The sequence below is a fragment of the Hibiscus syriacus genome, unplaced genomic scaffold (genome assembly GCF_006381635.1).
Source record: "Hibiscus syriacus cultivar Baekdansim isolate YM2019G1 unplaced genomic scaffold, ASM638163v2 tig00110989_pilon, whole genome shotgun sequence".
NCBI lineage: Eukaryota > Viridiplantae > Streptophyta > Magnoliopsida > Malvales > Malvaceae > Hibiscus > Hibiscus syriacus.
Window position 1 is genome coordinate 750,378 of NW_024062943.1, and position 72,089 is coordinate 822,466.

Here is a 72,089-nt window from a genome sequence, read left to right on the forward strand (position 1 = left end):
CCTAGGGCTCACAAATTAATTTTTTTTAGTATAATGTTTTTATTTTTCTTATAATAAATAAAAAATTATAAAATAAAATAGATTAATCTATGAATTTAGTACCTAAACTATTAGTTTTGATCCGTTTTAATATCTAAACTTTTAATTTTTTTTTAAATCATATCTAACGTTTAGTTTTCATTTCATTTTAGTACCTCACCGCTAAAAGCTTAACGCATTTAGTACATAAACTATTTGTTTTAGTTTGTTTTAGTACCTAAAATTTAAAAAAAATAAAAATCAACCTTAAATTTTGAATGGGTACTAAAATGAAATAAAAACTACAATTTTTAATGGAGGGTACTAAAATGAAACAGAAACTAAACTTTAGGTATGATTTTGAAAAAATTGAAAGTTTATGTACTAAAGTAAATCAAAACTGGTAGTTTAGGACCTTTAGGTGCTAAACATGTAATTTATCCAATAAAATAATGAGGCCATGAATTTATTAAGGTGTCAATTGTCATTATTGAATTTTATATTAACGTCAATAAATTGTTCTTCCATAAAATTCTAATTCAATATTTATTTCCTAAAATTCAAAAAAATCAATTGAACCTCTTTAATTTTGGTTTTTCCAAATTCCTACCATCAATTCACCAAATCTCTTTCCCGATTTTTCATATCAATGAAAAAAAATTATTAACGTTATTTTTTTCTTCAAAACTTAATGAGAGGAATAAATTTAAGTATAATTAGTATGCTTCTTTTCTCTTTCATGTTTCATGATTCCTCTTAAAATCATTATTCTCATTTTTTTAATTTATCATATTTCTCTCACACGTAAAGTCACAATTGTTTATCATCAATTGTGGTGCTCGAATCATATTGAATATTGTTCATAAAATTCTAGGTAGATCACATTTTCAATTTTTTTCTTTTAATTTTTATATATTTTCAAATTCTAGATGAGATCTTTTTTTCATTTTAAAATATTATGTTATGTATTGAGAAAAATATGATGAAAAACATTGATGTTGACAATATCATCAATGATTTTGCATAAAAAAATTATCAAATGTAATATTTTTATACGTATTTGTATTCTTAATTATATTTTTTGACATCTTTTATGTTGTAATGAATTACTATTTTTTTATTTAATAAAAAATCGAATAAAATAAGTCCAATCAACTTGAGTCCCGTAAAAAATTATCTATCTTTTCATTCTTTTCTTTTAATATTTTATTTTTTTAGGTTTCTCCTTTATGATTTAGTTTTTTTAAGTGTCTTTGAATATATTTTTTTAATTTAGGGTTTGAGATCTTCATTTTAAAATTTAGAATATAGTAAATCTTTTAAGTTTTGACCCAGATTTATATGAGAAGTTGTGATAAAATATATAGGGGCTATAGCCTTATAGGATAGAGATAAGGTGATGAAAGTGGTAAATTAAAGATGAGTTTGAAGTTATCAACAATCAGTTGGTTTAGAAGGATGAGATATTAAATTTTTTAAATAAGATCAAATGCTTAAATTCTGGCGTTTGTGAATGGAGCAAACTGGGTTGGGAAGATCAACCTCACCTCTGCAGTACCCGATTTAGATTAATCAATCAATAGATCACATACCGATAATTAATTTGAGTTTGAAGTTGAATAGGACTACGATAAAAAAAGAATAATGATAATGGGTGACTATATTTAGGTGGAAGATGAATTGCTGGCCAGACAAGTTTGAGTTACTTGAATTTTAAAGTCAAAAAAGAAAAATGATAATAGGTGACTATATTTAGGTGGAAGATGAATTGTCGACCAGACATTTTAAGTTTGAGTTATTCGAATTTTAAGGTTATAATGTTGAATGTCGTAAGATTTGATGCTAACAAAAGGTACCGAAGCAAGCAAGTGGAAATGTGGAATTAAGGGGGGAAATTCCATGAATTCACACATTTGAGATGATGTCACCTAATCATCCTTATTCATGAAATTACAACCCAATTTTCAATTTGGTAGGCAAAAGGTTGCACCGTCCCCACCCACCCATTCCCTTTATCTTCCTCTTTTTACTTTAGAAAATAGAATCTTCTTGTTTCCATTTTTATTTGTACACCATTATTCCTTCTCATAATCTTTTCAAGGTTCATCTATACTTAATCATAGTCATGGACAAATATTACATTATTTGCATTTACTCATATGTTGGAATTTAGATTTCAAATCAATTGGATGTTAAATTTGTTCTATATTGTTTATTTTTAGCAGTCTAACAGAAGCATCGAGTGTGAATGCATAGCTGGCTATAACCGATTGTAACTGTGTCATACACGTGGCATTAGCTGTATGGATCAGTTGTTAGTTAGTTAGTAAGTTGTTAGCAAACTGTTAGTAAAGCTGTTAGATCTGGCTACACTAGCTACAGTTACAATATATATAAGTTGGATATGGTTCAGTAGTACGTATATAAGTTTTCCCATTATATTCTTCTTAGTAACCTTCATTCCAACATGGTATCTCTCGCCATAGAACTTGGGGTCTTCTTCTTCGCTGCTTGAAGTTCCATCTTGATGGAGTTTCCTGCTAATGCCAAATCGTTCACTCACAAGAAAGTAAATATTTTTCTTGATAAGATGAACTTTCTTCTTTGGAAGCAGCAAATTCTGCTCACAATTCGGAGCCATCGTTTGGAACGATTCCTCACAGGTGTTGTGGAAACTCCACCTGAAACGATTGTTGATGATGATGGCATAACTCGAGTCAATGAAGCTTAAAGACTTTGTAGCACAAGATAGTGCTCTTGCCTCATGGTTATTATCCACAATCAGCAATCATCTCCTTCCCCAGTTTGTTGGAGCTGAAACTGCGACTGTTGTGTAGAACATTTTTCTTCAGTTCTTTGCCAATCACTTAACAACGGTTGTAATGATTCTCCACTATAAACTTCAGTCGTTAAAGAAAGGAAGTGACTCTATGCGTACATACCTTACTCGCGTGAAGGAAGTTTGTGATGCCTTAGCTTCTTGTGGCAGTGTTGTGCATCAAGTTGAGCACATTACAAGTATTTTCAAGGGTCTTCTACGAGAATATCAACCCTTTATGGAAGTTATAACCTCCATGAGAGAGTCTTTGTCCTTGGATAATATCTATAATATTCTTCTTGATGGAGAAACACAACTTGCCAGTTTTGAAAATCAGTTGGAGGCTTTACCAATGAATGATAATGTTACTCAAGGGGAAATTCGAAACTCAGCAATATCGAATCCAGGTTATGATTAATGGTCTGGAGCTCGAACTGGTGGTAGAGGTCGTGGTAGGTCAAGAGTGCAATGCCAACTCTGTAGAAAGATGGGTCATCTTGTTGATCGATGTTGGCACAGATTTGATGAAGATTTTTCCTATATTACTGTTATAAGCCGTGGATCAAATCAATCAGATCGTATAGCAGTATCTTCAACATATAACTCGACAATCTCATACTCTGATACTAGATGTGAATGTTGTGTCAAATGCAAGTCTGGCTCATCTCTGTCTGGTTAACCACAAGTTAATACCTCTTCCATGTCCTCTGATCACTGGGTAGTAGACACGGGTGTCACACACCATGTGACCTCAGACGCCAATAATGTCTTGAGTCCATTAGAATTCTTGGTCCAGGTAAACTTCTAGTTGGCAATGACATGCCACTCGATGTAACCCTGGTTGGTCATTCTCATATTAATGCCTCCTCAAACATGATTTTGCTAAAAGATTTGCTGCATGTTCCACAAATTACTAAGAACTTGCTCTCCGTTTCTAAGCTTGCTAGGGACAACAACGAGTTTTTAGAATTTCATGCAAAGAATTGTTGTGTTCGTGATGAGGCAACCGGTGATGTTCTACTTCAAGGCAAGCAACATGAATGCTTATACTCATTTACTATGGATAACAGCTCTCTATGAGTCAATCTTGCAGAAGTTAATACGACTTCTTCCTCGATAGAAGATCTCTGGCACAAGCGTCTTGGTCACCCAGTAGCTGAAACATTAATCAAATTAGCTAATGAAATAGGCATCAAAGTGCATTCTAATGTAACTAAAAAATTGTGTAGTTTGTCATATGGGAAAAAGTCACAAACTACCCTTTGTTGATTCAAATACATCAGTTACTACTTCTTTTAATCTTGTATGTTCGGATTTATGGGGCCCCCTCATGTGACATCCAATGGGTTTTAATTTTATGTCTCGTTCGTAGATACATTTACAAGGCACACTTGGATTTATTTGTTATAGAGTAAGGATAAAGCAGTGTTGGCCTTTCGAATGTTTCAAAAGTTTGTAGCAAATCAGTTTGGCAGTTCTGTTAAAGCCTTACAAACTGACTGGGGAGGTGAATTTCAAAGTCTCTCACGAGTATTGGCCAGTGAGGGAATCTCACATCGCTTGACATGCCCACACACCTCTGAACAAAATGGGGTCGTTGAAAGAAAACATCAACATGTTATTGAACTGGCACTTGTTTTGTTAGCTCAGGCATCACTGTCAGTCAAATACTAGTCATATGTTGTTGTTTCAGCAATATACTTAATCAACAGACTTCCTACTAAAATCATACAAGGATTATCTCCTTTTGAGAAGTTGTATGAAAAGAAACTAGACTATTCCATGTTGAGGGTCTTTGGTTGTCAATGTTTTCCCCATCTTAGTCTATTTCAAAAGTATAAACTTTCATTTCGGTCTCAAGCCTACACTTACCTGGGCATCATTCCTCGACACAAAGGATTCCAGTGTTTGGCCTCTGATGGAAGAGTTTATGTTTCCAGACATGTTGTATTTAATGAGTCTGTATTTCCTTTTGCAGGCCAAGGAACTTGTAACTCCTTTGTACTTGTAAGCTCAGCCTCTCATTCATCTCAGCCACTTCGAATTGTTGCAGATTTAAGGAATACAAGTCTTCAACACGTGCGCAATAGTCTAGACAATATAGTGCAAACTACTATGAACAGTGGGTCTACAGGTGGTCCAAATAATATTGCATCAGCAAGTAGTGACTCCACTGAGTCCAGTGATACAAATGATGGTACTGGTCATGATGAAATTAATAGTGTTCATGAACATACAGATGATGTGTCTGGAAGTGCTGAGCCTACAGTGAATCCTGGTAGCAATTCTGGTGAGTCTGTTATTATTAATATCAACTCTATTGTTTCTATATAATCTAATATTGTTGGATCTTCATCTCGTGTTCACCCCATGATGATATGTAGTAAGTGTGACATTTTTAAACCTAAAGTATTTTTGACTGCTGAGGATGATGATATCCCTACTACAATAACTGCAGCATTTTAGTCTCCTCACTGGACTGCTGCAGTGCATGAAGAATATAATGCATTGCAAAGGAATGTTACCTGGTCACTAATATAACTACCAGAAGGAAAAACTGCAGTCAGATGCAAATGGATTTTTTGAATTAAACGATATCCAGATGGGACTGTTCTTCGATATAAGGCTCGTCTAGTTGCTAAGGGGTTCTCTCAGACCCCTGGGTATAATTTTTTAGATACATTCAGCCTGGTGGTTCGATTCTCAACGTTCAATTCGGTCCTAACAATTATTGTTTCTAAAGGATGGGAGCTTCGACATATTGATGTAAATAACGCATTTCTTAATGGAGATCTAAGTGAGGATGTTTATATGCACCAACCTCCTGGTTTTGAACAATTTGATGAGAATGACAAGCCTCTTGTATACAAACTTCAAAAGGATTTATATGGTCTTTGACAAGCTCCTCGCAATTGGCATGTGAAACTCAAGGATAACTTGCTGCAAATGGGATTCACGGTATCTCGAGCTGACCCGTCGTTGTTTATCAAGAACTCTCATAAAAAAATGTTTATATATTAGTATATGTGGATGACATAGTTGTCACAAGATAGTCATCTAACCTAATTCAAGAAGCAGTGCTCATGTTGCAAGAACATTTTTCACTCAAGGACCTTGGAGAGTTAAGTTTCTTCCTGGGCATTAAAGTCAAACAAGTTGATGGTTAACTTTTCTTGAGCCAGAAGAAGTATATGCTTGAACTACTGGAGAAGACAGTGATGTTGACAGCAGCTGGATGTGCCACACCTATGGTGGTATCATCTAAACTTTCTCATGAAGCAGGTGACCTCTTAAACAATGCTAGTCATTATAGAAGTATTATGGGGTCATTATTATATGTCTTCCATACAAGACCAGACATATCATTCAGCGTGGCTCAAGTTGCCCAATTTATGCATGCTCCACGAGAAGCACACTTTGTTGCTATAAAGAGAATACTTTGGTACCTATGTGCAACGCTAAACTTTGGCCTGTTGTTTTCATCAGTTGACAGTGGATTAAATGTTGTTGCCTTTGCTGATGCGGATTGGGGAGCTAGTATCGATGATCGAAGGTCTTTAACTGGGTATGGTGCGTTCCTAGGTAAATGCCTGGTTACCTGGTGCTCAAAGAAACAAAGAACAGTCTCTCGATCCACAATGGAGGTTGAATACAAAAGTGTGGCAGATGCAGATGTTGATAGAGCGTTGATAAATGTACTTCTAGCTAATCTTGGCATCCAGTAGTGTCGTGAACCGGTTGTATGGTGTGATAACACCAGCGCAGTGGCCATGAGCACTAATCTTGTCTATCATGCATAGTCCAAGCACGTGGATCTTGAAGTTCATTTTGTTCGTGAAAAAGTAGCAGCTGGCCAATTGTGTGTAAGCTATGTTCCTGCAATGCACCAAACTGTTGATGGATTCACCAAGCCTCTTGCTCGGGCTACATTTGAAGAGTTTCGATCCAGAGTGTTGGTTCAATCTCTTAACAAAGAAAACGAGAAGAAGTAAGGAGAATGTTAGCAGTCTAACAGAAACATCAAGTGTGAATGCATAGCTGGTTATAACCGATTGTAACTGTGCCATACACGTGGCATTAGTTGTATGGATCAGTTGTTAGTTAGTTAGTAAGCTGACGTATGTAAGTTTTCCCATAATATTCTTCTTAGTAACCTTCATTCCAACATTTATAGATATGGGATTTTATGTTATGAGTAAACTTATAAAATTTTAATAGATATGAACTTATAGAAAATTCTGAAGGCGAAAATATATTATCAATAAAAAATATAAAAAGTATTTAAAATATATGAGAATTTGAATTTTTTAAGCGATAATTATCGAAATATTATTTATAATTAATTATTTTATTTTTATAATTTATATAAATATTTTAATAATATTTTAATTCTTTTAATAGTCTAGAGTGATTAAAAATTACTATTTATTTAAGATTATTATTAACCATTAAGAATACACACACGTCTTATAGACACAATTCTTCAAATTTTCCTTAAATTGTATGCTATAAGATTCCATCTCTATGAAAATATTCCAATAAAGTAAATTGAATAAAAAAATCACTTATTTTATTTACATAATTAACTATTCAAGATGAATCGTTTAATTTGTTAATTTATATATTTTTTATTTTATATAAATGTTGAGTAAATTAAACCTATTTGATTATTTATTCTATATAAAAAATGTATATAAAAAGAAATCTTATAGAGTAAATTGAAATGGTCAAATTACTATAATGATCCTTGTACAATTTTGTGATTTTATTTATCTTTTTTTATTAATCTGAGATAAGTACAATGTGGTATTTATTCAAAGATAAACTCTTAATCTTTTGACAATGAATACTCACATTCTGGTATCTATGGTACTTGAATCCAGATCCTCAGGGAATAAGAAAAATTCTTTTATTTATTACGGAGGTCACTTAATTCGTTCAATTTCGTTTGTCTTTTTAATGATAAGTTTATGGGGGAAAATTCTTATTTTGACCACGTGAAGCAAAACTCTAGCTTCGCCGATAATATGATCAATTTGAGAATTTTATGTACAACTTGATTACTTTACCAAATTCACTAATCATTTTATATAAAAAGTATAAAACTAATTATTTAATTAAAAATTTTGAGTGAATAAAAGAAATGTTATTCTTTCTATATATTATGAATTTAAACATTTATATTTACGGATGTATATGCGTTATTAATGATCAAGAAAAATTATAAACATATATATTATTTTGTAATCCTTTTAGATTATTTAAAAAAATTAAAATCCTAAATTATTTACCAATTAACTGAGAATTGACGTGTAAATTTCTTTTAAAGCGTGAGTCAAATTTGTTCCAAAAGTGGAATACAGATTACATAAGATTTATCGTTATTTTTTCTTTATTTCCTCTTTGAAGTTTCCCGATAGAGCTGCCATTCATTGTCGAAAACATTTTAACCCAAAACAAATCAGATTACACAAAATCCACATTATTTCAACGGTCCAAATTCAATTAATTAAGCTCCACCTTGAATGGTCTTAAAGTCGATGAGCCACACTTTCACATTGTCGAATTTCTTTATTCCAGAAAGAAATCTAATATGGTTCTTAACAAGCAAAAGGATTCAACTGGGAATGGTCTTAAATCTCGAGGGGGAGAGTGTCCCTTAAGGGCATCATCCCACATGGTTGGCGTGGCTAAAAAGACATCATCCAAGACCAGATTAAAAAATTATCAGTATATTTTGCTTAATCTTGTACCATAATAAATTCATTTATAGGGCCCCTTGTTATTGGATTTACTTTTAAGCATTGAGTTATTAGATTGGGACCATCTTATATATAAATACAATTCACCCATGTAATTGTATAAATATAAATAATAAATTGTGATTGATGAATTCTTGTTCTGACTCAAATTTTAATTATTTTTTATTTAATTTGTTGTTCTTAATCGAAATTTAGTTTAAGCTGTAATATTCGAAGTTAATCTCAAAAAGAAGGAAAAGCATCTCCCATGATCACTGAAGTAGGGTAGGGGAGAAGCATGGAGTTAATGTGTATTTTTTGTTTGAGATGAGATAAGCATCAGACATTGTTGAGCTGTCCAAATCTTCAAGTAGTTCACAATGTATGGGAAAGACTGCTAATTTTCCACAAGGACTTGTTTGGATATTTCATGTTCTAGGCTGCTGCACAAGCTTAGTTAATCCTATGTTTGAACCAAAATATCTTTTGAGCAAATTGCTTACTTTTTTATGGAAGGCAAAATCCCTTGAGATCTTTCAAATTAAAACATGGAATGATCACAATGAGATACTGGAACAAATGAGGAAATAATTTGATTTTCCCCACAGAAATAAATAGATACTCTGTTTTGGAATAAGTTGATTATAATATGATCAAGTAGAACAAAATAGGCATTTTGGACCAACTTAATTTAAAAATGAATTTAACCAAAAATAATTTGAAAATAGATCAAATATTATATATATATATATATATATATATTTGAACAATTTCTATCCAGAGAGGAGGAAGGATAATTTTACTCCTAATGATTTCTAAGCCCACAATCCAAGAATGACGCGATGTGTTAATTGAAAATTTTTAACCACTTATTCTAGAGATTGTTGATCCAATATAATATAACCTTTAAATGATGATGTATCAATATAAAATTTTTAAAATTAAATTCATATTTATTACATCTAATATACGATAATTATGCATCATCTATACACCGAATATTTATAAAAAAATGTCAATCATAAGATTGAGGATATAATAGAAGATTAATTAGATTTGTTGCTCTTAATATTGAAAGGCATCTTTGAGGGTTCATCACCACTTTTAGGAGGTTTGTAAGATAATATTATTTGTTAAAAGAAAAAGAAGTTGGGATTGGAAATATAGTAGTATTGCAATACATCGGATGCTATAATTAAGAGTATTAGAAAAGCACTTAATTAACGAAAAACAGCTATTCATAGGCCACCAATGAGTATGGCAAGTACAAATTTGGTAGAATAAAATCTAGGTATAATGCAAACAAATACTCCTAACGTTTGACAATATATGTAATTTTGCCCATATTTTTTTAGATCATTTGACCTCCTCACGTTTTATTTTGGGTCAAAAAGCACCTTCGTTGGATGAAAATCGTTAGTCAACTGACGATCAACGCCTGAAACTGACTCAACAAGAACATGTGGAAGGAGATGCTGACGTGGCATGTCCATATCATAGTAGATGATGACGTGACAGATCCACGTAGACTAAATACTGACGTGATATGTACATGTGTGATGTCACATCAACAATTTTTTTTAAAAAATTAATTAATAATAAATAATTATTTTTACTAAATTAATAGCAACTTGCCTTCACAAAATTTTGCAACCCATGGGATTTGAACCTGAGTTTAAAAGATAAAAGGCATAATGCCTAACCACCAAACCAAATCACTTTGTTGTTAATGTTAGGCTAATAACATTATTTAATGTATATTATAGCTAATAAAACTACCACTAACACAAGTACTTTTTTTAAATTATAGTTAGATTTAAATTGTTAAAATTATTTGAATCAGTTTTAATTAATTTTAAATTTATAAACTTTTAAAAAATAAAACGATTTAATCTTTTGAGTCTGAGTCCTAGCTTTGGAACTTCTCCTATTCTTTGGTTGTAGGCTTCTTTGCATTAAACGCTTTCTGCAGAAGCGACGGCTGTGGGCTGATCAGCCGCCATGGACGACGGTGAATTGTTGCACTGAGACGTTGCACGAGTGAAAAATTGTAGAAAGGTGAAAAACTCGGCGAAGGAAGAAATGTGTCCGTTGTGTTATGGTTGTTGAGCAGTCTTATGAGCCTCCATGGTCTGCAAGAGCTGCTCTAATTCCTTCACGAAATTAATCGCCCCGCCAATTATCGAAGCTTGATCACCCTGGAAATGGCTAATGCATATATTAGTTTGTTGTATGATAAAGAAAGATATGTAGCTTACCTAGTCTACAAATCTAAATGGTTTCCATGATTCATGAAAGTTAGTAATTTCTCAAGTTCTTCACCCAATGCCTTTTACGGTTCATAAACAAAAACGATTATATTACGTTAATAAGTGGGTGTTTGATTAGGGTTGTACAAACTTGTTTTAAAGGTTAATATTCTTTTATTAATTGAAATTATCAAACAAAAAGTGTGTGAGAAAGATAAAAACTGACCGTTTGAACATAAGAAGGTGGCATCATAGCTCTAATCGCAGCCAGGTAGTCATTCATTAGTTTCCGGCGATTGCGTTCAACAGCGATATGAGTCATTCTCTTGTTCTCCGGCTCTTCTTTGTTCTTGTTGCTCCTGGTGTGACGACGTTTTCGTCTAGTACCGTTGGTCGCCGTTGTTGTTGCACTGTAAGCTTGTTGAGGTTCCGTTAGAGCTTGGAAACTAGCAGCTGCAGGGGCGTGGAGAGACTGATCGGCAATACAAGCTTCGGATGAAGAAGAGTAAAGATCACATAGTTCATTTGCATGTTGTTGCATGACTGAAGTAGAAGAGGAGTCCCAATTTGCATGCAGATAATGATGATGATTCTCTTGTTGTTCTAAATTGCTTTCAAGAATCATAGTAAGAGCTTCATCTTCTTCTTGGAAGCCAAAATCATAACCCCAAGCTTCTCATCCGAGAAAGTGGTCCTTGAAACTATAGGTAAATCGATATGGGGGGGGGGGGGTAAACTACTGCTTCTAATGCCATGTTTTGAAAGAACCCAGATCCTTATCACACTTGCAAAAATCACTATAATTTAAATATGAATTTAAATTGACTTAAATAATTCTAACAATTTATATTTAACTATAATTAAAAAAAAATACTTGTGTTAGTGGTGGTTTTATTGTCTACAATATACCTTAAATAATGTTATTAGACTAACATTAATAACCAAGTGATTTGACCTACTCATGTTCAAATCTCATGGGTTGCAATAACATCTGATTTGTTGTTAATTAATTTAGTAAAAATAATTATTTATTATTAATTAATTTTCTTAAAAAAATTACTGACGCATCACGTGTATATGTCACATCAGAATTTAGTCTACGTGTATCTGCCACGTCAGCATCTCCCTCCACATGTTCTTGCTAAGCCAGCTTCAGGTATTGACCGTCAGTTGACTAATGATTTTCATCCAACGAAGGTGCTTTTTAACCCAAAATGAAACATGGGGAGGTCAAATGTTTAAAAAAGAAAAACATGGATAAAATTATATATATTGTCAAACATTAGAGGTATTTATTTACATTATAAAACCCACTTACCTCTTATTTTTTCAGATTTAAACTTGTTTTATAAATAAACAAGAGAGTGAGGGTAATGATGGTGATTCGAGCGCCCTTGGAAGAGCTTGGGTGGGGGCCTCCCTCCTCTCTTTTGCTTTTCTGCTTTCAGTTTCCTTTAGTCTTTTCAAAAATCTTTCAATCCTTTATACCAAAAAAACCAATATATACCCTTAGTCTATTGATGTATGCACTCTGAAGACGTACTTATTTAAACTTGAATTCGGAAATAATTCATAAAGGAATCAATTTTACTCTAAATTGATTGAAATGTAAAAGACAGCATAGTTGGGAAATGTTCAAAACCAATTGTGGAACTATCAAACTGTATAATCTACTCACTGACTTTACAAACCTATACAAAAGTTAATAAGATCCATTCATTCCGTGGGTAAAACACAACCTATACTCTTTTCATCATCACAAAAAGATGTCGATCGCACTGACCAAAATATGCATACTGAACTACTCCAATTCAACATTACATTAGGCCAGTGCTTCCAAATGGATTATTGGCATGTGACTGACCAACGGCAGCCATTTGGTTCACCGGGAATGCCCCAAACCCTGTATCATCAAATGGATTTGACGGATGTTGCAGCTGCTGATAAGTAGGCTGGTAAGCACCGAAAGGATTGTTCTGTTGCTGAGCCATTGCTGCCATTTGCACTGCTGGAGGGGGAGCAATGTTATTTGACATGACAAATGCGTCTTGTATCTCAAATGGATTTGGAGCATGAGGTCCATATGCAGGCTGCTGAGCTCTATATGCTGCTTCATCATATAAACTGTTGAGAGTGAGCGAGTCTAATCCGCCACCCTGATAATTATCGGCCACAAAATTTATCAGATTAGCTTGCTAGGGTTTCAGAGTGCCCTCAATGTATTTACAGACATGTAGACTAAGAACCTTAATACATAAGAATGGACTAAAATGTGAAAGCACAGAAAGAGCATACCAATTGCCTATCCGTAGGTGCAGAAATATCGGTACTTGGTATGTTGACAAGAGCAAGTTCCCATCCAGTTGGATCAAATTGTACCGGCTGACCAGCATTAAACGTAACTGTCGAAGCAGTACCTGCAAAATAAAACATTTGCACTTTAGCTAATCATGGAAACAGCAAATGAGAAACCACCATCAAACAAGGGAGAATAATGAAACATGTATTTACCAGATTCATTTGGTACTATGGCTAGAGCTAAAGCATTACTTTCCTCAATTGCTGAGGCATCAGGCGCTGAATAATTTAATCCCTGAAAACACCAAATGCAATATAAAAAATTGAAGTAGACAAATAGGATAACATTATGAAGCTCCCTAGGAAACATTACCAATAAATCTCCAGTGTCCATGTTGGTCTGGGGTAGGAGAGGAGGAGGAGCAGCAATCTCAGCAATGGGAACTGCATCAGCAGCAGCAGGAGCAAATGGCTCAGGTTCATCATTTGATAATTTAATATCTTCAGAAGGGCCTTCCTCAGGTCTGTAGGTTAATAGCTGTAACCAACACCAACATTAGTTCTATAGCATTTATCAGTTCTTTTAAAAGAAAAAACTGATTCCAAGGTGATTCAGGAATTGCAAGTTAAACACAAAGAACTGATGAAAAATATTTCATTCCATCATTAATAATGAACTCAATGTAATATTTCCCAAAGTTGTGGTAGTTTTCAAAATAAAATTGTATGTGTTTCTAGTCTTGGAATCTGTTGCAAAGTTATGCATTCAAGATTTTGTAGCTTCTCAAATAGCTAAAAAATATGGGGAAAATATAACCATAATTCACAATTCATTCCGTCTTCATACAACCATATAGATTTATAGTGTGTAATATAGTAAGAAGAGTACTAACCAACGGTTCTGTAGGAACAGAAACCACACGTGGTGCCTCTCTAATATACTCTTCCATGGTAGTGAGAAAAGATTGAGGTGGCTGGAACAAGTTTAGTGATGAATTAATATATAAAGTATCAAACAAATGATTTATGAAGAAGCCAATTCAAACAACATATCACCTCCATAGAATCCATACCTCCCCGAGAACAGGAAACTGGAAGTTTCTAGCAAGTTCCAATCTTTTGCAAACTTCATAGAAATCAGAAAGGCTATTAGCCTGCATCATAAACATTAAATGTATTTCAATAAGCCACTACACCGAGATATCAAACCAGCCACCATTACCAACCAAGTGATATAATCCAATAATCATAAAAAAGCAACAAATCAGATAAACATTCGATGTCATTAAAAAGAAATCGCATCTTCACCTGCTGACCAGCTCGCTTGTATACATCAAGAGCTTTGACAGCCTCATGTCTTGGCATATCAAAGAACTGCAAACTCACAACTTGAGCAGCCATTTTGAAAATGAAAAGAGAAAAGCATCTGTCTCAAAATAGGAAATTCTTCTATAAACAATAAAAAAACTATTTTACCTTGTCAACAAGATTAATAATTCCATCATTAATAGCACAATATATTTTGAAACTCTCCTTCAGTACCTAAAAATTGCAATATTGCGAGGTCAAAATAGTTTCAACATGAAGTGCTTCCATGGTCAGATTCTCAAAATTGTACGTATTTCCTAAGGTGAGATAAAGAGACTCTTACAACGAAGTAAAACAAAAAATTTCCACAATTTCTTAACAAAAAGAAAAACTCATTTATATGCTTGATAGTGCAGAGAAAGGAGATGCAGATACAAAATGGGGTTTCAAAAAATGGGGTTTCAAATTAACTCTATAACTGTCGGGAGGGAATAATTCTATGAACTTTGTACAAAGTAATACACTGCTCATGAAGGGGGGAAAAAAAGAAAAGGAACTTTAATGAAACATTTTAACTTTCAACAGGGGACAAAATACCTTTGAATTTAACAAAAGGAAAACTCAGGAATGCTAGTAGAAAACTCTAAACAAGAATGTTAGACTACGTAAGGATTATACTTATGGTGCCTGACATCCCCATTAATAACAAAATCATCACTTCAGTTGAAAAATTTGAAAAGAACGGGATGCATGCATAGCTTTTGGTTCAAGTCTTATTGACACTCAAATCAATAATTTAACCTGATGAAAATATCCAAACAATACCAGTGAAAATTTTGAAATAAGATTTTAGGTACAGATAAGATGGCACAAATACATAACCAAGAAAAAAAGAGAGTGAACATACCAAAGCCAATGCATATTGTATAACATAGTTGCCTATAGCAGCACCTTCTGGCTGCAAGAGGGCAGAGAAGTCTATTAACTTTCTAAATATGGTGAAAAATACGAATAAATAACAGCATCTCAACATGTTGAGGAAACAAAAAAAATAAAATACCCGGCAACCAATAAGACGGTAAAGCAATTGTTGCAGAGCAGGCAATTGTGTCAACAATTCTTCGCTGTCCAACTCCCTGGTTCTGCTGTAACCCTGCTCATTGAAAAGAAAATAAGTTGCAGCAAGGCCATGAACCCACAAAGGTTAAAAAAATCTTGTAAATCAATGGAAAAATATTCCAAAAGCAATGATACCTTATCCTGCCCCTCAGCAGGTCTCAGGAGACGCTCAGCTTCAATGTCATACTTCAGAATCCTAAAGAATTCAAGCCTTTCTTCCAAATACAACGCATATGTGCGTACCCAGGCAGAGCAATCCCATGCTGAAGCGCATATATACAAAAAGAGGAGGAGAAAGTAAGTAAATCAACCGGAAATTATTACTTGTGACCAGAATACACACGGAGAAGCACACAAACATATATATATATATATATATATATATATATATATATATATAGAGAGAGAGAGAGAGAGAGAGAGAGAGAGAGAGGGACGAAAATCTCACCAATAGGGCTAGAATCATCCTTGAAATTAGAAAGTTGGAGAATACGTGCTCTCTGTGTGAAGTTTAAAAGTTCTTCTCTGAAAGTAGGATCGCCCTCCCTCAATGCTCTATGGATAACTATGAGTGTTTTCAATGCAACCTATTGAATAAGAAAAAAGAACAATGACATAAGTTCATTAATCCATATCAGAACAGGAGCTTGACATTGGCAAATTGTAAACCATTAATTCAACTTATTTTCTCTATTCATAATGGGTTAGTTATGAAGCACAGAAAGATGTAACAACATCAATTTCCTCCCATTGTCGCAGTTTTGAGTTGTAGTCCACAGAATTTCATCGTGCCTAGAAACCATAGTAGAATAAAGAAACTATTCCAGAGAAGAAAACAACAATGCATACAGTTGTAGATTAACAACGCTCAACTAGAAGAAACATGGTCCATTGTCCACTACTTAGTAATATATTTTGAGGATTCCACACTTCAACAAATACAACAGCAAAACATTCAAAATGATGCATGGCAGTGTCATTAATTTCATACTGACATTAATATAATTGATGGTTGAAAATTTAGCGTATGCACAAGCCACAAAGTGATAAGAATCTAAATTAAGTCTAAATACAACCGTGTTGAATGCTTATCAAATATTTTAAACTAAAAATCTCCAATTCATCTTAAAGCAAAAGCATCACCATCCAATTAAGCAGTAATTTGAAATCAAAGTAGTACAATTTCAAAAATAAAAAAAGTCAAGAGAATAATACCGTCCAGTTATGAGTCTTGGCCAATCTGCGGCCAAGCACATGAATACAATAAGCAACATCTGCTCGAGGCCGAACCGCTGATGCGGCAACGAAGATTTCTACAACGAAAACAAATTACATCAACTCCATTCATCTTATCTCATACCCAGCCCAGCCCAGAAACCGAAAACCCGATGAAATAAAATTGATCAGTAAAATTCAGAATACAAAAATAAAGAAAGACAAAGGAAACTGACTTCTAAGATGCCTTTCTTTTGGAGGACACTCGACATGGTTAGTAGCTTTGACAACGGCCACATCTAAATCCTAATAATAAACATTCCAGAAATAACCAAATCAAACCCATCTTTTCTAAAATACAGACTAAATATAGAGAAACAGAGAGATAGAAAATACCGCGTAATCGCTGTTAACATGAGCGATACCGACTTTGGTGGAATCTTTAAGAGCGCCATAAGCTTTTCTCCATGTTTGAAGAGTCGCCATTTTCTCAACCACTGAGATCGATCTCTACCACTTTATTAACAATTACGTGTTGCTTCAGACTTGGTTTATTTTCCTTTCAACGAACAACTCACGGAGAGAGAGATGTAATCAAAAGGATGGGCTGTGGCTCAGCTGTCGATTGACGCTTGTCTGTTAACTTTTTAATTGAGGCCAAGGGATCTTTTTGGCGTGAGATTGGAGGCTGTTTGGCAATAGGCGGCCCCGCTTTTATTTATTTCGTGCTAATCCATCAACAGCTTTGTAATATTTTAATTTCTACTCAAAAGTTCCTATTTTTATTAATAATACGTAGGGAGAATGATTCAGGTTGTTCTAGAAGTTTGACTTTTGAATCTAATGGGTTATATACATAATATTTAAATAATTTAAAGTAATTAGAAGATAATATTTATTTAAAATAATTAATTATTTAATAATATGTATATTTTATATACGTAATTATTTGACTTAAGATCTTTAAATAAAATAATATTTCTTTTAATTATTGAAACCATATAATGTGATTTAAATTTAATAATCTTTGCATTCAATATTTTATTATATATTTAAATAGAGTAGATAATTATACAAAATTTAAAATCTTTAAAATTTCATATAAATTGGTTGCGTTGGGAGGATGTTGGCGTTACATTATCATAAAGGACAGGTAACTAAGAGATGTAGCCAAAGTTGTTCGGCTAACATTTGGATTATACTCAAACTTTAGGTTTCATTTTATATTATTACAATTTATCATAGTTTCCCTTTATATTATTATAAATAATTAGTTTCTATCATTATAATTTATCATAGTTTCCCTTTAATATTATTTATAAATAATTAGTTTTGACAATACTCCTTCCACCCCACATAAGTTGTTTTTTTATTGATTTCTTTTGTCAATTTTTTTAAATTTAACTTATTATTATTTAAAATTTATTATTGGTAGGATGAATAAACTTACCTTTGTGATTAAAGGAATTTTTGCTTTTCTAGAGGTCATGGGTTCGAGAACTAGCAAATGCAATAAGGTGATTGAGAATGAGCGTTCATTATCAAATGATTAAGAATATTTACAACAAATAATACTTTGTAATCACCTTAACTTAATTAAAAAAATTATTATTGAAAAATTATAAAAAGTTATATTTTAGAAACTTTTACTCAAGTAGTTTTAAATAAATAATTTTTAAAATTTAATTTTTAAAATATTTGATATAATATGATCAAAATTTAAAATATTTTACTTTTGAAAAATCAATAAAAAATATATATTTAATAAGATAGAGATAGTAATTCTCGATCATCTAATAAATGGTGATTTTTTTTAATCAAGCAATGTCATAAAACACTTCATTGTTTGGATTTATTTAAGAGAAATAACATCGGTGACCAAAAATGCCTTATAATATACGATTTTAACCAACTTTTTTTGGATTTGCCAAAATGACCAACTGAATCGTAATGCGATCGATAATTCGCAACGCGATTCTGACTATCGCATTGCGATTTTCCAAATTCGCGTTGCGATTTTCCTAATTCGCAATGCGAATACGTAAATCGCAATGCGATTACGTAAATCGCAATGCGAATACGTAAATCGCAATGCGAATACGTAAATCGCAATGCGAATACGTAAATCGCAATGCGAATACGTAAATCGTAATGCGAATACGTAAATCGCAACTCGAATCTGACTATCGCAATGCGATTTACATAGCGCCATTCGTATCCAACGCGTATTTTTTTTAAATTCCAAACACGAATATATTAATATATCGGAACATTGAACCGTCCACAGTATATCCCGTAATCGCAACTCATAACCTAAAACCCTAAATCACAACTCAGTCTCATCTCCATCTCTCACTCTCTAAGGCGACATCCGTCCCCATCTCCTACGAAATCAGTCCCCATCTCCGAGGATATCAGTCTCCATCTCCGACGAAATCATTCACGGTCAAAAATGAACCAAATCAACCACCGAGGGTTAGTTTTTTTAATTATTTTTATTTTGAAATTTTTGCATTATTATTAGGTTTTTCATATTGAAATTGATGATAAGTTTACTGGTGTTTTCAATAATAGATTAACCATTTCACTTAGATTGCTTATTATATTCATTCGATTGCTGTCAATACTGCTAAACTATTTAGTCTTTAACCTTGTGAAGTTAGTATTTGTCTTTGTTTTGTCTTTTGGTTGAAGTAATGCAATCCATTCAAGTTTCTTTCAATTTTAGTATTTGAAACCGAGAATGATTATCGCAATGCGATTCTGTCGTTGCGATTTTCATTTCGCGTTGCGATAGTCATTTTCGTGTTGCGATTTTAAGTTTCAGAAACTATTCTTCTTCTGCAAATTGAAACTTGAATGAATTGCATTACTTCAACCAAAAAGCAAAGACAAATACTAAATTCACAGTGTTGCAAATTTAAGTTTGAAGAATAAACTACTACTCTTTATGTTTATTGTTCTTGTTATATCTTCACAGTGTAGTTTTTGGTATATCTAACTTGGTATGTTTATTGTTTTTGCAGAACTTTTATTCGGCTCAATTGACCTTAAGAAATAAAGTAAGCCTGGCCAAAACAATTGCGTCGAAGCTTTCACATGCATAAAGAAAAATATTTGAGGATACTTGCTACGGGTCATGGCTGAAAGTACAACATCCGTGTGGAGATGCTATGTTGACCCATCTGTTTCTTCAAACCATGACTAGCGATCTACCAGAGACTATACAACGTCGTGATGAAGAGATATGGTTTGATTTTCCACCGGCGTATACGTGTTTTGGGCTGGAGGAGTTTTGCTTAATCACCGATCTACGCTTCGGACACGATGATGTAGATCGGTACACTAGACATATTACCCGCCTATCATGGTTTTCCTGGGTTTTTCCTGAGCTGTCGAATTTACACGTGGAAGACTTGACGAGATTATTGAATAAAAAAGATGGTTTTACTCGGATGGATGACGTCGATGTTGTCCGAGTATGCCTTCTAATACTTTTGCAAGCCGACTTTTTAGGCAGAGAGGCCCGACAACCTATTCCTAATGATCTAATTAAATTGGTAGAGGATCTAAATGCATGGAACATGTTTCCATGGGGTTCATATCTATGGAAAGCTACATGGAATAAGTTGTCGTCTGCCTTTGATGATCGGAAAAATTTGCGTGGTGATGGTTCCAAATACACTTTGTCAGGCTTTATTTGGGCCTTTAAGGTAATAAATTTTATATAATGTTTCCAAAATTATAATTAATTCTTTAACAATTACTAATGTTTGTTATTATATTGTTTGTAGATTTGGATATTTGAGGCATTTCCCGCCATGCAGACATATGCATTAAAAACTTCTAATGATATTCCTAGGGCTATTTCCTGGAAGAGGAAACGGTCCTTGCAGCAATGAGAAGATTTACTACCGTATACTACAATAAATAATGTAAGTTAACACAAATACTATCATATGTTTATAAACAAGTTATTACTAGTACACGTTTAACTTTGTTTGAGCTTTTATATTGTTAGGAGGCCAACACTCCATTATAGAGGCTGACACCCACGGAAGCTGAGCTTGCCACTGATTGGTGGCAAGCTAGTAAGCTTTTTTTTTATGGCACGGATGATGAGCAGCCACCACTTTGAGAGCTATCACCTCACCCAGAGCCATCACTTGATCGACCCGAATATACACCTCCACAACGAGAGTCATTACCTATTCTGTCTCATCATCAAGCCTCTTCTCCACCATCACCTCATGATAGGCGACCGACAAAGATTCCACGACGTTTATCTCCCTGTTCTCCACCTCCACCTCCACGGGATGATTTAGGGGAGTTACGTAATGAGGTCAATGCCTTGCGTGAGGAGGTCGGTACTTTACGCGATGACAATGGTGCATGGCGTGTTGAGGTGTCTACTTTACGTGGTGAGGTAGTAGCTCTACGTGAGATTGTAGCATTGTTGCAGAACGAGGTTCATACTCTACGCAACGAGGTAAGTTTAATATTTTTCATATTTAACTTGATGATAAATTTACTCGTAATTTCACTTAGATTGCTTAGTAAATTCATTTGGTTGCTGCCAATACTGTTTAATTGTTTATTCTTTAACCCTGTGAAGTTAGTATTTGTTTTTGGTTGTCTTTTGGTTGAAGTAATGCAATCCATTCAAGTTTCAATTTGCAGAAGAAGAATAGTTTACTATCGCAATGCGAAAATGACTATCGCAATGAGAGAATCGCATTGCGAAATGAAAATCGCAACAACAAAATATCAACGCGAAAATGACTATCGCAACGCGAAAATGACTATCGCAACGCGAAAATGACTATCGCAATGCGAAAATGACTATCGCAATGCGAATTTGACTATCGCAACGAAAGAATCGCAATGCAAAATGAAAATCGCATTGTGATTCTCTCGTTGCGATAGTCAAATTCGCATTGCGATAGTCATTTTCGCGTTGCGATAGTCATTTTCGCGTTGCGATTTTAAGTTTCAGATTCTATTCTTCTTCTGCAAATTGAAACTTGAATGAATTGCATTACTTCAACCAAAAGACAAATACTAACTTCACAGTGTTGAAAATTTAAGTTTCAAGAATAAACTACTACTCTTTATGTTGTCATTGAACCTGCACTAAACCTATATGTTGTCCTTTTAAATGTTTATATAAGAGCTTACTTCTGGAATGTTATCTGATGCATTTTATGAACAATGATATAATAATGACTTGGGTGAATACCGTGCAAGTTTGAAATATATTTGTCTTTGTTTTCACTGTTTAATATCATGTCTGTTTATTTACTGATTTATGTATTAATTTATTTTTAGCGGCCCGCTAAGGTGGATGCTCTACGCGGGTTTTTCTTGCAAGACGGAGTTCACGCATCAGACGGCGTGCAAGTGCCATTACGTCTTCGTTCACCCCAATAGTGCGAAGAATCCGTAAGAAAAAGCCCGACTCACCTGTCATCGTTCAAGAGGCCTCCCCTATCATTCAAGAGGCCCCTATCATCCCTCAAGAGTCCCCTCCCACCGTTCAAGAGGTCACTATCATCATTGAAGAGGTTCCTCCCAATATTCTAGAGCCCGATTCACACGGCGTAATATATCGAATTATTGAGAAGCCCCCTCACGTGCCAGACATGATGGATGACTGTTGGATTTCATATAAGTTACTGGCCAGTACCATTCCGGCAGATGAAGTGGAGAGGAAACAACTACCGGAAACAATTCTGGATAATACCCTTTGGGCTAAGACTGCAGTTGATTTTTATCTACATGAGCGAAGCCAAGGGTGTTACGCTGACATATACAAACTCAATGATGATATGCATTTGTTGATTGAACGGTCTTGGTAGGGTGTATTATTAGGGGTTGAAGATAACGGCTATTTCGATGGGGGGGTAAGTCTTATATTTCTTCTTATATTTCAGTTTGATTAATTTTTTTTAAAATTTATGTAATTCACTAATATATGTCTTTTTTTGTAAAACAGCATATTGATGCATGGGTGACACGTCTTCTAATTATAAGGAAATTAAAGAAAAATATAAAAAAAAATGCGATATACAATTATGCCGACGTCTTTTCACGTAGTTCACTTGAAGAATCAACGACAGGAATCATATGTGTTGGCTAATGGACAAGCTAAACTTTATCCTGCATGGTGGGAGGTCGATAAGGTTAGTATATTTGTTTAAATATTTTAAAGGTGTTCATAAATAAGTGCGCAATTTGAATTATTACATTTCGATGTAGGTGTTTATCCCTGTTTTGGAACATACTCATTGGCTTCTCGTCGAGCTTCAGCTCCCATCCGTAAAAACAATAGTATATGACAGCATGATAAATTACATATCATTGTCTGATTTGAGAGATATTATTAAGGGATGAAGCTCTCATTTGGCTAAATTCTTGGATGCAATTAATTATTGGACTAATTCTGGAAACAAGAAGCCAAAGAAGTTCAATGTTACAGTTATCAGAGACGAGACCGCGCCACAACAAACGAAGGAAGCCAGAGGGGATTGTGGTCCTCTCGTATGCATGTGCTTGGAGCGTTTGACGACAGGAAGTACACAGTTTCTACCTCCCACCGATAGAGATAGAGGTGCAGTAGGCTTGTGGTTTCGGCATTTTATGGCTAGAGAGATATATGCGAGACATTGCCTACCTGCATCCACGTTATGAAAGTGTCTATAAACAATTTGTAAGTCAAATACAAGTGTTGTTAAACATATATACTCTTTTTGGTTTGAAAATGTTTGGTTAAGTAGCTAGAATTCAATAATTTGTTGTTTGTAGGTTTTAGATGTGTAGAAAGTGTTGTTGATTCAATGTTTGGTTTCTGTAGGTTAATCCTGAAGTGAGCTACGTGAAATGGATGTATGGGTGCAAAAGTTTATTCAATAATTGATGAGGAAATAATTCTTATTATTATTTTTTTGATTGTTTAATTGATTTGTAAAAGATGATTTGTAAATGTTGATTTGTTTAATTGATGTGTACATAATTATTATTTGTGCTTGTTTAATTGATTGAAATGTAATAGTTGATTTGTTGATTTCAATCTGTATTATGTTGAATGCAAAACAGACTATCGCAATGCGGAAATGACTATCGCAACGAGAGAATCGCAATGCGAAATGAAAATCGCAACAAGTGAATCGCAACGAGTGAATCGTAATGTGAAAATGAAAATCGCAACGCGAATTTAGTTTCGCGTTACGATTTTCATTTTTCGCATTGCAATTCTCTCGTTGCGATTTTCATTTCGCATTGCGATTCTCTCGTTGCGATAGTCATTTCCGCGTTGCGATAGTCAATTCCGCGTTGCGATAGTCATTTCCGTGTTGCGATAGTCATATTCGCGTTGCGATTTTCGCGTTGCGATAGTCAAATGAATGTCTAATAAGTGATAACAACTGAACATATCATAGCAATGTTCAAACTCAAGTTACTAATACATGCCTAACTGAAAATGTTAAAAGTTTACACATAATATACACATAATACAACGTTTGCATTTAAAAATCACCTAAGTTAACAGTCTCAAAAGGTGAAGCCGATTGTGATTGGGATTTTGATGAGGATCCATATTTTTTGGTAGAGGAAAAGATGATTGTGATGGCACTGGTGATCCACATGTCAACCTTGTATGACCACTTTCCTTGCACCGACTACATGTCGATCTCTTCTTCTCTTCACCCTTAGACGGTATACGATCGTGACTTTTTGGTCGGCCATGTAGCCTTCTGTCCATGGCTGGTGGCAAAACTGTTTGTAAGTCATCTGGTATGTCCCACTCAGAAGGATGTGGAATAGGTTAGACAATCTCGACATAAGTCTGTCGATATACTTCTGTAGTGTAGCAATCCATAACGTATGCGCTTGAATCATCTTGGTTTAGATGAAGAGCAACTTTTATAACATGGCCACACGGATAACCAGATGTTTTTCATTTCATACAACTACACGTCTTTGCATTTAGATCGATAAGCCCATTTAAGTTATTATCCAGTACTTCAAACAAAGTGTTTGAACATGGTTCAACTCTCCATGACGTTGACTTCACAACACGTTTCGTTATCTTTTTTTCAGTCCATGATGTAACACGATGTTCCAATGTTCCTGTATATTTTAAATAAATAATACTTAGTAAAATATATGATAAGTTACGAATTTAAAGAAATAATACATGCATGGTTTCTTTTCTTGTAGTACCATTGTTGAATAGAGGCTCGAAAAAACTCCATTAACGTAGTAATGGGTAATTTCTGGGAATGACGACTTAGAGCGTTGATTGATTCTGCACTATTAGACGTCATGAAACCATATCTTGCTCCAAGTTGATGTACTCTTGACCATCTTTCAAACCCGACATCTTCTAGTGTTTGAGCACACTGAGGCAAAACACGTCTTAAACAGTTTATATGCTTATTAAAATCCACTTCCCGATAAGTTTTTACAGCCTTCCAGTATGTCCATTTGTGATTTTTTATACCAGCAGACCTTGATTTTAGATTTCTATACAAATGAACACCACACAGTCCATGAAAAGCATCTGGGAAACACCTTCTAACAGCGTTGTCAATTGAGTTTACCCTATCGGATATGATTGTTAGATTCCTAATAGGACCTATGCAATCCCTAAGATGCCCCATAAACCATGTCCATGAATCAGAGATTTCATATTTGCTAACCCCGTAAGCTATTGGCAGTATCCCATTGTTAGCATCCATGGCTACTGCTAATAAGTTTACTCCAAGGTATCGACCTTTTAAATGTGCTCCGTCAACTATAATAACTGGGTGCATGCAATTAATAAACGAACGAATCTACAAAATCATATACACAAGAAATATAATCATTTAAATGTGAAATGCATGTAGCTAACAAAAATGAGTCAACAAAATTATATTGATTTACTAACTGCAGCACCAATGGCGATAAACAGCAACTCAAAGCGTCCATCTCTATCTGTTTTGATATGAGTTACCGACCCATGATTTTTCAGCTTTAAATTGTGACAATAAGTCGGCAGTTGGGAAAACGATGCTTCTGGCGACCCCCTCAACAATTCCAAGACATAAAATTTGGCTCTCCAAGCTTGAGAATATGAGATACTAATCTTGAACCGAGCATTCATGTCAGTCATAATTTCATGTCTCCGATATACCCTGCCATTCAAAAACATTAACTCAGCCAGAAAACCACCCAACACCTTTTTGTTTGCCTGTCTATGGTGAGGAAAAACTTGGGTTCTTGAACATGTATGTTTATCAATAAAAGTCCTAACTTGAAACATTTCGCAATCTTTTATCCTCTTTGCAATCATACGCCACGTACAGTTTTTTTCAATCATACACCTTGTTTCGAAACGATCTTTGCTTGATTTGTTAACTTTTAATTGATAGCCATCTTCCACACATTTCGTATACAAAGCTATCTTCAAGTCTTCCTTTGTATCAAAACAATCATCTTTCTTGATACGAATAATTTTTGTGTAACAATCAACTGCTATCTTTACCAACTCTTCTTCCGGTATCTGAAGTAATTCTGGCATATTCCAGTTATACTCCCGTGGTATTTTCTTCGGGGACTTTTCTTTGGGGATTTCTTCTTCTTTTTCTTCTTCAGTGTTATATGAATTACAGAATGGATGTTCAACATGTTCATTTATAGTCGTAACTTCCTCCTCATTATCATCAACAATATCTTCCTCGGCAACGGCTGTTTCATCATTAAAATTCGGGTATTGACCAATATCAAAATCATTACACGCAGGGTCTGTTTCTTCTTCTGAAAAATCATCAAAATCCGAGTATTGACCAAGATCAAAGTCTGGGTATTGACCAAGATCAAATTTCGAATACTGACTAGTACTCACAATTTTTTCTGTTGGCTCATCATCGTCTAACTGGTCAATACGAAAACTGGAATTTGGTGCTGAAAGTTGATTGGGATTTGGATTAGGGAAAGGTTGTGGGTTTTGAGATTGTGTTTGGTATTGGAAATGTGGTGAAACAATATTTGCTTGGTGATGAAATTGTGGTGGAACCATTAAATTTTGAGCATCATAAACTGGGGTTGAAAAACTTAGTTGATTACTACCCGCTACTGACTCAACTTCACTACTTCTAGGTTCAACAACATACAATGTAACATCATCACTTGAAACACTAATGTAAGCAATGAATCGTTCAACATCTTCATTGTCGGTTAACAAATAAACTTTACCATTTCTCTGATAAGATAGCCTAAATCCACTTAGGGGCTCTAAATTCAATTTATTTGCAACACGTAACATTAGAGTTTCATAAGTTAATTTTTTTAATGACAGTTTTAGTTGAAGATTCATGGGTAAAGGCATATATTGTAAAACACCATGAACATTCTCCCATGACCCTCCAAAACACAAATCTATCCAAACATGATCAACATTAGATGATTTCATTATTGTAAATTAATTTACTAAACAAACGAGCTGCGAAACTAAAACCTGTTGCCGGATGGGGAAGGATGTCGTTGGATATAGGAACGGATGTCACCGGAGAGAGTGATAGATGGAGATGGAATGAGTTGCGATTTAGGGATTTAGGTTATGAGTTGCTGCTGCTGCGTAGTTATATACCCAAAACATTTGTGTTGCGAAACTAAAACCTGTTGCGAATTCAGAAATCGAGTTACGAATTTGAAATGCAGTATTGCGATAGTCAGAATCTCGTTGCGATAATCAGAATCTCGTTGCGATAGTCAGATTCGCGTTGCGATTTACGTATTCGCATTGCGATTTACGTAATCGCATTGCGATTTTCCAAATTCGCGTTGCGATTTACGTATTCGCATTGCGAATTTGGAAAATCACAATGCGATAGTCAGAATCGAGTTGCGAATCTGGAAACTGATTTGCGATACCGGAGATCGCGTTGCGAATTATCGATCGCATTGCGATTTAGTTGGTCATTTTGGCAAATCCAAAAAAAGTTGGTTAAAATCGTATATTATAAAGCATTTTTGGTCACTGAGGTTATTTTCTCTTTATTTAATAAGTCAATAACACATTGTTTACGTCAACGAAGTGTTGGTTAGAAAAGCGAGCTTTGATAAAAGTGTAAAACAATAAAATAAAATAAAATAAAAATAGGAACACTCCATTATAGTAACAGGTTGACTAGTGAAGAGTAGTTGTTTGTTGGGTAAACTACAACAATGGTCACTCATGTTTGGGATAGTATTGTTTTTACCAATAATGTTTAAAAAGTTACAAATCGATCACTAATGTTATCTTTTGTTACAAAATGATCACTTAATGTTAATAGCAATTAATAGGCGTGATGAAAAATACAGTTGGACACTTATATGCTGAGTTGGATTGTTGATTACCACAACAAGACTATTTTTACCAATGTTTTTAAAACTGGACCGGACATTGAATCGGTGAAGTTACTGGTTCACTGGTTCAACCGGGTTCAACCGCGGTTGAACCGGATTTATAAAATAATATTTTTTTTAATTTTACATAATATTCAAAGCAATATTAATATATATGTAACACTTTTTTTAAGTTTACAATATTAAAAGGTATAAAAATATCACAAGTCATAACATATATAAATTAAAAACCTTAAAATCAAGTGAAACAAAATGATTCAAATCAACTACAACATAATATTTAAGGTAAAACATATTAAATAATAAATATAATTATATAACTATAATAAAAAAATAAAATTGGGGCTTAAAAAAGCATAACAAATGATCATTTGGTTTAATTTTTTTTTAAAAACCAATCCCACATCTAAGAAACATAGAAGAGCATCCTAAAAGTTTAAAGAGTAAAAATATGAGAACAAAACAATCTCACATGGCTAAGAAACATAGAAGAGCATCCCAACTTACTTCTATAAATAATAGAGGTAATTTGACATTCAAAATCATGGAGCCTTTTGGTGAGCACAGAACGAACTATTCTTTCGCTTCAATTGAGCTCAAATTTTAGGCTTTAATCGAACTTCTAATTTTTTTTGAGTTCGAGCCTTTTCGAGTTTAAGTTTTAATATTATATTTCGAGTTCGAGTTGAACTTGATAATTTTTAGCTCGTGAGTTTTTGAGTCGAGTTGAGCTTACTTTTAAAGTTTTCGAGTTCGAGTCGAGCGCAACAATACTCGAATTTGACTTGGCTCGTTGAACAAACGACGTAGTTTGGTTTAATTTTTTTTAAAGAAAAAAAGTGAACCGGAGGTTCAAATCGATTTTGTTGGTTTTCAGCCGGTTTATCCCGGTTTTCAGTCGGTTCTACTGGTTTTCAGTCGGCTCATTGCCAGACCGGTTTTGTGAGGTAACCGGACCGGACAGGCCATCGGTTAACGGTTTAACCGGTTGAATCGACCGGTCTAGTCTGATTTTGATAACCATGATTTTGACAGACTCTTCTTCTTCTTCAACCCAACCCCATATTTTTGCCTTAGTCTTGTTTTGAATTCTTCTTTTTCTCACTTGTGTTCTTCAACGTTCCTTCATAGAACTATTCACTTACTATATATATATTTACATATGATTTCACCATCTCATTTGCTTATCAGTTTTTGGGTTCATTTCTTGCTTAGTCCAACGGTTATCATGAAGGAAAATCTAGTCCGTGAGTTTTAAAACACTTGCTTTCTTTCATGGGATTTGTTCTACTGTGTGATTCAGATTTGGGATTCATCTTTCTTTATTTTCATGAAGCTTTTTGTACTTGCTGCCTTGTTTAGTTTCTTACACGGTTTCAAAATCTTCCCATTTATATGAATTAATCTGTCTTTATTCTCTGGGTTTGCCCACATAAAATAATGTTCTTCCATGAACATCCTTCCTTGCGGGGTTATGTTTTTGCTTTCTTTCATGAAATCAAAATCTCACATGCTTTGGATACACTCTCCCTATTTCATATAAAATAACGTTCTTTCATTGCCTTATCTTGCTCATCTTCTTCTTATCATCTCATCTTTTTACTTCTCTCTATTATTGCAAGCTACGTGTGAAAGAAGATGCGAGTGGGATATCGTTTGATTTTGTGAGAATTGTTTGCTAGAGAGAAGAGAGGAGGAAGAAGAAATTTTAAGGTTAGGGATTGGGTTTTTATTTAAGGGGGGAAAAGGTGATTGTTGGAGGCATTTGACTCTCCACCGTGGCAACCTAAGTAAACAGATAATGTCTAGTTGTGCTTTTTGTCACGCCTATTAACGGTTGTTAATGTGGAGTGATCATTTTGTAACAAACAATAACATTAGTGACCGAATTTATGACTTTTTTAAGCATTACATTAGTGGTGAAAACGAACACTACTCCAAACATGAGTGACCATTGGCGTAGTTTACCCTTGTTTGTTTCGTCCGTCTTCTAAATTAAAAATTGGGTAAACTATGCCAACGATCACTAATGTTTGAGTTAGTGTTCGTTTTCACCACTAATGTTTGAAAAGTCACAAATCGGTCACAAACGTTGTCGTTTGTTACAAAATGGTCACTCGATATTAACAGTCATTAACAAATCGTTACTACAGTAACGAAATGATAACATGACATGTTAAACCAACTGACTTAGTATGTTTGACCGACCGTTTGACTCTCCTCCTCCTCCAAATACTTAGAAACTATGAAGAACACGTGATCTGGTAGGGTTCGGGATAGCTTACAAACATAGATTATAGCAATTGATAAGAGAACTCAATATGTTAACTTGTTAAAACATGTTCTCTTTTATGATCTGGTCCTTGTTCTGTACTTATTAGTTTTGTTGCTTTAATTTCAAGTTGTAACAAGGGATTTGTAAGAAGCCATCAAAAGCAAGAAAACATTTGAAAGTATATGTAAGGAGCAAGCAGCAAAAACTGAGCAGTCAAACTATCTGGCAATAATATTTTTGACCCCTTTCCAATGAGAAGATATTATAACTTAGGCTATATTTTGATGGTCTATAAACTTCTACGGGTATAACGATACAAACTTGAGAAAGAAAATTCAGCAATTGAATATCCTCATGAGCATTCTAAGAATGAAATAATACCATTTGAGCAGTCCAGCAATGGTGGTAATAGAAAATAACATTTTGAAATGACTGAGAAGGAAGCATTGAAAAATTTATACTGAAAATTGAAACATTGAAGAGCTAATTGCATTCATATGCTACTGTTCCATCTCTAAACATTTCTACTTAAAAATTGAGGTCCTCTTTGTTTTCACATTCCACTCAATTGCGAAAAAGTGTAGACGGGTCGTAACAACAACAACAAAGAACTTGAGAGGGAAAGCCAAAGATTTATGGAAATAGAAATTGATTGGATATCGTTGATCAATAAACTTGGACCTTGAATCCATCGTTACCTTGCTAAGAAAGTAGAGATGGAATTGAAACTGGAGAAGAAGGGCATGAGGATTCTTTCATTGTTTCATAGTTTCAAGTATTTAAAAGCATTGGATTTAAAGAAGAATAAGAAGAGTCAAACGTTGGTCAAACATGCTGAGTTAGTTGGTTTAACATGTAACGTGAGCATTTCATTACTGTAGTATCGATTTGTTAATGACTGTTAACGTTGAGTGACCATTTTGTAACAAACGATAACGTTAGTGACCGATTTATGACTTTTCAAATATTAGTGATAAAATTGAATACTAATCCAAATATTAGTGACTATTAGCGTAGTTTACTCTTAAAAGCATTACTTTTTTTGAGTAAATCTTATTTAAATTATGATATCCTTGAGTCATACAGTACCTAAAACTACTAAAATCAATTCGCTCAAAGCTCGATAAATACTCGACTCGAGATTGCGAGTTACTCAATATTGTGTGTTATTCGTGATCGACTCGGTCAAAGCTCGATAAATACTAAACTCGAATGTACTCGATTCGAGTTCGAATTCAACTCGAGTTCTTAACGAGCTACTTGATACTCGACTCAGAAAAGCTGGTGAACAGCTCGAAAATATAATATATTAATATTTTTAAAATAAATTATTAATAATATTAACATTTATGTGTTGGTTTTTTAAATTATTGTATAAGGTTTTTCATGTATTTAAGGTTTATGTTCGAGTTTGAGTTTGAGGTTTCAATCGAGTTAAATTTAAGATTTTTTTTCATTTTGAGCTTTTTCCGAGTTTCAGTTCATGATTTCGAGTTCGAGTCGAACTTGAAAAATGAACACTAATCCAAATATTAGTGACCATTAGTGTAGTTTACTCTTAAAAGCATTACTTTTATGAGTAAATCTTAGGGTCTATTTGTTTGGGAGAAAACCAATTACAAAATTGGTTTTCCCCGAAATCCAGTGTTTGTTTCACGTAATTCGTTTTCCGAAAAATGTTTTCTAGTGTTTGGTTGGAGGAAAACTGGTTGGTCAAAGTAAAACATTTTTCTGGTCAACAGAATTTCCTTTGTGTTTTATGGAAAATGACTTACAGTATAATTCTCCGTAAGTCATTTTCCGAACTTTTCACTTTAAAGAATAAATACTCAAAATAATTTTATTTTATTAATTTAATATTAATAAAATATTTTAATATCATTTTAATCAAAATATTAATTATTAAAATATTTAATATATATTTATTAATATTTCTAATAATATAATATTATATTTTTAATATTATAATAATATAAGATATTATATTATAATAATATAAGATATTATATTTTTATTTTAATAATATATAATAAATTATTAATAAAATTTATATTATTTATTAATTTCATAGAAATAATATTATTAAATTATTAATAATGAATAATATTATTTATATATTTAATATTAATATAATAATCTAATAATATTTTAATAAATATATTTAAAATATACTAATTAATATTTTTAAAATATAATATAAAATTATTAGTTTAATAAATAATTAATATAATTTATAATATTTTTATTTCAATAAAATATACCAATATTAATATTTTTATTAATAAAATTATAAAAATAATATTTAATTAATAAATAAATAATTTTAATAATTTTAAAATAATAATATTAAGTTTTATGATAAATAATATTATTTATTGTATTTAATATTTGTAATAAATAATTTTTTTAAAAATTAATCAACTAGTGGAAAAAATGTTTAAACAACATATTCCAAACATCGTAAAACGTTTTCTAGATGTTTTTCAGAAAAAAGTAATTCATTTTATGAAAAACATTTTCTGAAAAACGTTTTCCAGAAATGTAATTCATTTTCCAGAATTCAAATTCCAGTAATTCATTTTCCAAAATTCAATTTCCAGAAAACCAATTACAGCCAAACAAACAGATCCTTATTTAAATTATGATATCCTTGAGTCACACAATACGTAAAACTATTAAAATCAATTCGGTCAAAGTTCGATAAATGTAACACCCTAATCTATACTCGACCCGGATACGAGTCTGAGATGTCACATTGACTTTTTAAAACAATATTCTTACAAAATAATCGAACATTTGGACATATATTAAGAAAATACAATAATATACCATTAAATTATGCTTCATCATAAAAATCTAAGGCAAAAACGTATTTATGAACAGTACTATACGGTATGAACAGTACCATGAATAGTCCTACAGTGTACTGATGCATTGCTACAGTACACCGATGCACAAAAAAATCGAATATAAATTGTGTATCGATGCATTGCTACAGTGCATCTACAGTAACTTTCGTAAAACTTACATAAAATTCGTAAAAATATAATCGTTCATTACCATACATTTACCATTTACATAAATATGTTTAAAACATTCCAAAAGTCTATTAGAGCATACATACTAAACGACTCTATTTACATGCCAACACATATATTACATAAACAAACATATTGTGTAAGGTTTTTCTGATATGATCTTCAAATGATGATATACTGCTTTGCCGCTCTTAAGATCGATCTTCTTGTTTTTCTATACCTACGTATAAATCACTTACACGCTAAGTCATAGACTTAGTGAGACATAAACTTATAATGATAATGCATTTTTTATGAATATGAACATGCAACATAGTAATCAGAATTTCATATCATTTCCTATGATTCAATATATATACAATACTAATACTATAACATATAAGGTAATACACATTTTTCATATGATTTATAGGCCCATGTATATACTGAGAACATAAGGTATTAGAGTACATAGAGGTTGTGCATATCTACTGTCACCACAGCTCGTATAAGTCTCACTGAGTGGCATTTGAAAATTTTGTCCCAAAGGACCTGTGAATATGTCCCGAAGGACTTATGAGTTGTCCCGAAGGACCTATGAAACCCTCGACTCTTGGCATGCCAAATATACCTAGAGCTCTCATATTATATAACATGGGCATTAAGATTATAATTCATATAAACATGTACTTATATCATTTCCATTGTAACCACATATATCTTTTCTTCTATCATATTTGAACTGTGCGTATAACCATCCATCTCATTTTCTGTAATACAAATATTTGAATGCATTCATATGGTTCATATAACATATAGTGAATCATATGTATACATATATGACTTATGCATATGTAATCAAAAACTGTAATGTATGTATGCTCATAACTATTATACTATGGAATTAATCTAGGAAATAGACTCATCGCAAGTCTTATTTCCATTAGATTATTCCTATATTATGCACTCACCTTAGCCTTGCTTGTGTTGATTCAATCCTATCTCTTCGATTATTCCGTAACTCGTTTAGGCTCGATATCTACATAACATAAATTTCGAGATGATTTTCAGAATCCTAAACCTTATAACTTGGTATTAATAATTTAGGCTAATTTAATGAACCTAAAATTCACTTTTCCTTTAGGAGTGTACTGATGCACTATGGGTATATCAATACCCAAAATAGCTTCAAATTTTACATGCATTGATGCACCCCTTAATGCATCGATGCACCTTCAAAATTATCTTAGTTCATCGTTACCCATTCATAGTGTATCGATGCACTTGTCCAAAATAGACTATTTTCACCCGAAATTCATCAATACTTTACCCAAAATTTCATGTATAAAATCCTTATTATGCTACTAAACTCATCTATAACAACTTTAACTAATTTCTATCATTCAAACACTTTACAATCTCCCTATATTTCATCCAAATTCTTAAGGCTAAGAATCATACAAAATTTTCCATATAACATCCCCAACCCGTAACCAACCCGAATACGAGTCCGAGATGCCACATTGCCTTTTTAAAACAATATTCTTTCCAAATAATAGAAAATTTGAACTTATATTAAGAAAATACGATAATATACTATTAAATTATGTTCATTATAAAATTTGGAGGCAAAAACGTATTTATGAACAGTAAAATGCGGTATGAATAGTACTGAGATTACATTTGCCAATGGATTATACCCTTCACTAAATACCACGACTTCTACCCCTTCCGGACTTCTCAATGTTACTCTTTTCAATCTACAATCGACATTAGCGTAATAATGATATAACCAATCCATTCCCAATATCACTTCGAATTCTTCGAAGGGTAATTCCATCAGATTAGCAGGGAATTCAATTTCCTGAATCTGTATAGGACATCCTCGACACACCATATTGACCTGAGCACTGTGTCCTAACGGATTAGTCACTATCACCTCATTACTAGTCTTCTAATTGAATATTCAATTCTATAACTAGCTTACTGCTAATATAAGAATAAGTAGACTCCGAATCAATCAATACAAAAACATTATTGTCATACAATTGAAAGATACCTGCTATTATCTTCTGGTCATCTCGATCCTCACTTGTCTTAAGATTATACACTCAAGCAGTGGAGCGTATCTCCTGTTGAACAGAGGACTCTGGTTGATTTCTTCCTCGTCCTCTACCTCTTCCCTTCTGAATTGTCGAAACAGACCTCTCTGGCTATGCAAATTCACTGGTTATCATAGGACAATCTCGAACAAAATGCCCGGTGTCCCCACATTTAAAGCAGGCTCCCAAAATCATTCTATATATCCCCGAGTGATTCCTTCTATAATGTGGACATTGTCTGACTTGACTCGGATTAGATCTCCCAGCTCCAGATCCCGCTGACTGAGTTTGTCTGACCCTCATCGGATTTAATCCTCTAACAGAGGATGCCACTGATTCTGATCTTGCTTGGGGTCGAGAACCAACATCTCTGTCCCTTTTTGATGGTGCAACACTCGATGATGCACCTGATCTTTTCGATGTATGAGCTCGAGAATCTCCGAACCTCTCATTCTGAGCTCTTTCTAGAGCTTTAGCACGATTTACCACTTCTTGAAATAAAGATAAGTTCAACACAATCAACATTTCTTTCAGTCGAGGACACAATCCCTCTACAAACCACTCACAAGCATCTTTCTCCGTAGGAATTAACTCAGTAGCGAAGCAACTTAACTTGTTGAATTCACATTCGTACTCATACACAGTACGGTTTCATTGCATCAGGTTCATGAACTCTTGCTTCATTTGTCAGATGAACTGATCTCCGATGTATTTATGCTTAAATTCTTCTAAAAATAAGGACCAAGTTACTTGATCACTAGACATTCTCAATGTAACGTTGGTCCACCAAATTCTTGCTTGCCCTCTCAGCAAGGAAACCACTCAATCTAGTTTCTCAGCATCGGAAAAATGAAGTCCCTCAAGCATGATTTTCACGTCATTGTGCCAAAGGTCTACAGTAATAGAACCTTCTTCGGCTTTACCTCTAAACTCTGGTGCTCCTAAGCCCTTCAACTCCTTTGCAACATTCATTTTCGGAGTTAAAGTAGTAGAAGGTTGGAAATGCGTCAATACCGCGTCCAATATCCTAAAGAACACATCTTGATCAGCTACAGGCACTCCCGAGGGTGCCTGTTATTCACTCTGCCTGGCCAGGGCAGTGAATTACTGCTTTCAGCGGGCCTATCATCTCCCGCTTCACTTCTAGAGCTATCATGTCCGAACATTTATAAAAACACAACCATATCATTCTATTAGTAACACAACATACTTACTATTCTATCAGATAAGAAGTTTTCACTATTTTGTTGGCATGTATACATTATACGACACTCTAGACTCCGGTTTATGCCGAGAATCGACTAAACCTTATATCTGATTCCATTAAATGTAACATCCCTAACCTGTACCCGACCCGAATACGAGTCCGAGATGTCACATTGCCTTTTTAAAATAATATTCTTTCCAAATAACATAAATTTTGAACTTATATTAAGAAAATACGATAATATACTATTAAATTATGTTCGTTATAAAATTTTGAGGCAAAAATGATTCCCTGCTACAGGGTACCGATTCCCCTGCTACAATATTGCTACAGTACTTCCGTTAAACATACATAAAACTCGTAAAAATTTACCCTTTCATTACTATACATTTACATTAATACGTTTAAAACATTAGAAAAGTCGTTCAGAGCGTTCGTATTAAAACATTTCTTACATGCCAACATACTATATACAATCAAAATACATACTTTATTAGTTACTTCTGATCTGATCTTCTAGCAGTGTTGTTATTCTTGCCACTCCTATTTATGTTATTCTTGGTTCTTGGTACCTACGTATAAATCACCTACACGCTAAGTCATAGACTTAGTGAGGCATAATAAAATATATAACAATGAATTCATGAAACGTGCACTTTTATCGTTCAATCGTAACATTATAACCTGCATGTATCCATTACACTACAACATATATGATCATGTCATGCATATATGAAATTTATCGTCTTATGCAAGTTTCACTTTACTTTATCTTTGTATTGCCCATGTACATTATTGAGAACAGGAGGTAAATGAGTACTCTGAGGTTGTGCACGAATGTTGTCACCACAGCTTGAATAAATTCCCACTAGGACACTGAATATTTGTCCTGAAGGACTTCTATGTCCCGAAGAACCACTATGTCCCGAAGGACCACTGTATATCCCTCGACTCTTGGTATGCCAATTATACCTACAACTCTCACACTAAATAACATGGGCTTAAATATGAATACATTTCTCATTTTCATATCTTTTTCATCACTTTTCATATAAACACATATTTCACTTCACATGTACACATATGATCATTTCCATTATTTCACATACCTGGATTAATTCTCTGACAATTGCATTCTTTCATATAATATCATATTAAAGCATAAATGAATTATGCATGAAATCACTATATCCAATATATATATATATATATATATATATATATATATATATATATGGATGCATGTACATGAATATGAAATCATAAATTCAACTATAAAAGATAAACTTATCGCAAGTCTTATCTCCATATAATTTTATCTAGTATGTGCACTCACCTTAGCCTTGCTTACTTTGACTCGATTCTAATTCTTCGAGTGTTCCGGAACATGATTACGTTCTATATCTACATAATAATAAATTGATACATATCAGTATACTAATAACATATCCTAAACTTTCATTTCTTAAACTAAAGGAAAGGTAATTTCATTGCTTATTTAAAATAAGTATCGGTACCTATTGAATGGGTACCGATTCCCCTGGCCTAGAGTTCACATTTTTAGCACGTGATTTACTTCATTTAAGCTCAATACTTCATATTTCCTCCCCTTTAATAATCCTAACTTACATACACATGATTAGCCTCACTAATATTCATTTATCCCATCTTTAACCTCAATATCCTCTCCTCTTCATGAAATTCAAGAATCATACTCAAATTTCAACATGTTCTAAATTCAATTCTAACACTTCTTATGTCTTAACTAGATTGATGACAAGTCAAATCCAACTTCTAAATTCATTTAAACCCTCTTATTCAAAATTTCACTTTGAAACTCATTCCCTTTAATCTTCTATAACTCAAAACTCTTTGAGTTTCTAAGTCCCTTTTTCCTTCCATCATGTTTCCTAAATCTTCATGAATCAAAACCATGCTTGAATTTGAAGGATTAACCCAAAGAAATCAAACTTACCTTGAGCTTGGATGCTTCACGTTTGAGAGAAGAAGATGAAGAAAGAAGGAAGAAGAAATGAGAGAAATCTGGAAACATTTGTTTCATACATAAGCCCCGTATGGGTTTATAAGATAACCCCCAATTAATATTTTATTCATCACCTTGTTCAATGACCCTTTTACTTTTCCTTTATTTGCTAATTAATCCTACACCAACATCTTTCAATTAATTCTTTCACCTTTCAATTTATTTATTTTGGTCATTGAATTTAAAAATCTTACACTTAAATCACTAACCTGATATTGAGGATGTTACATTCCATGTTATTCAAACTTAATTCTAACACTTATAACTTCTTATTCTCATATATGAAAAGTCAAATTCAACCTCCAACTTCATTTAAACCCTCTTATTCACTTCCTATCTTTAATCCTTCATAACTTACAAATCTTTAAGTTTTTATGACCTTTTTCATTTCCATCATCTTTCCTAAAGCTTCATGAATCAAAACCATACTTGAATTCAAAGGATTAATTAAAAGAAATCAAACTCACCTTGGGCTTGGGTGCTTCACGTTTGGGAGAGAAAGAAGAAGATGAAGAGAATTGTTTGGAAACATTTGTATGTTGTTTTTTTTAAAAAAAAATACAATATAAAAATTTTCATGTATTTAAGGTTCATGTTTGAGTTTGAGGTTTTAATCGAGTTAAATTTAAGATTTTTTTCATTTTGAGCTTTTTACGAGTTTCAGTTCATGATTTCGAGTTCGAGTAAAACTTGAAAAATGAACACTAATCCAAATATTAGTGACCATTAACGTAGTTTACTCTTAAAAGCATTACTTTTATGAGTAAATCTTATTTAAATTATGATATCTTTGAGTCACAGTACGTAAAACTATTGAAATCAATTTGGTCAAAGCTAAATAAATACTCGACTCGAGATCGCGAGCTACTCAAGATCGTGTGTTACTCGAAATCGACTCGGTCAAAGCTCAATAAATACTCAACTCGACTTCGCACATGGGGTATTTAAGAATTTTATTTAGTCTATAACTCACGTTGTACAACATAACATGTCATTAAACAATACATTAAACAACAACAACAACAATAAAACCCTATTCATATATGCAATGGGGTAAAGGGGAGGTAGGGTAGTAGGCTGCCCCCCAACGCCAGGATGAGAGCAACTTCCGTGGAAAACCTTCGACATTCAGAAATAAAAATAAAAAATAAAGATAAAATACAATGCATGTATAAATAAATAAATACATAGTTGAACAGTCTTCATATGCAGAGGATACACAGAGGTCAGCAATAGCAAGCTACGAGAATGAATAAAGTCAAAATGGTTTAAAACCTAAACTAATGCAACACTACTTCGCTACCCTAGTTCTAGGCCTTCAAAAATTCCAATGACAGAAATGTATAAAAAGTAGAGGTCATGGGAATTACTACAAAGGCAATTAAAAAGAAGACAGAGGTGCTACACCCTATGGCTGTGACCCACACTACTCGACTACCCTGGTCTTAAGTCTCTATACTTTCCTATCAGAGGTCATTCCTCGGTAAGGGCTAAATCCTTCAAATCAGATCTAAAGCAGTTTACCCACTTCCTCCTTGGTCGTCCTCTCCTTCTGGCACCTTCGACTGTAATCGACTCTACCCTCCTGACCGCATCCGACGGTTGTCGCTTAAGGACATTCCCAAACCACCGTAGTCTTCCCTCCCTCAATTAGTTAAATTATTTTTATTAAATAAATATTAAAAAAAATTATATGCTTAATACTTACACTGTCATTTTTATTTAGTTTCAGTACTCAATTTTATTTTTTTCAAAACCATTAACGATAATGTGATATGGCATGACATGCAAATTTTTTTAATTTCCACATCATTTTTTAATCTCCGTTAGTATTTTTAATTAATTTTATTTAACCAATTAAATGATGACATGCTTAGCCAATTATGAAGATAAAATAAAAGAAATTATTCTTGCTCTTAAAATAATATAACTAGTGATACATTTTAGTACGTTACTTTAGTGATATGTTACGGTATACGACGTGACCTGTAAAATTTTCCTTAAAAGTAATATTTTTTGCACAACTATATTGAATTAGTCTACGAACTTAAACAATTTTTTGTATATAAAAGATTGTTGAGAATTGGAATATAAATGTTAGCAGTGACAGATCTAAAAATTAAAAAAAAATGAGATCCAAAATTTTAACGCTCTATTTTAAAAATTTTAGGTATACAAATTTTCTTATTTTTTTTATTTTCATTAACAAATTAAATTTAATTTAATAATTTTCTCAAAATAATAAACGTACCTGCTAATCAGTCTACCAGTTGAAAGGTAAATATATTTATCGTAACATTCTAATATTTATGTATTACATCGTTTAAAGACAAATAATGAACGAGGTTTAAAAATGTGATAACTCTTAAAGAGATTTATATATATATTTTATTAAGAAATGATTTATATTTCATTCTAATATATTGACTCAATTTTATAAAAATAAAATATATTAACTGAATTTTCAAATAATATAAATACATATATATTTAAACTCAAACTAGAGCTAGTAAAGGATATGGATTATGTGCAGTGGTCTTCACATAACAACATAATACGTGGCAGCCCCCAAAATATTTGAGAATTCCGATTTTCCATTTTCTTTTTTCCGGGGAAAATCCACGCATTCTCTGCCATGAAACTCTAACTCAAACCCGATAAGGAAAAAAAAAAAAGAAGTTACAGTGCTCAAAGATGAGCTCTTTCAGCTTCCAAATCCCTTCCATTTATTTCTCCCCTTCTCGAAGCACGACATTCCCATTCTTCAATATTACATCTCAACACAAATCAACCAACAATCCCAGGCTTCGTAAGGTAATTAAAAACTTCCTTCCATTTTGTGGTATTTTTGCTTTAACTTGTGCAATTTTCTCACGCTTTCTGAATCTTTCAGAAACCCAATGTTATAAACATCAAACGAGACCCAAATGATTACTCTGATGCAAAGAAGACAAGCTTGGCTATTTCAATTGCTGCCCTTATTTCCGCGGTGAGATATTAATCTTTTTTCTCTGTTCTAATGCATGGGTCATGTAAATGATGATGAAGGGTTTTTTTTGTACCAGTTTGAGCAGCCGACATTAGCTGTTACAGGGGTAAACAATGAGCCAGATCTGATCACTGTGATAATTCAGCTGGGAATTATTGCTTTTTGGTACTTCCTTGTCATGCCGGTAAGTATAATATATATGTTACAATCGTTTTCCCTGCCTCTGAATTTGATAGTATTATTTTTTGGTTTTTGCTTAATTTCTGAAATGGCAGCCAATCATCATGAACTGGCTTAGGATAAGGTGGTATAGAAGAAACCTGTTGGAGATGTATTTGCAGTTCATGTGCGTCTTCATGTTCTTTCCGGGGTGAGTTTGTGCATTCTTTATAGCTTCTTTTAGTCATTTTCACAAACACAAGGTAAACTTTAGGAAAATCTGTATGTTTCCATTGAAATTTTACGTGATTCAACTTTGAATTCAGGCTACTGCTATGGGCACCGTTTTTGAACTTCAGGAAGTTCCCAAGGGATCCATCCTTGAAGTATCCATGGGATACACCTAAAGATCCTTCACAAGTCAAAAATGCATACGCCAAGTATCCCTATGCCAAGCCTGAAGATTATGATGTCTAATTGGTGAGATGGTTACAAATATTCATAGCCTCTCTAATTCTTGTTCTTGCTTGTATATTATACAGCTTGAGACAATCCAAGAAACTTGTTCAATTTTAATTTACAAAGATTTCGTTTATTTATAGGCGTAATGCTAAAACTACCCTTATCATTTGCCCGAATGGTTGTTTTAACATTTTTTTAAAGTACTTTAGCCTTCAACATTTTAATTTTTGTCATAATGACCCCTATTGAATAAAAATAGTTAGTTGACTAATAATTAACGCATATTATTGATGTGACATTGTTACATATGTTTAATTGCTTACATATAATGTTTTATGTCATCTAAGATGATGATGTGATATATGTTTATATCACTAAAGAAGATGACATGTCATATCACTCAAGAGGATGATATGTCATATGTCATATTACTCAAGATGATAACATGATGTGTCACATCAACAATCGAGCACATATGAAAATATTAAGTCGTCAATATATTTTGACTACTAGTTAACTAATGGATTTTATCCGATAGAGACTATTTTGATAAAAAAAAATTGGAACATTAAGGATTTAAACACTAAAAAAATAAGTGTTAAAATGATCATTCAACTAAATATTAGGGGTTAATTTTACCATTATACATTATTCATAAAGCTTGTTTATGTCATTGCCATAAATACATTGAAAACATGCTACCATGGTCATCCAAGATAAGCATTATTGGGATTCTTAATTTATTTATAAATTCATAAAATATATTTTAATGGGAAGAGATCTTAATATTGAGGAACTTATGAATCCATGCCTTCGGGTTCCTAGCTTCCTTCATTCTTGACCTCTCACCATATTTCATGCACTCACTCCTTGGTTTCTTGCACAACACGAAATTCCTCGCCCCATGTCATCCAATCGTCTCCCATGAACTCAGTGCTGCAAAAAAAAAAAAATGTAAACAATAATACATTCTTCAAGCAAACCAAACAAATGTTTATCAACTAAAAGCAGTACAATTCGAACAAAAAAACTCGTCATCCGATCGATCACTAGGGCAGTAAAGGAAGAAATACTTCATATCAAATCCAAGAACAGGAAGTCGACCCTCACGAGCATATGCTTTCAAAACTGTATCAATGACACATTCAACAAGCTCTTCCTCATTAACAGTGAACTGAATTGGCCCTGAACTTCCAAGAACAGTGATGCTAACCAAGAGCCTGTAGCCCTTGGGACCCGATTCTTCTTCTGCTTTTAAACCAACATTTCCCCCCAGTTTTTTTTTTAATATGAATCCAAAGAAATATAAAAAAGCGAAGGAATATTTATTAGAGAGTTATCAAAAAGGGATTGGGGGTGGTGTTGTTTATGGATTGAGGCCGAGACAGCGATAATACTAGCCTTCTCTACAAGAACCAAATGTGGAAGTGTTGAGGTTAGCTTAGTTACAGGAAGTCAGTTTGTTATCATGGTAGTTAGACAGTTTAGTTTGTTTACTTTCTTATATAAATATCTTTGTATTGTAAACTTAATTTAGATGAATGAAATACAAAAGTATTCTTTATCTTCTCTGGGTTATCACAAATTTAACATGGTACCGAGAGGACTATTTTTTTGTCCCGGGGCTATTGGGTTTGTGTGGGCTAGTGATTTGGGGGTGGTTTGTGTGGCTGATTTTTATTTTTGTTTTTCTCACGTGTTCTTTTTCATGTATCTCTGTGCTTTTCTCCCCCCCCCCCAATTTTTACGATTCTAGGATTTCATTTTCAGTCGAACTGGCACCAGCGACGGATGAGACGGTTGTGGATTTTAACCATCCACTATATCTACACCCACTTAATACACCGAGACATTATTGGTCTCGCATCAACTCACGGGATCGGAAAATTACAACATATAGAGTCGTTCGATGAGGATAACGTTATTGGTAAAGAAAAGTTGGGCTTTGTTGATGGTGAGTGCGTGAAGGATGATTATCACGTTTCTTTGCTCCACAGTGGGAGCAGTGCAATGCCATCGTTTTGTTTTGGATATTGAATACGGCGAGTTGAGATTTATCTACCGGTATTTGTTTTTACTTCGAATGCTTCGTTAGTTTGGAAGGATTTGCATGAATGTTTTGATAAAATAAATGGTTCACAGATTTATTTTCTTCATCGAGAGATCGCAACTCTTAGTCAAGGTAAATCAACTGTCTGTGTATTATACTCTTTTGAAACTTCTCTGGGATGATTATAATGCTCTCATTCCTTTTTATAATTGTAGTTGTGAAGTGTCGCAACAAAATCTCCAGCATCACGCTCAACAGCAACTCTTCCAATTCTTGATGGGATTAAACGAAACCTATTCGGTTATTAGGAGTCAAATCCTTCTCATGCAGCCTTTACCTATGGTGAATAAGGCTTATTCGATGATTTTCCAAAATGAGTCTTAAAGAATGCACTTGAATGATTTCACACCATATTCGGATTCTACAACACTTTAACCGAAAACATTTGGATCTTCAGATCATAATCGATTTCAAGGAGTTTGTGATTACTGCAAAATAAAGGGGCACAATCGAGATAACTGCTACAGATTGATTGGTTTCCCAACTATTATAAGTTCAACAAAAAGAAGGCGACTCAAGCAGCAATGGTAAATAGCACTAAGGATTCAGTTGATTTGGAGCACAAGGTAGGACATGTTGATAATCAACTACCTGTTTCAAGTGCTTACTCTATTCCTTCAAGTGCTTCAAATTGCTATAGTGAATCTTGCAGGTACATGTTCTAGTGCTTCATCTTGTTCTGATAAATCTGTTTCTTGGATTACAGATACAGGCGCGATACATAATATTATGTCTGATTCAAGAACTTGAATTTCCCTGATTTGTGTGCTTCGCATTTTGTCCATACACCAAATGGTAAAACCGGCCAAATTGCCAACAATGGATCTTTTCCCTTAAGCCCTTCCCAGTCTCTTCATAATGTACTTTTTGTTTCACAGTTTAAGCATAATTTGTTATTTGTTCCAAGACTCACTTGAGAAAATAATTGTTCTGTCATTTTTATCCGAATTTTTGTGGTTTTAGGACCTATGCACTAGAAGGACGAAGCGGATTTATAAGAAGTCAAAAGGGCTATATTTTTTCGAGTCACCTGCTTTGAATTCTAGTTTGATTTATGAAGCTTCTTGTAATTCTTTTTTATCATCTAATGAGTTTTGTGATGATAGTCTTGTTTCATCCTTTTGTATGACTTTTGTTTCTAATAAGAATATTCATCTTTGGAATGGCTATTTGGGCCATGCTTCGACATCTATAACGAGTAAAATGTATTCTTTAATTTTATTTTGTCTAATGAGAAGTTGTGTACATGAATGTCTTGTTTGTCCCTTATCCAAATAAACTAGGCTTCCTTTTCCACAAAGTAGTTCTAGGGTCACTTTTCCGTTTGACATAATTCACATTGATTTTTAGGGGCTTATAGAATTTCTACACACAATAGGGAATGTTTTTTTCTTACTGCGGTTGGCGATCATACCCGTATAAGTTGGATCTTTTTGCTTTGCCTTAAGAGTGATGCCATCTTATCTATTAAAAATTCTGTCAGCTTGTCAGAACACAATTTTTCAGTCACCATTAAAATCATGATGAGTGATAATAGTTCCGAATTTTTCAGCAATGAGTGTTCGATTTTTTCTCTTCCTTAGGGGTCATTCACCCAAATTCTTGCGTTCACACTCAATAAAATGGGGTTGTTGAATGTTAGCATCATCATATTTTGGAAGTAGCCAAACCCTTCATTTTTATTCCCAAGTACATTTGAAATTTTGGGGTGAATGTGTCTCTATAGCTTGTTACCTTATAAACAGACTACCTACTTCAGTATTGCAGTGGAAAACTCCATTTGAGACTCTTTACAAAAAGTTCATGATCTTTCACATTTAAGAGTATTTGGATGTATAACTTATGCCATTAACACCAATTATCATAACAAATTCTCTACTAAAGTTGTTCCATCTATTTTTTAGGGAATTCAAGTACACAAAAAGGATATATTCTATTGTCTTGTTTCTAAATCGTTGTTTGTCAATAGGAATGTTATTTTTCACGAAAATGTTTTCCCTTTTTCTTGTTCACAGCTTCCAGATTCTCTTTTTTTCCCTCCTCAACCTCAGGCTCCAAAATTTGAGTTTTTAATCATTCATGTTGTCCCATCTGTTTCAGATTCCAGACCTGTTTCACCTAGTGTTCCTTCTTTGTCTCTTTTCAGTCCTTCACCAAGTGTGTCACCAAATGTGCCATCTTTTAGTCCATTGTCTGTTTCACCAGATGAGTCCTCATTGTCTTCTTTTATTTCTGGTACTGATTCTGTTCTAGTCCAGCAAGTTCATCATTCATTTCGGCGTCCAAACCACCTAATTGATTGCAGAATTATGTGTATACTTGTCAATCCGCTTCGCCTCCAAATTCTTCCTCGATTGCTCAGTATCATATTTTTTTATTACATTACATATTCTCATTTACCAGCTCACACGCAATTATTTCTTTCTTCCACAACCACTTTGTTTAAGCCTTAAGCTTACCATGAAGCTGTCCAAAATCCCTTATGGGTTAATGTAATGCCCTAATCTGGCCCAGTCCGAAAATCGATGGATTAAAACCTTATACGAGACCACCAAAGTGGCTAACCAAATTTTTTTTCTTTTTAAAACGACATTCAACATGATTAAATCAAACTCATAAAAATAAACATGATTTTAAAACATACAAATTTAGTGTTGTAATTCCCCAAATATCAGGTTAGTAGTTTCAGGCTAACTTGAGAACAATAAAATAAGCCTAATAAGCTTATGGAATGACTTGGACCAAGTTATGAATGGAAGTGGGATTGTGTTAGGCTCAAATGGTGAAAAAGATCCCATTTTAATATCTAAAGGGAAGTTGGAGGACTAAAAGGAACATCAGCCCTCTTTTAAACCAAAAGCTAATTTGTTTTAATGATGATAATGTATTATGTTTTACCCACTCCCCCTATTCACCCCCATTTTCATCCTTTTTATTCCCTATCTTCTTCTCCATCTTCTTCTCCTTCAATAAAACTATCAAAGGTACAAACTTGATAAACCTCCAAGCTTATTTTAGAAATTCTAAGGTAAGAATCACAATCTACTCACCTCAAGGTTTCATTTGAACCCTAAATCTCAAGGTTTGGTTACAATAGTCATAAATGAAGGTTTAAAATGGGTTTAGAAAATTAGGGATTCTAGCTCTTTTTTGGGTAATATGAGTTTAGGAAGGCGTTCTTAGACTTATTTTGGTCTTTTAACCAAGTTAGTAACTCATTTCCCTATGTTATGTTTGTGAGAGAGATTGGAGAAAGTTCCAAAACCAAAAGAAAAAGGAAGTTAGCCCTTGATTGATTTGGGGATGTTTTTCTATAGTTGAACATCAAGGTAACACATTTCTAACATCTCTATATAATTTGTGGATCATTTAGTGCCTTTACTTAGCTTGCATTAGATATGAAGCATATGAGCATGTTTATGGTAAATCCTAGTTTATGATGTTTATAAGCACGGAAAATGACTCTTTATGACCCCAATTGATATACATAAGACTTAAACATCCTTAATGGCCTTGAGGGGGATAAATGAGTAGGATTAAATTGCCTTTTCGTGCCCAAAATAGGGCCTTGAGGGGGATATTGTTCATTAGCTAGCTTGATAGAAGGGAGTTTTAGAAGGGTAAGTTTCGATACTCTATGTAGGTCTGATTTCAATACTCACAAGGTAGTATCGATACCGTTTTAGACTTAAGATTCTAGTAGCTGATTTTGGTACCAATACTCAAGAGAGTATTGATACTATGGTGAGGGTACCAATACCCTAAATAATGTATCAATACTCATCTAATTTTTCAACCATCGAAACCATTTTTAGTATTGATACCCTAGAGATCAATATCGATACTGTAAAGCCAATCCGATACCCTCATCTTGAGTAGGTTAAGAAATCCATCTTATCTCAAGTATTATAGCAAGGTCATTCAATCTCCAAAAATAAGAATCCAAGTGAGAACATTACCATGACTATAATTAAATCTAGAAACGCAATTCAATTAAGAACTCATTAAACTAGCCTTGTATGACGTTTGGGAAACAATTGGGACACCCGAGGCACTCTAGTTATAAGATGATCGTTTGTATGCTAGAATGCCCGGACATGTCCCAGTTAGTACACAAGTCACTAAAATGTTGACGGGGCGTGTAACACCTTCAACTCATATTTATACCAAATACAAGTTAAGGATGTCATATTGTTTCTGTATAACAGTTACTACTCGAAAGAGGGTAAAATTTTGTTTATTATAAAATTACAAATATCACTAAGTGTAACCCCTTAGACCCGACCTGGAAGTTTCGACTAAATCTAGAGGATCACATATCATATACAGAAGTCATTTTCATATTTAAAATGCAGCCCAAATCCATTTCAGTAAATAAAATTCAATAAACGATAAAGTTCTGATATAACAATAAAAAGTCTAAGAAGTAAATATATAAGGATATCAACATCAAAAAATAAAATATCAATAATACAAATAAATAAGCGGTAGTAAAACAATCGTTACCAAAATATAACAGAAAAGGCGTATAAAAATATGCAGTGATACAAAATAGAGAATGTCTGCTATCCTATTGTAGAGCAGTATCTGAAAAGTTAAAAAAAATTAAAGAATGAGCTAAAAAGCTTAGTGTGCTCCTTGCGGTGAATAAAAACATATAGATAAAATACTTCGGTAAAAGTCAAGTATAAAATATATTTTGATAATACGAACACTACCCCCATCCGAACACCAGAATATGTAGGTTCCCCTGAATCATACACCCACATGTATACCCAGTAAGGACCTTATACTAATAGTATAAGGGCATGTGGTAAGGACTTACCTGTGCACAAAGCAGAGGAGCTTGTGGTAAGGTCTTACAAGTCATAGACTAAGCCTGAGATATTTCCTCCAATCATACCCCCAATAATAGTAAATATGCATGTATTTGAGTGAAAACGATAATTTAATTTATTAAAATATTAAAACGTGCCATATTTCATAATCATATGCAAAAATACGATAACTATAGATCATGTCGAAAGAATAGGGTAATCAGATATCATACAGTCATAGTGTTTAAAAAAAATTAGAATTAGAAATAGTTTAGATAGATATTTCAACACAACTTTGTAACGCCAATAGGAACACACATATATCGATCTGAGAAGTTTGGGATAGTAGTCTACTCTCGGGTTTGCCTATCAGGGTCAGCGACAATGCTAGATCCTACGAATCAGAATAACGAAAATCAGAATCCTAATAAATAAGTAATAAACTTTAATTCAACTATATTTTACAAAAACACACGAGTAGCTCTCAAAGAATGTGAACCGGACTGATCAACCAGGCAGGAAGCACCAGAACTAGTCGACCCTTGATCAGGGGATTCATGATTACTTTCATGAAAATACAAACCCAGATCAATTCTATAATCAAATCCTAGATAAATAAGAAAAAATGCTAAAAATACTAAGTATTCTTGGATTAACGGGTTAATTCGGGGTTTTTGGGTTAGAATTTGGTGAAACATACCATAAAATCGGACTCAGGACGTCAAAAAATATCAAGAGAGAGGTTTTCAAAAAAAATTCAGCGCTGATCAATGTTCAAAGTCAACATCGATCAACGATCAACAGTCAATAGTGATGACTTAACATGGCTCGATTTGACTCGACTCGGGTTGGCTCAGCTCAAGTTGGGTCGGTTTAGTTTAGGTCGATTTAGTTTGGGGTTTAGGCCAGAAGGTTGGATACAGATCAGGTAGCGGGTCAGGAAGAGTTCTAAAAATTTTCAAAAATTATTTTAAAGCATTTTAGGGAACTTACCTAGATTGGTTCACAATGATGAACAACAGAGAGTCTGATTACGCTTCGTCGAAAACTTGTTTATGCTTACCCCTCCACACGTCAACGACTTTGACGACAATTTAAACATCGGTGAACTCATGATAATGCAAGGAAACTGATGGTGAGAGGGTGTCGAAAATGAAGAATTGAACGATGGTAAAATGGCGTTGAAAGAATTTTGGCTTAAGTTTTCTAAAAAGGGAAAGTTAACAGAGGGAGGGAGGGAGAGAAAGTTTCTAGAAATGGAAACTTGCTGCTTTGGGGTTGATTTTAAGCTCCCAAAATTGAAAAATACCAAAATATGCCATAGATCCTCTAACTTTGGTTATTTCTTGATTTGGATTCAAATTATTTTAAAAATTCATTTTGGTCCCTAAATTTAACCGAATTTTAATTTAGTCCTTGAAATTAAAATTAAGAAAAAATTAAGCCTTAATTTGAGGCATGATGACTCTCCCCCTTAAAAGAAATTTCATCCTCGAAATTTACCTTGTTTGAAAAGATGTAGAAACTGAGCCTCTATCGACTCCAATGTCTCTTAAGTAGCCTCTGTGGGGCCACGGTTGCTCAAATGAACTTTGACAATTAGAATACATCTCTTCCAAAGAACTCTCTTATCTTGATCCAAAATCTGAATGGGCTCCTCCTCATAGGACAAATCAGGTCTCAACACTACATCATTCGATATGAATAACATGGCCTAGATTCGAAAAATACCGCCTCAACATAGATACATGGAAAACATCATGAATGCGACTAAGCTGAAGAGGCAACTTAAACTGATAAGCAACATGCCCGACTCTCTTCGGAATACGATAAGGCCCAATGAATCTCGTACTCAACTTGTCATTTCGTCCAAATCTTAACACCTTCTTCCATGGAGATATTTTTAGAAATACCTAATCCCCAATCTCGAACTCAATATCCTTCCTCCTCTGGTCAGCATAAGATCTCTATCTATCAAAGGCCTCTCTCAGATGTTCATGGATCAATCTGACAGTATCTTCAGTCTCCTAGACTAACTCTGGACCCAAAATCCTCCTATCACGACACTCAGTCTAACAGATAGGAGTACGCTATTTACATCCATATAAAGCCTTATATGGTGCCATGCAATTGCTTCCAACTCAGAATAACCTCTACTTTACTCGAATCCACCCGAATACTCTCAGCATATACGATATGACTTAGAAAAGCAACCTCACTGAGCTAGAACTCACACTTTCTCAACTTGGCAAACAATTTATGCTCCCTCAAAGTCTGTAGGATGATCCTCAAATGCTCATCATGCGCTGCTCTAGTCATGGAATACACCAAAATGTTGTATATGAACACAAATATAAACTGATCCAAATAAGGTCGAAGCACCCAATTCATCAAATCCATAAAGGCAACAGGGGAATTGGTTAACCCGATGGCATTACTAGAAACTTTTAATGCCCATATTGAGTATGGAAAGCAGTCTTAGGGACATCAAAATCCTTCACCTTGAGTTGGTATTAACCATATCTCAAGTCTATCTTCGAAAAGACGGTAGCTGATAACTGTCGTTTTGCTATCAAAATAATTCCTGGCTTCTTAATAAATAAAAATGAAAATGTAGTATAGAGAAGCAGGGTCGATCCACAGGGACTGTGGTGTTTCTGATTTAATAAAACTCTTTCTTGATTTTAGAAAAAAGATAGAATTCCAGATAAAGTTGAAAAGATATATTAAAATAAAATAAATAAAAAAAGAAAAATAATATAATAATAAATAGTAATAGTAATAAATATAAAAGGGGGATTTTTTAAAGTTGTGGTTAAAATAAAAAAAATAAGAATTAAATAAAAAATAATTAAATAAACAAATTAAAGAGATTAAGATAAAGAGAAACTTATTGTGAAAGCAGCCTCAGACTTCAGCTTTGCCTCAAATTACTTGGTTCATCGAAACAAATTTTTACTTCAAGATTCACGTAAGCTTACAAGAACAATTCTTCGCTGCCAACTCGGATTGTGTCGTTTCAACAACAACTGATTCCGATCTCAGTTTCGTCTTAGAAAACAATTTTGCTAAGTGTGTTCTCGGGAAGTTGAATTTGCTTCAATAAGCAAATCCTTCTTCAAACATTAACCATAACAATATCCGGACCAATGTCGAAATAGTTTTGATTTGAAAAGTAAGCTTCAGAAAATAGAGAGAAAATCCGAAGCGATTTAAGTACCTTATAATTCTCACGTTTGGAATTGAGCATTCGCTTTAGTCTTCGGCTTGAAAGAAAATTAGCTAAGCATAACCAAAGTCATACTTAGCATAATAGAAAAGTATGCGAAAAATAGAGAGAAAGCTAGAGAGAAAAAGAAGATTTTATTCTCAAATGAGAGAGATATGTTTCTAGGCTCACCCTTAGAGGGTATTTACAGCTTTCAAAATCCTAAAAACAAGCTAAAACATCTTAAATCCTAATTAAAACACTTAATTCTATTTAAACTAAAATACCTAAAAAAATAATATAATATTCTAAATCCTAATTAAAATACTAAAACCTATTTAAACTAAAATACAAAGATAAAGATAAAATATAAAAATAATATCCTAAAACTTAATTAAAATACTAAAAACCTATTTAAACTAAAATACAAAGATAAAATATAATGTTTAAAATATTATCCCAAATTTGAGTTTAATCCAAATCCGAATTCCAGCCAGCTTTGATTCTGAAAATAAAAAATCTACAGAATTATGTTCTTTTTGTGCAATTTCCATAATCTTACGTCCTGTACAGAAAATGAATTAAAATGAACAAATAAGCCACAAAAATCAATGATTAAAGAGTAATTTAAAAGTAAAATATTAACTAAATTAAGAACTTATCAAATTCCCCCTCACTTATTCAATGCTTGTCCTCAAGCATTATTCAATTAACATATCAAAATCATAAGTTGTCATCTTCAATTTCAATTTATTCCTCAAACTTCCAATCGAATTAAGTCCATCACATTTGTCGAATTCAAGTTACAATCAAACAAAGACATAACCAAGAAAATTTAAAGTAGGCAAGATATCTCAATTAATTGCCAACTTCAATGAAACATGACTCAATACCTCACAAAGATTCACACATATCCGCTCAAAGTGTTTGGGGTAAATGGAACTGCTCAAACCGAAACTAACCAAAATATTATCATAGGCTTGGAATCCAATCAAGTCTCCACCACGAAAAATGAACATAATGCAATAATCAAGAGGTCTTTAAACAAGGTGTAACGGGACTTAGGTTAGGGTAGGGAAAGGTCGAAAAGAAAGATTTAAAATACCAAAACAAGAGATCAAAATAATTAAGAACAATCCACAAATTAACATGAAGCGCAATGAAGAACAAAATAAGGAAAAAGAATAGATGAAAGACAATTGAAGCGATTGATTTTTTTCCTTCCCTTTTTTTCCGTACAAAGTGTCTTTTTTTCTGCTGTTCGATACAGTGAACAACTTGTTTTTTTTGAAACATTGAATTTTTTTTTCTGGAACAACAATGATACAAGATCTCAAGTCTCGGTAAGGGTATGAAAAGAGGAAAAAAGGCTTCGGGTTTAATTATGAGGTGTAAAAACAAAGAAAGGGAAATAGGCTCAAATATGGTTCATTAGTGGATATATAAATGGGTAGGTTTTTTGGGAAAAGTGGGTTTATCCTAGGTGCCCCTATCACATTAAAACATTACGTTCAACAATATGCATTGTGATTACAAGTTCTAGAATATCCTAATTAGTTCGACACACACAAGTCAAACAATGAGCAAGAAAGAAAATGTATGCTCGTTAGGCTTAAATCTCACAAGAAAAGTTTATATGCATTGAGTCAAGTTCATCTCTATTGACAAAAGCATGAAATATCAATACTCAACAAAAAATTCACTAGCTATATCAATCACCAATCATGCAAATTAAATTCGATAAAAAACATGGTCATAATCCAAAAGGAAACAAGAGTATAAAGCAAAATTCAAGACTAGCAACCAACGATTACAATATATCAACATCAGAATAACTCAATTTCAAACGATTAAACAAGTCAAGAAAATTTTGACACATGCTTATCCTTCCCCCCCCTCACTTATTCCGTTTTGTCCCAAAACGTATATCAAATTTAAAAACAAAGAGAGGAAAAAAAAAGAATACTCCCCAATCTAGTGGCGATCACGACCACGCTGAGACGAGCTGTTGTAGAGTAGATTGTCCGATGATGCACTATTCTGTTCGAACTTTTCTGCACAGTTCGAACCAAATCTGTTTTTTTTCTGCACTGTTTTTTTTGCATTGCATTGTTTGAATCTACTGTGTATTTTTCTGCACTGTTCGAACTAAATCAGTTTTTTCTACACTGTTCTGTTCGAATTTTTCTGCACAGTTCGAACCAAGTCAGTTTTTCTGCACTATTTTTTTGTTAAATATTCGATCGGAATTCAGATCTGTTCAGAAAAAATAAAATAAATAGAATGAAATAAAATTCGCTAAAAAATAAAAAAATAAAACGAAAATAAAAAAAATAAAAACAAAAATATAACGAAATGGGTTGCCTCCCATCAAGCGCTTTTGTTTAACGTCGTTAGCTCGACGACCTGATTTTTCAAAGCGTGAGTTCCTCTAAATTGATTTCTTCGATTAGACCAACCGGAGCATTTTCATAATATGGCTTCAATCTTTGACCATTAACTTTAAATCGTACTCCTGAGTTATCTTCAATTTTAACAGCACCATGAGGAAATACTTGAGTAACTGTAAACGGTCCGAGCCATTTTGATTTGAGTTTTCTTGCAAAAAGTTTAAATTTGGAGTTAAATAATAAAACCTTTTGACCGACAAAAAAAGTTTTAAAAGAAATTCTACTATTGTGAAATTCTTTTGTTTTTTCTTTAAATATCCGAGCATTATCATAGGCATTTCTTCGGATTTTCTCAAGTTCTTGAATGTGTAATTTCCGAGCTTCACCAATTGCATCCATGTCCATGTTACATTGTTTAACGGCCCAATAAGCCCGATGTTCTAACTCGACCGGTAAATGGCATGGTTTACCGAAAACAAGCCGATATGGTGACATCCCAATGGGACCTTTATAAGCAGTTCGATATGCCCAAAGTGCATCGGTTAATTTTAAACTCCAATCCTTTCGGTCTTGTTTAACAATTTTCTCAAGAATTGTTTTAATTTCTCGATTTGATACTTCTACCTATCCATTTGTTTGTGGATGGTAAGCGGTAGCAATTCTTTGAGTTACTCCAAATTTCTTCATTAGCAATTCGATTACTCGGTTGATGAAATGTGCTCCTCTGTCGCTTATTATAGCCCGTGGTATGCCAAACCTAGAAAAAATATTTTTCCAAAAATTAACTGTAGTTTTAGCATCATTATTCCGAGTGGCTTTAGCTTCCACCCATTTAGAAACATAATCCACAGCTAAAATAATATAAGTATTTCCAAATGACGAAGTAAAAGGACCCATATAGTCGATTTCCTAAACATAAAAAATTTCACAAACTTGTATAGAACTAAGCGGCATTTCATTCCTACGGCTTAAATTACCTGTACGTTGACATCTTTCACAAGTTTTACAAAATATATAAGAATCCCGAAAGATGTTAGACCAATAGAAACCGTATTCAAGAATTTTATGAGTTATACTTTTTGGCCCAAAATGACCACCGCAAGAGTAAGAATGACAAAATTATAAAATTGAGTTTACCTCACTTACGTGAATGCCAATTTGATAACCGTCATTTTGCTATCAAAATAATTCCTGGTTTCTTAATAAATAAAAATGAAAATATAGTATAGAGAAGCAGGGTCGATCCACAGGGACTGTGGTGTTTCTGATTTAATAAAACTCTTTCTTGATATTAGAAAAAGATAGAATTCCAGATGAAGTTGAAAAGATATATTAAAATAAAATAAATAAAAAAAGAAAAATAATATAATAATAAATATTAATAGTAATAAATATAAAAGGGGGATTTTTTTTTAAAGTTGTGGTTAAAATAAAAAATAAGAATTAAATAAAAAAAAATTAAATAAACAAATTAAAGAGATTAAGATAAAGAGAAACTTATTGTGAAAGCAGCCTCAGACTTCAGCTTCGCCTCAAATTCCTTGGATCATCGAAACAAATTTTTACTTCAAGATTCACGTAAGCTTACAAGAACAATTCTTCGCTACCAACTCGGATTGTGTCGTTTCAACAACAACAGATTCCGATCTCAGTTTCCTCTTAGCAAACAATTTTGCTAAGTGTGTTCTCGAGAAGTTGAATATGCTTCAATAAGCAAATCCTTCTTCAAACATTAACCATAACAATATCCGGACCAATGTGGAAATAATTTTGATTTGAAAAGTAAGCTTCAAAAAACATAGAGAAAATCCGAAATGATTTAAGTACCTTACAATTCTCACGTTTAGAATTGAGCCTTCGCTTTAGTCTTCGGCTTGAAAGAAAATTAGCTAAGCATAACCAAAGTCATACTTAGCATAATAGAAAAGTATGCGAAAAATAGAGAGAAAGCTAGAGAGAAAAAGAAGATTTTATTCTCAAATGAGAGAGATATGTTTCTAGGCTCACCCTTAGAGGGTATTTATAGCCTTCAAAATCCTAAAAACAAGCTAAAACATCTTAAATCCTAATTAAAACACTTAAAACTATTTAAACTAAAATACCTAAAAAAATAATATAATATTCTAAATCCTAATTAAAATACTAAAACCTATTTAAACTAAAATACAAAGATAAAGATAAAATATAAAAATAATATCCTAAAACTTAATTAAAATACTATACATCTATTTAAACTAAAATACAAAGATAAAATATAATGTTTAAAATATTATCCTAAATTTGAGTTAAATCCAAATCCGAATTCCAGCTAGCTTTGATTCCGAAAATAAAAAATCTGCAGAATTGTGTCCTTTTTTTTGCAATTTCCATAATCTTACGTCCTATACAGAAAATGAATTAAAATGAACAAATATGCCACAAAAATCAATGATTAAAGAGTAATTTAAAAGTAAAATATTAACTAAATTAAGCACTTATCAGTAGCCCTTCGAAACTGATTAAACATATCATGGATCCTGGGAAGAAGATATTTGTTTTTAATTGTGAGCTTGCTCAACTTCCTAGAATCAATATAGAGTCTCAATGTCTCATCTTTCTTCTTGACAAAGAGAACCAGAGCACCCTACGGTGAAACGCTGGGACGAATGAATCCCTTATCCAACAACTCCTGAAGTTAGACTTTCAGTTCTTTAAGCTCCTTAGGGGCCATATAGTAAAGAGCCATCGAAACTGGATTCAAACTGAAATAGACTTCAATCTCAAACTCAACTTCTTTATCTGGTGGCAATCTAGGCAACTCATCGGGGAAGACATCAAAAAATTCTTTAACGTTATGGATTCTTTCTAAGTTTGATCGGGAACCCTTGGTATATAAAATATAAGCGATGAACATGTCATAACCTTCCTGCTCATCCTTTAAGCTACCAAGGTAGATACGATATTCATCAAGAACCTAAGACGTTCCTCGATCATCATTATCCTCATATTATCAAGAGTTTTCAGAACGTCTCTCTCATTCTCACAGTCGAGATTAGCTCGATGCTTGTCCAGTTAATCCATGCCAAGAATCAAGTCGAACTCTTCTAATGGCAACTCATCCGATTTGCCAAAAAAACATCCCCATGGATCTCTATTGGGCACTGTCTAAAAATTCGCTCTATGTCAATGGACTGACCTATGAGGCTACTATCACAAGACTCTTGGTATTCCCAAACGGGATGTAAAGACCCCTAGATACATAACACGATACATATGAATGAGTAAATCTAGTATCAAATAAAGTAAAGTATGTAATTGAATAAATAATAATAGTACATGTAATCACATCAGGCTCATCGTGATCATGTCGACGTATAACAACATACATAAACATAGGCTGTTTGGCCTTAGTCTGAGTTGTACCCTTACTCTGAGAAGGTCGACCTCTACCAGTAGACCTAGATGTAATTGGTTGACTACGACCCGCAGCTAGAGTCTATACTATACTTTGAGTACGACCAAGAGTCTGAACTAATGTCTGGACAATGGGAGCCAGCTCTGGACAATCCCTCAAGAAATAGTCGCCATAACACACCTGAAACAAATGCCCATCCCCTTCTTACACTATCTAAAATGACGTCTCCCATAATACTCACAAGTAGGCATATGCAATACTCCTAAAAAGCAACCCTGACTAGAAGTTGAAACTATCAGAGTGGCTGACGCTATAGGCCTCAAAATCGCACCATCTCTCTAAGAAGACTCGCCCCTACCCCTCTTGCTGGGACGCACATAAACAACACTAGAACCAGAAGGTCTTCTGAATCAGTCTCTATCTTGGTCTCTTCCTCTGTCTTTGTCTCTCTTACGCTCCATACGCACTTACTCCATCTCCTTAGTACTCTTGGCTATATCTACCAAGGTATCAAATTTCCTCTTCCAGTGGGTAGAAACCCGATCCCTGATCACATACCTCAGTCTATTTTTGAACCTCAAACATTGATCCGCATCATTTTCCACCAACCCGAAGCATAACGACTCAGCCTGATGAACTCAATCTTATAATCCATAACAGACATGTCACCCTGCTTCAAAATCTAAAACTCTTGACATTTCTCTTGTAAGTGTCTCTCCTCAATGTAATGACTCTGAAAGTATTCCTTGAAAAGATCCCAAGTCAAATGATCCACCAGGATACTCTTGAAATTCTAATGTTACTATCTCAATATATCTATCTTAAGAAAAGCTAGTGATCCCTTCAACTTCTACTTGGGCCTCAGCTCCATCTTAACCATAGTCTTCTCAGTGTCATCTAACTAGTACTCGACATCTATCGGAGGCCCCCCCAGTAATGCCCTCAAATAGAACTACTTCAGTAACTGTTCTTTGTAGAACATGTGCATGATAATATTAACATAATGTTATGTTATGGCATCAGTAAATGGTAGGACAGTTAGATGAAATGTTTTGATGATACCTGATGAAGATGAACTTTTTAGGCTAGAAATTGAATGTAAATGACTATTGAGAATGATAGAACTGACTCTAGGGCTTGATGCTTTGTGAATTATTCTTACACGATTTGTATGTTTTCTATACTTAAAGAACTTAGGAAGTTTTTAAGAAAGAACTCTGGTTAGCCTTGGCATTAAAATATGGTATTATGCTTAAATGATAAATCACTGTTTAAGAACTCCCTTATCTCTAAATTTTGTTTAATCATGAATAAATGCTTCGGCATAGCTGTAGAGGGACACTCCTCTTTGCCGTGGCATTGCCTGGAACTCTCTTTAATAAATGGCAGCCACGCGCATACGAGTGAATGAAAGTAGTCAAGGGATGACTCTGCCTGACTAGCTTGGGGGTGAAATGTATGCTCCATTTCACCTAGAGTGTGGGATGGTAGGTGTGATGAGCTGACTCCCTTCGTAGCAGCATAAAAAAAAGTGAAGAAAAAAAAAGAAAAAAATGTATAGTAAGTGAAAAGGGAGTATAAATGTGCTTAATGAATGAGTTAATGTCGTGGCAAAACTAGGGAACTCAATTAGAAATTGCCTAAATTCGTTAAGTATAGATTAGATACAATCAATCACACACAACACCATAAAGGATCTTGACCTAGGGAAAAGTACTTGAATTCTTGATATGTCTAGCATGTTGAAGCCAATTATTCTGAGGGTTAAAATTCAATTCTTGTCGTGTTGTCCTACTGTTGAAATTTCCATGACATTTTGATTGTGTTAATTGTTATCCATTGCTTGAGGATAAGCAATAGCTTAAGTTTGGGGGGTGTGATAACTTCGTAAAAAGACTACTTTTAAAGCCTTTTTGACTTAAGTTATTGTTTGTTTAAGGGTACATATAGGTCATTTTAGATGTATGTAGCTGCATATAATTGCATTTTTGGTGGTTGTGTCATTTAATTTTATTAAGGTGCTATATGAGGAGGAAGGTGTGATTTTTAGTGATGTGCAGAAAATAACAAGCAAAATAGGCGAGCTGGGAAGTAATGCCGCGACATCACACGTTGCTGAAGCAGATTGAAATGCCTCGACATTTCTGGCGTAGATAACGACAAAAATATACAGTTGTATGTGGACAGCTGGCTCTGCACGTGAAATGATGGCTGTAACAGCCTGTTAGGGGACTACTGACACCTGGAGGATAAGGTTCATGCACAACATGTGATTCTAGGGGTATGAGGGGTATTTTGCACCCAACAATATCCCAACAACCTCATCATTACCCCTAGATATTTTTTATATATTACACCTCACAATAGAGAGTGTGGGTAGAAGAAAGGAGACGCATATTGTAGCAGAAAAATTAGATTTTTATTTTCCCTTTTCCTTTCTTCTTCCTTGGGTTTTCCTCCATTGATAAAGCTTCAAGGAGTGGCGAGCTAGGCGCCGAGAGGAGCTAGCGAGCTAAGGCGGTTCGTGGTGGCCGAGAAGACCTCCAGTGGCGCGCGTCGAAGGCTCTTTCTCACTTCCCTTTGCTGTTATTTTATTTATTTTATTTTTGGGCTGTTGAAACGAATATTTTGTGGATTTTTCTATGGATATTTCGAACCCCACCATGAACTAACTTATTTGGTGGTGGTTGGTTTAATGGATGTTTAAACTTTATTTTTAATGGTATATTTAAGTTTATCTTGGTTCTATATTTGCTTTGCTTATGAATGCTTCACCATCTAGGCTTGTAAGAGGCATGTAAATGTCCATTTCTTAGATGAAGGTTAGGTGTTCGAAAGAATCCTAAGCTAAAAATACTTGTAAGTATTCGGAAAAAACGCAAGACAAGATCCTCATAAGCAATGGGTTATAGTATTTTCAAGGGGCTTTGAACCGGCCTAGGAATATTATAACCTAATCCCTTAGATCTCGGAAGAGACTAGGATAGGATTTCAACGACTAAAAAGGGTGTCTTTATCAATAGAGTAGGCTGTCCAACATCGTTGAGTGAGAGCAGATGCCTTGGCATCCTATTCTGTTAGGTTTCTGTAAGAACATTTTAGTAAAGCCCTGTCGAGTGAGTAAAGACCAGATAGCTTAAATTTGCCTGAGAGATAAGTTTATCATTCTTAGATCAATCCCTACCATTCATTCCATTAAAAGCTTGTCATGTGAGGATTATCTTATTTTTATTTTATTTATCTTTTATTTATTGTTTTTTACCATTTTTCATTGCCTTGGCATTTCACCATTTTCAACATTAAACATCTGTTCTTGCCTCTGCATTTTCATTTGCTACACCATCACACCATCAATCCACATTCACCAGCATACACATATCCATTGTCGTGACATTTGTATATATCAAGACTAACTATACTTAGATAGAATAGTGCATAAACTTTACTCAATATCCTTCCAATCCCTGTGGAGACGATACTCACTCATCACTTTATTACTTGAGCGATTTTGTATACTTGCACATTATTTGCGTATATTTTATAGTACTCACAACACGCGAACAAGTTTTTGGCGCCGTTGCCGGGGATTGGCAATTGATGATGTTGAGTTTAGTTGTTGCACCGTTTTATTTATTTTCTTTGTACATAGTTACTTGTTTTTGTGTTTACCTTTTTCAGGTGTTACGTTGTCGCATGACACGTAAAAGACCCAAAGAACCATTATTTCATATAGAACCTGAGGCTCATGTTGTTCAAAATCAAGTGAAGGATCCTGCAGTTCTAAATTCCACGACAATTCCAAATGCTAGGAACCGTCTTAGCTCGCTAGCTCCTCTCGGTGCCTAGCTCGCCACTCCTTGAAGCTTTATCAATGGAGGAAAACCCAAGAAAGAAGAAAGGAAAAGGGAAAATAAAAATCTGATTTTTCTGCTACAATATGTGTCTCCTTTCTTCCACCCACACTCTCTCTTGTGAGGTGTAATATATAAAAAAATATCTAGGGGTAATGATGAGGTTGTTGGGATATTGTTGGGTACAAAATACCCCTCATACCCCTAGAATCACATGTTGTGCATGAACCTTATCCTCCAGGTGTCAGTGGTCCCCTAGCAGGCTGTTACAGCCATCATTTCACGTGCAGAGCCAGCTGTCCACATACAGCTGTATATTTTTGTCGTTTTCTTTGCCAGAAATGCCGAGGCATTTCAATCTGCTTCAACAACGTGTGATGTCGCGGCATTACTTCCCAGCTCGCCTATTTTGCTTGTTATTTTCTGCACATCACTAAAAACCACACCTTCCTCCTCATATAGCACCTTAATAAAATAAAATGACACAACCACTAAAAATGCAATTATATGCAGCTACATACATCTAAAATGACCTATATGTACCCTTAAACAAACAATAACTTAAGTCAAAAAGGCCTTAAAAATAGTCTTTTTACGGAGTTATCAGTAACCACCATAGAAATAAATATATCCACAATAGACATATTAGCTGGAGCTCTAGATGCTCTCTGAAACATATGATAAATAATTCTATCAAAGACACTCTAATCCAACTCAAGGTACTCAGGCTCGGTTATAGGAGGACCTCTCACGGGCGGAACTAGATCCTCACGAGAAATAGACGGATAGACATGCATAATAGGAGGATCTCGCTTTAACGTCGAATCCTAAAAATAAATAGAATGCTAGGTAGCTCACCCATGACCAAAACCACGACCTGACCTATGACCTCGAGTGCTTATCGGATCAGATCTACGTGGCTTCACAGAAAAAATTTAAACCTAACTTAGAAAGTTATTAGAAATCTTGTATTTCTTTAAAATCTTATATATATAAGGTGACACAGTTTTTGAAAATATCAGAAAATCTTTGAAAATATTGTATTTAGGACTCATCCATAGTCCGAGTGCTTAAAATCGATAGCTCTGATACCACCAAGGGTAACCCTTTGGACTCGGTCTGGGAGTTTCGACTGAATCTAGACGATCACATGTCGTATATAGAATTTCTTTTCATATTTACAACGCAACCCAAATCAATTGCAATAAATAAAATTCAAGAAATGATAAAGTGTTGATATAACGATTAGAAAAGTCTAAGCAGTAATTATACATGGATATCAACATTGGAAAACAAAATATCAATAATACAAATACATAAATGATAGTAAAATAAGCATTACCAAAATATAATAAAAAAGGCATATAGAAATATACAATGATACAAAACAGAGAATAGATGATCGTCCTAAGGCCAAGTCTGTTAGTCTACTGTCGAGTAGTATCTTAAAAGTTAAAAAAATTAAAGAATGAGATAAAAAAAAAGCCAGTGTACTTCTTTTTGTGTATAAAGACATACAAATAAAATACTTCAGTGAAAGTCAAGTATAAAATAGGTTTTGAGAACATGAACATTACCTTCATCCGAACACCAGAATATGTAGTTCTCCTGAATCATACACCCACCTGTACACCCGTTAAGAACCTTATACTAGTATTATAAGGGCCTACTATAAGAACTTACCCTATACACAAAGTAGAGGAACCTACGGTAAGGTCTCACAAGTCATAGACTAAGCTTGAGATACTTCCTCTAAGCATACCCCCAATAATAGTAAATATGCATGTATTTGAGTGAAAATGATAAATTAATTTATTAAAATATTAAAACGTGCCATATTCCAGAATCAGATGTAGAAATATGGTAAATAGAGATCATGTCGAAAGAGTAGGGTAATCAGATATCATGCAGTTAGAGTATTTAATATAATAAAAAATTTAAAACAGTTCATACAGATATTTCAACAAAACATTATAACACCAATAGGAACACAACTGTACCGATCTGAGAAGTCTAGGAAGATAACCTGCTCTTGGGTTACCTATCATGGTCAACGATAGTGCTAGATTTTACGAATCGGAAAAATAAAAATCAGAATCCTAATAAAATAAGTAATAAGGTTTAATTCAACTATTTACAAAAACCTACTAGTAGTTCTCGAAGAACGTGTACTAGAATGATCAATCGGGTGGGAAACATCGAATCTAGTCAACCCTCGATCAGGCGACTCACGAGTACCTTTATGAAAATACAAACCCAAATCAATTCTATAATGAAATCGTAAATAAATAAGTAGAAATGCTAAAAATACTAAGCATTTTTGGATTAACGAGCTCGATTCGAGACTTTTGAGTTAGAATTTGGAGAAACAAATCAGAAAATCAGACTTAAAAAGTCGAAAAATATCAAGAGGGAGGTTTTCAAAAAAAGTCATATCCAATCAACTGTCCGAGTCAACATTGGTCAATTGTGGCAGCTCTGTACGGTTCGATGTGGCTCAGATAAACTCGGCTTAGTTAGGACTGATTTAATTAGACTTGTTTAATTTGGGTCGGTTTAGTTTAGGGTTTGGGCCAAGCAAGTCAAATACGAGTCATGTACAGATCGGATAGTGGGTCAGGTTAATGGGTCGAGTTGACCTACTTCCAGGTATCCACCAGGTGGTGGACGAACCCCACACGTAGCGGCAGTACATACGGTGGCATTTGGCAATGAGAAAATTTCTAAAATTTTTGAAAAATTATTTTAAAGCATTTTAGGGCACTTACCTCGATCGGTTCACAATGATGAACGACGGAGAGCCTTATTATGCTTCATCGAAAACTTGTTTATGCTCACCCCTCCACATGCCGACGACTTTGATGACAAGGTGAACACCGATGGATTCGAGACGATGCAAGGAAACCGATGGTAAGAGCGGTATCGAAACGAAGAACTGGTTGGTGGTAAAACGATGTTGAAAGAATTTTGGCTTAAGTTTTCTAAAAAAGGGAAAGTGGAAGAGAGATAGAGAGAACAAGTTTCCAGAAATGAAAACTTGTTGTTTTGGAGATGATTTTAAGCTCCCAAAATTGGAAAATGGCAAAGTCATGTTATAGGTTCTTCAATTTTGGCTGCTTCTTGATTTGGACCCAAATTATTTTAAAAATTCATTTTGGTCCCCAAATTTAACTGAATTTCAATTTAGTCCTTGAAATTAAAATTAAGAAAAAAATTAATCCCTAATTTGGGGTGTGACAACAATTTTTATAAAACTATTTTATCGTATAATGTCATCATGTAATATTTAAATTTTCAGTTCACATCTGGTTTCAGACAACAACTAAGCGGTTTAATACTGTTTCACATTATATTAAAGTTGCCTAATAAATCAATCGATTAATCTTTATAATTTATTACTACATTCATATATAACCATTTAGCAACTTACCATATCTTCATGTTTCTTCATTACATTTTCTCATACTATTTTATGTCACATTTTAATATAACTCTTATAATGTCTTTTATCCTATCATATAAGAAACATCTGTAATGTTTGTAATCTGTGTATTTAAAAAAAATTCTTTTGGTTGTTGTCTACCGTCACATGACCACCCGCAGACAACAACTATTATTATAGTTCTACATCATCTACACTAATTTCGTATTGTGCACATCAATTCTCTTACTATAGATGAAATATCATGATGCACTAAAGTGTTACAATTCACAATAAGTCTTCTCTTAATGAGGCATTCAGAATGACTAATAAAACATTTTTATAACAATATGTAACAAACATATATTTTAGTAAAAAATATCGTATAAAACCAAAATATAACCATTTAATTAAATGAATGAGATTTATCCAAATCATTTCGAATAATATATAATTCAAATTTTCATCTATAAACCATTCAATTATACTGTAAAACATATTAATCAAATCAATATTGTCATTTCTTCTTGTACTGTTCCTTTTTCATGTATTGTATCTTTTACCATAATATATCTTTTATAATCTCATATCTTTTACTGTACTATTGTTTTAGTTTTATTTTATAACCCCATGTATAATCACAAGAATACATGGTACACAAGTCAGTAATCAAGTGTTTTGTACTTGTGCAGTATAACTGCTTGTATTCTATAACTGAATGGCACATTCAGTGCCCTGTATGCAGTATAATAATTGCATGTATCTGTATGGCACATTTAGTGCCCTGTAATTGTAATTGCACCATACGTGCACTGTGAATGTACATGTATTATAGAACATAACAACATTAATCTCGAATACATAAATGTATCTGATAACTATGTTGTACACGAATGTACATCTGTATAATCAATCAATAACACTCCACCTTATGCACCACTAATTCTCAAGTCTGGTACACTAGGCTTTTATTTAATCTTATATTTTTTTTATATAAAATATTCATAGCAAAATTTATCAACTTCATATATTATTCTAAACATATATTAGTACTAACATAATATGTTCATATTTGTAAAAAAAAAAAAAGTCTAAAAATCATTAACTTAAATTTTCCAATTTAACCTTTCAAGTCTCTCTAATATTCATTTGTCACTATAGTTCACTTAGCTTTTCAAACTTCCACATTTGGCCTACTAATAATCATTACTTTTGGAATTTCATTTCTAACTTTTCCAATCATTTCAAAATAGTCTATTGTCATGCCATTCAAACTTCAATTCAAACTTCAATTCAAACTTCAATTCAACTTCATTTAAACTTTGCTCATCAGCCTATACTAAATTTTCCGTTTCAACCCATAATTTCTCCACATTTATAATTTAGTCATTAAACTTGTACATATTTCTATCCTTATTAACAATCCAACTTTAAAATCGCCATTCTAATATTTACACGTCATCTGCTTCAATACTCATATTAATTCAATAACTTTTAAACTTTACATTTTGGTTCCCAAATTTTAACAAACTTCCCAAAATCAACATTATTATATTAAATCATTATTTTATTATTCGATTACAATATAGTATTTAGATTTTTTAAATAAATATACAATTGTCGTTTAAATCCTCAACTTTCTTCCATTTTTACATTTTAGTCCTTATACTCTTATAACTTCCCAAATTCAACTCCAAACCTATAATTTTTAGCCATAAAATAAATTCTTTTAGAATTTCATGTCAACTTTTTTAGTTTATTCAATATAGTCCTTTTTTCCATTTAATTATAAATTCAAATATCATAAAAAAAATTCGAACATTCCAACACATGTTCAATTTCTACTAATTAACTTATACTAATTTCTATTTTAAACCATAATTTATACAATTATGCAATTTGTTCCCCAATCCTAACAATCTTTACAAATTTACTTCAATTTAAGTTTCAATTAACACAACTAAAAATTCAGCATTCAATTCAAATATAACACCTCAAGAATTACAATTTTTTCACTTAAGTCCCAATATTTTCCATAATTTATGATTCAGTTCCCAAACTTTACCAAATTTTCAAATTAGTCCAATTTCACATTCTAACATCAAATTGAACATTCTTAATTTTTAATTTCCAGTATAGTACATCATCTATTGAATAATTGCACTTCATTCACTAAATTTTCCATAAATTTCAAATTGGTCCTTTTAATTTCACAAGTTTTAGTGTGATCCAAATCATCATCCAAATATCAATTTTAGCACTCCTACATTCAATTTCAACATAATACACCAGTTATTAGAAAATTGCACATTAATCTCCATATTTCTCAATTTATACAATTAAGTCCCTATACTTTCACAATTTTCCAAATTAATTCAATTCATATTCTAAGCATGTAGAATCACTCATACATCATTTCTTGTCCTTATAAAATCTTTCCATGATATTTCTTTGTCTTCTTCCTTTCTGTCGAATTGAATAAAAATATATCAAGCTTGATTTTCAACTTGATTCAAGCATAATTTCATCATCAACACATCATTTTCATCCATTCTCAATCATTTCCATATAAAAAATCCAATGATTCAAGAATGGAAACAATGAGATATTATCACCAAATGATAGAGAATTTGATATGGATCATTTTTCTATTTCATAACTTAATCCAAAAATCAAAGGAAAAATGGCTAAAATGAAGAAAAAGAAAGAAAACATGCATTGTCTTCATTTTATAGTGTTCACAAAAATATATAGAGAAAAAGGGGAAGAAGATAACTTTAAACTTTTCATCATAAATATCTAATGTACACATGGCTTAAATTTTAATAAAAATGAATTTAAAATTTATCTTAGTCCAAAAGTCAAATCTACCCTTAATAAATCTTGATATTTACCTTCATGCCATTTTTTCATCACCATTTTCATAACATTAAATAAATAAATAAATCATATTTATTGATTTCCATCTTTTCTCTTTTAATTTTTCAAAATTTCAATTTAGTCTCTTAAATTTCACTATTCCACTTTAACATGGAAAATCCACTTAAATCTACCAATCTGTGTTAAATTCTACTGATTGAAAGAATAAATATAATGTTAATAACCTCATACTATCATCCATCAGGTTTTTAAAATTCTGATTCGATCTGATTATCAGAATACTTTACCAAACTTTATCACTTAATAGCTTTGTACACAAACTTTATATTAGAATATGAATTTCATATAAACTCCATTCTTATAGATGAACTATTCATTTATGGAATAACATTTCTTTTTGATAAAATTACCACTTTGCTCCTTGAATTTTCCCCAAGTTTCTACTTTGGCCACCAAAGTTTCAAAATTTATATTTGGCTACTTATCAACATTTTGGGTATTAAAGGGCATAGATGTCCCAAGTAATCGTATGGAGTTGGTTGGTTGGGTGAATGGTTCCGATGTAGAAATTTCATATCTCACCCTAGGTAAGTTAGAAGGGTGTGTGTTTATGAGATGTAGCTAAACCCTCCGATAGCACCATGATGCCTACCTTGGTATGTATGCTCAGCTTAACATCTTTGTATGCTAAGATTTATGTCTACTTTCATGTGCATGTAAGTGAACACATGTAGTATACTTTGGTTATAGTGTGGTACTAAGCTTGTGAGCTCATTGTTCGAAATTTGTTTCCATGTGGAGGTTCTTAGTATAAACGTTTCGTGGAGCTTATCGTATAGTTCGTATTCCAGACTAACTAGTTTTTGAGTACATATTGAATATGTTTTTAGAAGTCATGTACTGTATGTGTACCTTTTGGTATTCGAGTCATAACTGTATTTTGAAATACTCTTTTAAATCAGTTTATATATACTTTAGGGGCTCTCAATTTGTAAACTTAAATATTATTATTTTGGTTTATCGCTTATGATGGATGCTTTTAATTTTTCTACTATAATTGTTTTAAAAGAAAATTTTTGGGTTAGCCACTTTAGTTGTCTTGTGTAGCGTATTAATCCTTTGGTCTTCGGGTCGTAGTGGATTAGGACATTACAAGTGTTTACAAAATAAGAGCTTCATCGTAAATTCAAAATACATAAGTTTAAATAATGAAGTTTACTACTAAAATACAAATAAAGTCTTTGTGAGGTATATACCCACTAAATAGTATCTAAGACATACTATGATCAAAACGATTCAAGATGGAAGTCACAATTGGCGATAACTCCTCACACTGTCCTCCTAAGAACCTATAGACGGAAACACATTTCGAACGCTAAGCTCACAATCTTAGTGCCACACAAATAACTCTAACATATTATATGCATTCACCACATGGGTATGCGAACAAGTATAATCATGAACATGCAATCAATTTAACACACACACAAGTAGGCATCATGGTATAGTTAGAGGGTCACACAGCATCTCGAGACTTACACCCCTCTATCTTACCTAAGGTACCCTATATAAGACCCGGGTCACTAAACATCAAAATCTTCATCTAGAAAGGCCATATTGCCCAATACCTAGGACACTTTCAGGGTCACATAGCATCGAAACCTACTTCCTTCTAGTTTACTCCTCATAGTACTTAGAACGCCTCTTGGGTCACTTAGCATTGGAGCTTACGTCCTGCTAGCATTTTAAGTGCATAAGCACCAACTTAACACATCTGGATGTTTAACCACACAAACGATCGTTATACATCTAAGGAAATTCGGGTGCCCTGATCGTTTCTCGAGCGTCACACAAAGGCTAGTGTTATGTCATCTTAATTTATGTTATTCTCAATATTTCAAAGTTATTAATTGGTCTCACTTTTAGATTTGTTAGAGAAGTCCCGATGACACTTAACCTCTTTCCTGAACCACTTAACATTTAATTGGGTTCCATTCCAAACAATGATGATGAAACCAATACTGGTCATTCAATATCGATACTAACCTTATGGTATCTATACTACCCTGAGTATTGATACCAAAAAGGATTCGATGTTTCAAAAAATTACTCAGTATTAATACTCTTACCTAGAATACCAATACTTTGGTATGAGGGTATCAATACCACCTCAAGGATTGATACCATATTTGGTTTCAATGTTTTGGAAAATATCCCCCGGTATCAATACTCTTACTAGAGTACCGATACTACCCTGAGTATCGATACCAAAAATTACTTCGATGTTCTGAAAAATTACTCAGTACTAATACTCTTACCTAGAGTATCGATACTACCTCGAGTGTCAATACCAGATTCAGTTTTGATATTTTGGAAAATATCCATAGTATCGATACTTTTACCGGGAGTACCGATACCGATACTCTATCTACAGTATCGATACTCCCATAAGTACCGATACCAAAAATGGCTACTGGAATCTGAATGTCTATATCAGTATCAATATTAAGCCTAAAGTATCGATACTCGTAGGACAATATCAATACCACATGTACGTGTATCAATACTCTCAACTTAAAACACTTTTTTTAAGTTATACAAAGAATAATATCAGTATTGTTCATCCAATATCGATACTCGAGCCTAAAGAACCTTTGTTTCCCACGAAAATATAACCCCAACCCAACCATTTATAACTCAAAGGTTATTAAACATTATGTTAAGCTTATAGGAGTTGTGGGGACCATAATATGTCATTTAACATGCTTTAAATGCCCTAAAACATCTAAAGCCATAATCAAACAAAATGTACACAACATGTTCAATGAACTAATATAAGCAAACAAACATAAGAAATGACCTACACATGGTATAAGAGATTCATAGGCACGTTACTTTAATCCTATGATGTAATTTAACACCCAAGAATAAGACTATCCTTGCCCATAGAGCTTTGCCCCATTTATTTCACTAATCATAAGCAATAAAATGAGTTACTAACTCATCTAGACGCTTAAGAAGGTTAGAAATGTGACTTATAATATCTAAAACCAAATTGGGAACACTAAGGAACCCTAAAACCCAAAACCCACCTTAAACACTCATTTATGGTTTTCTATGGTCAAAACTTAAAAGAATGAGTTTGGGATAAAGCTAGGGGATTGAGGATTCTATTTCTTATCTTGAAGCTTCCAACAAGGAAATGTAAACTCACAAAGCTTTCACATTTGTTTAAGATGTTATGAGGAAGAAGAAATAGAGTTTTAATGAAGAGAATAAGAAGACAAAGAGTTGTGCAAAAATATATATGAGAAGCCTTCAACCGTGATATCATTATTCTTAATTAAAAATAAGCATTTAGATAAATTTAAGGGTTTTTTTCTCTTCTAATCTTCCATCTTTCATGCCCAAATCAAAAATCCACTTTTATGCCTTATTATACTCAAGACCAAACTAAAACAAGCCAAATCTTTACCCAAGACTTCTAAATGGTCTCTTGGGCTAATTAAAACCCATTGAGGTTTATACGTAACTACTAACCCAGAAATCAAGGTGTTACAACTCTCTCCTCCTAAAAAGAAATTTAGTCCTTAAAATTTAATT

The 72,089-nt window shown here is 33.5% G+C and overlaps 3 protein-coding genes and 1 pseudogene across 5 annotated transcripts; 1 reads left to right on the plus strand and 3 right to left on the minus strand.

The window, feature by feature from the left end:
• Positions 1-10,532: 10,532 nt before the first annotated feature.
• Positions 10,533-11,581, minus strand: LOC120149165 (annotated as a pseudogene).
• Positions 11,582-12,458: 877 nt separating this feature from the next.
• LOC120149195 (putative clathrin assembly protein At2g01600) lies at positions 12,459-17,367 on the minus strand. Of its 2 annotated transcripts, none has more exons than XM_039162076.1 (15): positions 17,163-17,367; positions 17,003-17,072; positions 16,767-16,864; positions 16,000-16,138; positions 15,687-15,814; positions 15,493-15,585; positions 15,340-15,390; positions 14,601-14,666; positions 14,433-14,498; positions 14,198-14,278; positions 14,018-14,098; positions 13,498-13,662; positions 13,338-13,419; positions 13,122-13,243; positions 12,459-12,982 (listed from the first exon to the last, which is right to left on the minus strand). In XM_039162076.1, exons 1-15 carry the CDS (start codon positions 17,250-17,252, stop codon positions 12,644-12,646), a joined length of 1,671 nt encoding a protein of 556 aa, XP_039018007.1. In that variant the 5' UTR covers positions 17,253-17,367; the 3' UTR covers positions 12,459-12,643. The 2 variants fall into 2 exon arrangements, with proteins under 2 accessions (XP_039018007.1, XP_039018008.1); XM_039162077.1 differs by having other exon boundaries at positions 13,122-13,221; positions 13,337-13,419; positions 17,163-17,366.
• Positions 17,368-41,377: 24,010 nt separating this feature from the next.
• On the plus strand, positions 41,378-42,482 carry LOC120149137 (NAD(P)H-quinone oxidoreductase subunit L, chloroplastic-like). Of its 2 annotated transcripts, XM_039162027.1 has the most exons (5): positions 41,378-41,619; positions 41,699-41,794; positions 41,871-41,978; positions 42,070-42,164; positions 42,280-42,482. In XM_039162027.1, exons 1-5 carry the CDS (start codon positions 41,500-41,502, stop codon positions 42,428-42,430), a joined length of 570 nt encoding a protein of 189 aa, XP_039017958.1. In that variant the 5' UTR covers positions 41,378-41,499; the 3' UTR covers positions 42,431-42,482. The 2 variants fall into 2 exon arrangements, with proteins under 2 accessions (XP_039017958.1, XP_039017959.1); XM_039162028.1 differs by lacking the exon at positions 41,699-41,794 and having other exon boundaries at positions 41,380-41,619.
• Positions 42,483-43,232: 750 nt separating this feature from the next.
• On the minus strand, positions 43,233-43,733 carry LOC120149166 (the record flags this gene model as incomplete). The annotated part of the gene is made up of 2 exons (XM_039162052.1): positions 43,233-43,351; positions 43,451-43,733. Coding segments are annotated over 2 exons (312 nt in total), but the record flags the coding sequence as incomplete, so codon positions are not given.
• Between the last annotated feature and the right edge of the window lie 28,356 nt (positions 43,734-72,089).

What these genes read in the sequence shown, in the direction of transcription:
- LOC120149195 (XM_039162076.1), bottom strand. Translation starts at nt 17,252, where the DNA reads ATGGCGACTCTTCAAACATGGAGAAAAGCTTATGGCGCTCTTAAAGAT. An exon ending in ATGTTAACAGCGATTACGCG is followed by an intron (nt 17,073 to 17,162) that starts GTATTTTCTATC and finishes GTTTATTATTAG; the next exon opens with GATTTAGATGTGGCCGTTGT. An exon ending in CCAAGACTCATAACTGGACG is followed by an intron (nt 16,139 to 16,766) that starts GTATTATTCTCT and finishes CTTATTCAATAG; the next exon opens with GTTGCATTGAAAACACTCAT.
- LOC120149137 (XM_039162027.1), top strand. Translation starts at nt 41,500, where the DNA reads ATGAGCTCTTTCAGCTTCCAAATCCCTTCCATTTATTTCTCCCCTTCT. An exon ending in TTGCTGCCCTTATTTCCGCG is followed by an intron (nt 41,795 to 41,870) that starts GTGAGATATTAA and finishes TTTTTGTACCAG; the next exon opens with TTTGAGCAGCCGACATTAGC. An exon ending in GTCTTCATGTTCTTTCCGGG is followed by an intron (nt 42,165 to 42,279) that starts GTGAGTTTGTGC and finishes CTTTGAATTCAG; the next exon opens with GCTACTGCTATGGGCACCGT.